The sequence below is a fragment of the Copadichromis virginalis genome, linkage group LG14, assembly GCF_057382275.1.
Source record: "Copadichromis virginalis isolate Kocher_CV1m ecotype Utaka linkage group LG14, C_Virginalis_male_GT1.1, whole genome shotgun sequence".
Taxonomy (NCBI): domain Eukaryota; kingdom Metazoa; phylum Chordata; class Actinopteri; order Cichliformes; family Cichlidae; genus Copadichromis; species Copadichromis virginalis.
In genome coordinates this window covers 16,169,120-16,241,208 of record NC_140631.1, presented here as the reverse complement: position 1 = coordinate 16,241,208, position 72,089 = coordinate 16,169,120, and the positions used below count along the sequence as shown (strand labels likewise).

The 72,089-nt window shown below is 41.9% G+C and overlaps 2 long non-coding RNA genes across 2 annotated transcripts; both read left to right on the top strand.

Moving 5' to 3' along the window:
* Nucleotides 1-17,576: 17,576 nt before the first annotated feature.
* On the top strand, nt 17,577-58,912 carry LOC146693732 (uncharacterized). Its single transcript, XR_014914792.1, has 3 exons — nt 17,577-17,807; nt 54,713-54,833; nt 58,633-58,912. It is a non-coding gene; the product is annotated as an uncharacterized LOC146693732 (long non-coding RNA).
* LOC146693733 (uncharacterized) lies at nt 21,217-25,893 on the top strand. The gene is made up of 3 exons (XR_014914791.1): nt 21,217-22,204; nt 22,280-24,971; nt 25,055-25,893. It is a non-coding gene; the product is annotated as an uncharacterized LOC146693733 (long non-coding RNA).
* Nucleotides 58,913-72,089: the final 13,177 nt, after the last annotated feature.

The following is a 72,089-nucleotide window of genomic DNA, read 5'->3' as shown; positions in this document are numbered from 1 at the left end:
TTTTAGGGAACTAACTCATTCAAAAAAACAACAACAAAAAAACCTTGCCATGCTGTTTTATTCAAAATTGTGTGAACTCTTGAGACGTCAAAGGAGATGGCAAAGAAAAGCGTCTGGCTTCTTTAAGTTGCTTGAAGATGTTTCACCTCTCATCCGAGAAGCTTTTTCAGTTCTTAGGTCAAATGGCAGAGAGTCCCAGATTTAAACCCAGTGGGAGTTTCACCCCAAAGAGGGACAAAAGGACCCCCTGACGATCCTCTAATCACCTGAGGTCAAGATGTGAAAATGGATGTGGGTCCCATTGTGAAACCTGGCCCCACCTTATCATGGGAAGCTGTCCACAGCCTCAATGTGCCCAGGGTTCCACCATCTGTCGTTCACAAAAACCGCCAGTCCCCCTCCTTTCCTCTTACCGCTGTCTCTGGTCCTGTCCGCTCGCAGCAGCTGGAATCCCGGTAGTGTCACGCTTGTGTCCGGAGTTAGCGATGTTAGCCACGACTCCGTTAGCATCATGATGCTACATTGCCGGTACTCCCTCTGTGACCAGGTTAGCGACATGAGCTCATCCATCTTATTGGGCAAAGATCTTACGTTTCCAATAATTACAGAAGGAAGAGATGGTCGATAACGTCTCCGTCTCGGGCGACGGCGCTCCTTCCCAGCACGACACCCCCGTCTTTTCCTCCTCAGCTCGCTGGGAATATCGGGTCTGTCCGCCGGCAGTACCGCTGCAGGACTCAGCGCTAACAGCTGATCCTTACTGTAAACAAAGGATCTCTGCTCTGGGTCCCCAGACACGGGTGAAAAAAGTAGAAATAAACTGAGAAAAACGACCAGGACTAGCACAAAACGGTAGAACATGGTTGCAGAGTCTAATTACTAATACGTTAGTTATAAAAAAATTACGAGAAAAAAGATAAGAAAGAAAGAAACTCAGAATGAGCAGAGCTGCTGTAACAGGCTGCCGCACACGGGGGGCGCCGGAAGTATATGGCTGTGGACAGCTACAGGTACCTTGGTGTTCATCTGAACAATAGACTGGACTGGACTCATAACTCAGATGCCCTCTACAGGAAAGGGCAGAGCAGGCTGTACCTGCTGCGGAGACTCAGGTCGTTTGGAGTGGAGGGCCCACTCCTGAAGACCTTCTATGACTCTGTTGTGGCTTCTGCTATCTTTTATGGCGTGGTCTGCTGGGGCGGCAGCATCTCTGCTGGGGACAGGAAGAGACTGAACAGGGTGATCCGAAGGGCCAGCTCTGTTCTAGGATGCCCTCTGGACCCAGTGGAGGTGGTGAGTGACAGGAGAACGGCGGCTAAGCTGTCATCCCTGATGGACAACATCTCCCACCCCATGCAGCAGACTGTAACAGCACTGAGCAGCTCCTTCAGTGGGAGACTGCGGCACCCACGGTGTGGGATGGAGAGATTTCGCAGGTCTTTCCTCCCCACTGCTGTCAGACTCCATAATAAAGACTTTAACTGATCAAGCACACACATCCATACATATGCAATAATACTAAGTGCAATAATCCTTTCTGTCATCGTTGTATTTTTACTCAGTTGTATATAGTATTTGTATTTGTATTCTATTTTTATCTTATTGTATATTTATTTTATTTTATTCTACTGTATATAGTATTTTATTTTATTCTATTCTGTACAGTTGTGTACTGTATTTATTCTTATTGTATTCTAATTTTTGCCTCATAACTTTTGCACTGTCCACTTCCTGCTGTGACAAAACAAATTTCCCACGTGTGGGACTAATAAAGGTTATCTTATCTTATCTTATCTTATGCAATTTTCTGAGGTCAGATGGCCCAGGATGTGAGTGGACGTTAAGGCGTCTGGGGAGGGAACTCAAAACTGGATTATAGAAAGCAGACAGTTGGTGTCATAAACCCCCGCCTCTGTTCAAAGATGGTCGCTCACAGTGGACATAGATGGCTTCTTTCACTCCTCTTTCAAACCATCTGTCCTCTCTGTCCAAAATGGGAACATTGGCATCCTCGAAAGAGTGTCCTTTATCCTTAAGATGCAGATGGACTGCTGAGTCTTGTCCTGTGGAGGTGGCTCTTCTATGTTGTGCCATGCGCTCGTGAAGTGGCTGTTTGGTCTCTCCAATGTAGAGGTCTGGGCATTCCTCGCTGCACTGTACAGGATACACTGTACAGCATACACCACATTGTTAAGTTTGTGTTTTGGAGTTTTGTCTTTCGGGTGAACCAGTTTTTGTCTGAGTGTGTTGCTGGGTCTGAAGTACACTAGGATGTCATGCTTAGAGAAAACTCTCCTAAGTTTTTCTGATACACCGGCTACATAGGGGATGACAATGTTGTTGCGTCTGTCTTTCTTATCCTCCCTTGCTGGTGTCTGATCTTCTTTTCTGTGCCTCTTTGCTGACTTTATAAATGCCACAGTTTAAATTGCACCCCGCAGTTGCCCTGACCAACCAGAAAAAACTGCTAATGCAGGAAAATGCATAACCCCCCTCTTCTGTTAGCATAAATGTTGAGAATATTCACCTGAAAGGAGAATGCTGAACTGAAAGGTCAATGTGTATAAGTGTTTTCTATTTTGATTTGGCTTAATTACTCTTCCCCCAGTTTTGTTAATTGTAATTAAAAAAATAAAGATACAAAAATTGATTAATTAATTAATTAATAAACAATTACTTAAAATAAGCTCTCAACCAATTTTTCACAGAAGGTACAAAACTCATTGCATACTTGGTGGCCAGACAAGGCGCACACACATAGGTACATAGGGAGACAAGAATAGTTTGTATATCATTGATATTCCACTTGGTTTCAGAGACAGCTTTTGCCCACCATGGCACACATACAAAAAAGGAACTAGGAATATTACAATTTATATATTATGGCCAATTAGCAGGTAATCATTTCTCTTAACTGAAGGACAGAAATTTAAATAGAAGAAATAATTTGCAAATGAAAATATGAACCCCGACTGCAATTAAATGTGGATATGAACCATTAAAATTTTACAGTAGCCTAACCTAAAATTAAAAAAATAATAATATTTACATCAGTGAAAAATTGTGTGTACCTATTGTGATGGAGTTTCACCGTCCCGGGCCACAGACAGCTGAACTGAGCGAATACATGCACAACCACCATTAGATTCTACACTTGTTGTGCTGGGTCACCGTGGCTGCACGTCTTTTAGTCAGGCAGGCAGATAAACAGAAACGGGTGAGAGCTATATTTTGAGCGGCACAGAGGGTGGCCAACATATTTTTTTCCACTTACCTTTAATAAAGCCGGTCGTGTAAACTGATCGCCGATTATACGAGTAGTTGGGCAAGACGATGGTAGGGTGTTCCGGGGTTCAAATAGTGGGTTTGCGCACTTGGAAAGGTCACATGAACTGCATTATTTTTTTGTTTATTTATTTTTATTATGAAACACTGTAGGCTGCCTGGAAGGGGCCATAAATGTAGGTATATGTATTGTAGGAATACAGCTGGAAATAAGCTGAGCAAAAAAGAGTGTTTTGGGGAAAGAAATGATAAAGGGATGATTATTATGCCCTGTGGGAGGGGCAATGGGATATAAGAGGAGGCCGTCAGGGTCTACCGGGGCATTCTGTGAGATGTTACAGTGAGGGTAACATGTAGGCTGTCTTAGCCTCTTGTATTTTGTATATAGATTTTTTTGGTTGTTTTGAATTAAGTCAGTTGTTGATTTTCTTTGTAAATAATCTTTTGTGCACCTGGGAGCCGGCAGAATAAACTATACACATTGAACGCTTCCTGATTACGCCTACATTTGTTCGGGAGAAGTTAGGGAGAAGACCCCGTGACACCTATAAAGAGTTCCAGAAATATTGTTTCTGAATCAAGACACAAGTGATGTGTCGGTCGCGAACGAAATGGCTCTTAGAGCCGAATCTTTGACGTGAACGACGCGAGCCGTGGGTTTTGGGTTTTTTTTCCCTTTCTCTCACCCTCTCTTTTGCACTTTTTTTCCCGCTTCACTCCACATGCGAGCCTTGTGCTTTGCGCTGGGAAGAGGGGGAGGGGCGGTAGTTACACTCGCAGTAGCAAAGGGACAGAGCGGGAGGGACAGAGAGAGAGAGAAAGAGAGCCAGGGACAACAACGTCACATTAGAAAGGTATAGTAATCATCCACAACTATTTTCAGTTGCAGATGATAAAGGATTCAGAAAGTTTATTCATGCAGGCCCATATGACAGAGAATATGCATCTTCTTTTTGTTTTCATATTTTAATTTATATTTAATTGTGTTGTGGTTTGCAGTGTTTTGTGTTGTTTCACTTTAAATTTGTTTAAAAGGAAAAAGCTGAAAATGTAAATAGTTAAAAGTTGAAATGTGAATAGTTGGTTTTTGTATTATATGATTTATTTATTACATTTTATGTGGAGTGAATAAATAAAAGCATATTTACGGTGGCCCCTAGAGACAAAGCACGTACAAACTTCAAAACAGTTATGAACCCCGAAGCAACGTACAAAAGACCACAGAAGTGCTCCAGAATGCTAGGTGCAATGTTGAGCTTTTGTTACTTAGTGGCTACACAAGCCAGCAAGTAGCTCTGTTTTGGAAGTTCAGTTAACGCTAGAAATGTGTTTTGGAATTTGTACATGCTTTTTGGAGTTTGTACGTGTTTTGTCTCTAGGGGCCACAGCATATATTTATATATAAACATATATAAATAAAACCACTTTTTTTTACATTAGAAATTCCTTTTGTGCATAATTTTATATTGTTGCTAATAATAAATTAATTAGAGCAACAAAACAACCTGAAGAGCCGGTTCGGAGCCAAAAGAGCCGGCGCTTTTTAGCGAGCCGAGCCGAAAGAGCCGGTTCTCTAAAAAGAGACGGAAATCCCATCACTACAAGACACTGGATCAGGTCAGCAGGGTCTAAGGATTTCTGGTATTGTGGGCTGATTCTGACAATACATAATACCATGGCAATAATTTGGCTTTAACATGCATTTACATGTATTTATGCATCCATGATCCATATATTTTTTTTGTTGTTATTTTTGTTTTGTTATACTGGAGCTCAAAATAACTGCACTACTTTGGGGGAAAAAAGATACACTACAGGAAGACAGCAAGCCTCTTCACATTGTTTTTATAGCACCACTGTAATCTTTTGGCTAATTTGATTATGTTCTATATTGTGTTCAGAGACTAATGGATGAACACACATTGAAAATGTCTGAAAGATAGCCATGATATATTTTCTATATGGCTTTGAAAGTTTGTTTGGCTTTGACACAGTTAGGCTTTCTGGCTGTTATTTCTGTTGAAGGAAATTTTGAATTATTCTCTTTTTGTAGTCCAACCATTCAAGATTTACATGAAGAAACAATTAGTTTGATTTCCTTGTCTTGCTGAAATGGGTCACAATTTGTGCCACAGCTGTTTTAAGCATCTTATGCCAACAAAATTTAGGACAAGCCAAGACCGGTCCCCCAGAGGATTTCCATCGCAAACTCTGCACACACAGGTAAGTAGACAATGATGGAGGAGCCAGATGTGAGAATCATTCGTTTGTCCGATATCTATCTCAAACCCATGAAAACTAATAAAGACGTGAGCCATGTTTTTGTTTGTGTTCATGTTTTTCTAATTTGAAAGTGTTTTCACTAGTTTGCAGGGTACACTTACTTTAACGTTACTTAACCCTCCCATTTTTTTTAGTAAGTATTAGTAACATAGTTGCAAATAAAGGCTTTAAGAAAGTGTTCACTGTCTAAAACTGTGGGAGAGTGTGGTGCCTATGACGTAGACATTTCTGTGTGACGAGTCATATATTGCATTTAAAAACTACAGTAGATTGCAAGACTGTCTAGCACCAAGACACTGTTCAACACAATGATGTTCTGACTGCCTGATGCCCAGTTCTGTTAAGTGGTTGGGGAATAAGGGACTTGCTCCCTGCAAAGGACAAGACGTTACCCACTGTTTTGTATCATGAGACAACCCTGTCCTCTGTGTTAGTCAGCAGCCCATTACTGGCAGATATTTTTCAGTCAATAGCTATGGCATTAAACATGTCATGTCCATGTCAGCTTCAGAGCAACACATATTTGGAAATCAACAACTAAGCAAATGTGTTTGGCTACAAGTGGTGGCGTTGTATGATGTTAAGATTTTTGTAATGTCACTAGCAGTGTTGGGAAGGTTACTTTTAAAATGTATTCCATTACAGATTACAGAATACATGCCCCCAAATATATTTTGTAACGTATACCGTTACATTACTCATTGAGAGTAACGTATTCTGAATACTTTGGATTACTTAATATATTATCATGCTTTTTACAACTACATGAATGTACTATTGCTGTGTGATTTATTACTATTACTGAAGGTTACTCGCCATACCAATACCAATGAGATTTTTAAATCTTAATATAAAATGAGTAAGAGTAGGGTGGACATTAGGTAAGGCTGCACTTTATGCAGCGATCTCATAAAGAAAACTGTTCTGCGCGTAAAAAAACACAGGTCTCCAAACCATAGTAAAGGGACCTCTGGCTAATACGTCTGGTTCCGTGTCGGGCTTGTAGCTGAAAACTAGCTTTACTTTGTTGTCTGGGTCAACTTTGTTCTTGAGAGACAGAGAGAGAGACAGAGACATAACGAATATGGCAGTCCATTCTCCCTGCAGCACAGACTACACTGCCCATGAGTCTACATTCTTTAGGGCTATGCCTGTAACACTCTGCCTATTGCCTATTAAATTAAATAATTTTTTGAATAATATTCTTTAAAATATATTTTCTTCATGTCATTATGCGGGCCGCAGGTAGAGGTGACAGGAGACGCGAGATTGAGGCACAGGCATTAGAGCCTCTTAATGTGACATGTCTTTACCTAATGGACCATCCCAGCCTTGCCGTAATGGTCTATTTGATTCACCTTTTATTGTTTATTTTATTTTATTTTCATTTGTTAAATACGGGACAGACTTGACTGGGGAAAAGAAAGGGGAGAAAGAAAGGGAAAGAAAAACAGCGGGGAAGAGGGACGGGGATAAAGGGCAAAAAACAAAAACCAACAAAATTACTGCACCCAGACCCAGGTAGTGTTACCCTTTTCCCCGGGGTGGAGAGAAGCAGACTCCCCCGGCTCGGCAGCAGCAGGGAGGCCCCACTTTCCAGACCCCGATCAGGCGGCCATCTCCTCCTCCTAGTTCCCCTGCTCCGACAGGCCGCAGAGAACGGGGGTGTGTGAAGACTCCAAACCTCCTTCCACCCGCTCATATGTAGTGTTGATGCATGTGTGTTCTAAGGTACATTTAAAACCCAGGAGGGCATGGATCTACCTGCCAGAGAGCAGCAGGTAAGCGCATAGTCCCTCCTGATTGCCCTCGATGTCTACATGTATTTAAAATTGAGAGGTGGGCAACAATGCCAGGGGTGAGGTCGTACACCCTGATCGTCTTTTGGATTTCGTGTAGCGTGCCCACCCCCAAGATTCTATATGTATGTGTAATGAGAGTGTGAGTAATGTGAATGTCTAAGTTGTGGGATAAAATTGAGGCACAGGCAGCCAGAAGGGGACAGAGGGGGGGATGCCTCCCCTGCACCCTGGTGACACACCTTTACCCCAAGGCCCTGCATGTGTGGGTGATTGTGGTGGAGCGGGAAGAGGGGGAGGGAAGGAAGGGAGGGGAGGGAAGGAAGGGGGGGGGGGAGGAAGGGAGGGTTGTTTCCTCTTTCTAATGGGAGCCTTATCCCTCTGTCTGAAACACAGATATGTGTAGACCTGCCTCTACACATATGTAGAGGCAGGGTGTGTACATGTGTGGCTGGAGGATGGAGAACAGCCACATGCAGGCCAGATGGGTGTGGCCCTGCAGGAGGACTGGCCACACCTGAAGTTCCTGCCACACACCTGTTGGTGATCAGGGCTCGTCGGGGGAGCTACTTAGGAGAGTGTTGGAGCTCCCACTGGCGCGGGATCATTAAGCTAAGACGCCAAGTCAGTCTGTAGTATTAGGAAGTGCGGATCGTGTGTGTGTGTGTGCGCGGGTTCAGTGTTTAACGGCTGCTTCTGTATTGTCCTGCAGGTGGAACGAGGGACCAGAAGGGCAGCACGCACAGGGTGTGCAGAAACGTGCCGGGAGCACGAGCACGAGCACGGACGTCGGAGGGGAACACACAAATGGGAGTCTAGGGAGCAAAGGGGATTTATTATGCATCTGTTACCTTCACTGTAAATAAAGTGCATTGTTTGCATCGCAGAACCATGCGTTTTGGGTCCTCATTCCCCCATATCCCCACGGTCTGTCAGCCAGACCGTGACAGTCTTATACTTATAAAGGTTGTAGCCTGTGTTATCAAATTCACAAGTGCAGGCTTTTGAGTGTGTTTGACCTCACTCCCCCCCCCCCCCCACCCCCACCCCCGACCCCCACCCATCTGAGTCTACTTCTCTTTTAATGCAGTGAATAATTGATTTCTTCTCATATTGAGTAATGATGTTTCAATTCCGCCTGTAACTTCACTTCCTTCTGACCTTTGACATTTCATCAGCCCTGACCTTATCATGACCTAGGCACTGTCACAACGGGATTCAACTCTCTTTATTACTAATGGATGTAACCCAAAATAAAAACTCATTTGGAGATTCTAATTCTTTTCTGGGAGCTCTGTGGCAGTATTGTTTTATGGGGTCAGCTAATCTGGCACATTTCAAAATGAGCAATTATCCCATGTTCAGCATGTGTCTAACTTGGAGAAGCGAGAGAATAAAGACTTGGTTACAGAAGGCCAAGTTATTTTCCATGAGGTCATCAGGTCACTTGTTGACAATAAATGCTGATCAGAGACTGTACAGTGTCTGATGTGCATTCACTTTACAGTAAAAAGTCCAAACCACTTTAGTATCATATCAGTATATAACAGTTGGCGCTTCACCATTTCTTTCTCTGTCTTTATAATTAAAGTCTGTAGGAAAGGACAAATTGAGTTTTTAAACAGTAAACTGTAAGACATTGATTCTATAGAATGGACACATGTAGCAAATGGTGAATTTCTCACAAATACCCCCTTGTCTCAGTGAAAGGGAGAACTGTGTCAGGCTTCCTAGAAGTCTCAACTGGCAGTCAGATGGTCCAATTACCCTGCAGTAGCACTTTAGCCGGATCCCCCAGCAGTTTGGTAACAGGATGGTGGTCTAACACTAGGTTTGGGGGGTGGGGGGCTGTCAGTGAAGCCCAGTCCGGACAAAAAAAGGTCAGACACCGTCTGTTTAATCTGTTTTGGAGGAAGCCAAAGACATATGAATACACCTTAACATACAAAAAAACAAATGACATATAGGTCGTCTGTGTCTCTTTGTGTGTGAGCCTGTTTATCTTCGAGTTTTTGCAGTACAACCTGTAGTCATGGTTCTTTGTCTATCTGTAAATGTGTTGCTGTTTCCCTTTATTGTTCTGTCACTTTGGGCAGATCAGCAGGCGTACAGCAGCAGCCTGCTGAGGCCTAGAGGCAGTCTGTGCTAAACATAGAAACATGCAGAGCAACAAGACAGTCACACGCCATTTGTCCCCTACTTCCCAAAAAGGTTATGGCTATTATCACAACCAAAATAAATAAATACAACAATTGCTGACAGCACTATCTCCACACAAAAGGCAGTAGTTTTACATTTCATCCTTGTTATTTTATATCAAAAGGCAAGTTTTCTTGTCAAGAATTTCATTCATGCAAAACCTGTATATCAGATCGCAATTGACTGTGTGGACTTCAACTCTCTGTTTTCTTTTCCACAATCTCACAACTGTATCTTGTTGGTTGCAGGATGTTAATGCAAGATGGTTTTCTTTATAAAAGAAATGTGTAACAGTGTGTTGTATGCCTAACTATATTAATCTTCATTGCATAAACCCTTAATTTGGTGTGCTCCATATTTTCCTAATAAACAACAATATTATTAATTCAGCCATATGCAATGCAGAGCACAGACTCAGCAAAAAGAAGGATAAAAGCTGGACAGGTCTGTCAGATTAATAACCTATATATACCCTTTACATTTGCCAGCAGTCTACTCACCCCGTCGCCTAATATGCTTGTTTTAGAATCGGACCAACCAAACCACCAAACCTGTTTCAATACTGTATCCACTACTAAAATGCAGTGGATTTTAGTAGTGGATATCACGATATCCACTACTAGTGAATATCACATTTTTTTATCATGCTAGATAAAAAAAATGTAAACGAAAAGTGACTTTATCTCTCAATCAGTACAATCACTCAAAGAGCTGTCAAAATGATGGCAGTGCATACACACTCACACCCAAAAAATATTGCAATCAGTCATCACACCAAGCATCCCTGCCTGTTGTCTAAATGAACAGTCTGTCTCTGCATATGTGCAGCAATAAGCAGGTACTATAATTAGCTGCCTAATCATAATCATTGTTGCATTTCTCTCATTCACTTCCTGTGCGGAGAGAAATCTCAGTCCAATTTACATCATTAAAGTAATTGCCCAACACTTGCTAATGCACCAGTTAATGCCAACTTATGCCAATCTAACCTCCCTGCTAACTCCCATTTGCCATGATTAGCCAGCGATGCTAACTGAGTAAAACGGTGGGAGACACATCAAGTGGTGCATCCTGGCTCATACTCAAAAAAGTACTTCAGTACATAAGCATACATGCAAACATACACTATCCGCAATACAACTGGACCACTGACAGTTTATATCATAGATTCAGGTAAATAACCTATAAATGTCATCATTACTGAGTCAGAATCAGTTGCCAGTCTGTCACTGGCAAACTACAAAAGAAATCTGAAAAGGCAGTGGCAATAATGGAAGTTAAGCATTAACTCCACTTTGTTTCCTGTCTGTTTTTCTGTTGGCCTGCTGGATAAGTCGTTAATCACATGTTGTCACAAAGACAAATGAAAGTTATAACTTGTTTTCCAGTTATTCATCATGTGCCAAAGTGAAATGTCACGACTCATACTATAGATCTCACCCCAGGTTACCAGTGACATTTATACTTGGTTGGCCATTTAAGGTCTGCCTCCTAGTGGTAAAATTCTAAATGTTTAACTTTCTAAGTTGACAAGCTTAGCTTGAATTCATTTATTTTTTTCTTTGACACTGGACAGATTGAAATGGGGAGGACCTCAGTCTCAGTCCAGCCTTCAACACCTCCTATGGACCCACATCAACAATGTGTTCAGGATCTAGCCCCTGACTTGAGGGACAACATGCTACTGCAAGAGAGAGAACTAAGTAGAAGAGATGTATAAACACTAAACAGGGACATTACAATTCTGCACAAATAACCATGTGGTGATGCAATTTTGAGATAACAAAGGATCAAAGTTCAAAGGTAGAAAAGATTTTGTTATACCAACATCATCTTTGATCAGACTTTAGGTTATTGCCACTATTTACACAGTCATGCACTCTTTATTATGCTGTAAAGCACAAGGGTAGACTAATAAGCATCACTTTCATTTATCCGCAGTGGAATTAATAACATATCTTTACTTTCATATCACACCAAGTACACACAGGCATAAACACAGTTTTATTGTAAGCTATAAAGGAAGGTATAACTTTTTAGGTCCTTAAAGAAAGGTTTATTTGAAAGTGAGCGGAGACGCAATATGATCTTTGAAGTTCTTTCTAAGCTGTTTTCTGTAACATTTACACTGTCAAAGCAATGTATAGGACTGAGGCTACAGGGATTCCCACTTGTTATGGACATGTTTGTTTCATAAACTCTCTCACACCACTCTAGTGTAAAACATACCACTCATTCAAATGAGTCTCTTTTCCCCAGGATATATTGGAAATAACTGAATTTACAATCTGCTATAGATAGAAACAGTGGTGTGTTAATAAGGGAGCATTATGGTTCTCTGGGGCAGTGTCTGTCTCTGTGGGTCTTTGTGTTTAGAGAAGCCAGAAAAGGAAGAAGGATACAAGAGAGCTGATAATGATATCTTGTAGGTCAGGGGAGAGAGTTGGAGGCAGACCCTAACCCTGAATGTCTATTTGGAAGAACAAGTGCTCTGCTTGCGGTCAATTAACCTTGAGGGCTATAACTGTGTGTGGTCATTTCAGGCACACATACACACAGAAAGAGAGAGCAAGAGAGAGAGGACCCCTACTAAGAAGAGAGTAATTTACTGGAGACAGGCATAACCCCTGTTGCCCTGATGCTGTCATTCTGTTTAACATGAGCTGACAGAGAAACACAAACATACACTCACTTGTCTTTCTTGCTTCTTTTTCCCTTGCAAAAATAATTCTTAGCCTTCGCTTTCGTGAGTCTGAATTGACCCTGACACCGACTTGCTGAAGTGTTACAATTCACCGCAGTATAAAACTAAAAAGAAGTAAAAAAGTAACAGAACACAATATATACCCAACTTGTCATGAATGCAAAAACCATCATGTGTTCATGCACCATTCCACTAAAGCCACCTGTATTACCAGGTTTAGTTTTAGACTTAAGGTGCCATGGTAAAATGGTAGATAAGCTTTAATAAATCAATAGTATTTACCTTCACAGAGACATGTTTCTGTTTTTACCCAATTTTAATGGCAATATAAGAAACCTATGTGGGCATATTACAGATTTGGACAGAGTGATAGAGTCAGTGTAGAGCCAATTATGGCAAGAGCTAGGTTCAGTGATTTGATGGAAAGTATTTCCTTCCATTTTCTCGGAAGGAATTCAGCAGTCTTTAATCAGCTAAAGTTGAATTTTATGCTACAGAAATGGACATCAACATAAAGTTGTAAAAGCAAAAAAACAAACAAACAAACAAACAAAAGAAAAAGGAAGAAAAAAGAAAGAAATGAAAAATCTAGAGAAAGATCTATTGCATTTACTTCACTTTCAAAACCTTTTGCCTCCTCTTGTTGACCTTTGGAACTCTGGCGCAGCATATGTAGTGGTGAATAGGCCTTTTTCAAATTCTTAGAATGTGGTATTTCTGTGTGTGTGTGTGTGTGTGTGTGTGTGTGTGTGTGTGTGTGTGTGTGTGTGTGTTTGTTTGTCAAGCACGACCTTGAATGGGCAACATATCGTTGTTAAGCACGGGTGGCCTGTGTTCACCTCTACTGTAATCTACAGCTTTACTCTGTGTGGGGCCAGACACAGGGGACTGGATAGAAAATTGTGTGTGTGTGTGGGGGGGGGGGGGGGGGGGGGTGGACAGACTGAGGGAATAAAAAGTGTATTTATCAGGTTTATTGTGTACCACTCTGTAGAGACGGCTACATTCATATCCACACCACAATAAAACTGTAGACACCATAAAGCCGAATTTGCAGTGTTCTATTACAACCATAAATTTAACCCTGGTTCCTGTAGTCAAAATATGAACACACCTCCAGGGATATTATGACAAATCTAAGTGGTTAGCGTTGATGTAGTATATTGTTGTGATAGTTTTTCAGTGTGAGCACTGGCAACAGATACTGTCTCCATAAAGATCCAAGTCTAATGGGCAGCACACCCTGACTGATTACAATCAGTACCAGTGAGACAAATCAACATCTGACAACCTCAACTCCAACCCGCTTTGGCCGCTTCTGAGTAAACAAGAGTAAAAAAGAGAGGCAGGAGCAATCAGCAGGGGGAAAGAAGGAGAGAAAAGTCCAGAGATGGAAGGGGAATGGTAGAAAAAAAAAGGTAATGAGCTATACATTGTCTCTAGAGAAAAAAAAACTGTAGGATGGAGAGCAACTGGAACAATATTTCAGGTTTGAATTATGTCAGCTGCGCTTAGCGACCATGATCATAAAGTATGCACAAAGTGAAAGACAAATAAACCTAAAACATTAAAATGGGCTCAAAAGAGAGAGGTGAGACAGATTGTATTATCCAATGACTGACAAAGGTGCTAATAAACATACAAACTGTTTCAGAAATATAAAGATGTGATATAAAGAGAAAGAATGTATCTGTCATGGTCAGCTGTGCGGCAGGCAGGCGGGAGTGGTGGACACAAAATGCAGGATTCTCAGGAAACGAGGTTTCAACTGAAAATGTAGCTTTATTGCTGGAACAAAACATCAAGATAAAATAAAACTCACGAAAGCAAACAAAACTCCAAACTGAGATGCAGGAGGACTGGAAATCAACACACAGCAAGTGAGGGTGAACAGACGTTAACAACGCGACGCTGACACAAAGACACACTGGGCTTAAATACACTGAGGGAGTCATCAAGGAATTAGAGACAGAAGGGGGACACAGCTGGGAGAAATAAGACCTAACGAGACAGGGAGAGCAAAGCTGGAACACTGACATCAGACAGGAACAAGAACCTTCAAAGTAAAACAGGAAACAAAAGACACTTTACTAAGACACGGACTAGACAAAGAGAGACAGACTTGACACTGACCAAAGTCTACTAAATAATCATCATAATCAAAACAGTATCACTAATAAATCAAATCATAAATCATAATCTAGAAAAACACCAAAGCATGAAAAACAGAAAGCTGGGTCAACATGACCCAGAACCGTGATAGTATCTGTATGAGAAGGGTGAAAAATACAGTGCAGAGTAAAATAAAGTTTAGATTTTACACTATTGTCCCACAAACTTAAACTCTGACATGTCACTGTTTGCCTTTTCACTCTGCTCCTTTTCTCTTCCCTCATTACCTCCTTCTTCGCCTTTCATGATGCATTATTTCTGTCATTTTCCATGACACTGCATGTGTCGGTAGTAGTTCAAATTCTATGTATTCTAGCATACCTGAATAAATATATGATGCTTGTGATTATCGTATTCCTCTCATTGTAAAATTCATGGCTGGAACTTAAGAAGTTGATACCAATCAGACAGTTACTCCAAAACATGGAGATATTTGACTTCTTTGCAGCATTGATTATTGCTAAGAGAGAACTTACTTAACTAATGTGGCCCATACTATGGCAAGGTCCCGACAGTTTATTTAGATTTATAGTGCTAACTCACATTAACACTACACCAATTCTTTTAAGCTCCAGCAGGTTGGATGGGGAGTGTCAGCGCACAGTCATTTTTAGGTCTTTCCAGAGATTTTCAGTCTCCCAGTTCCTGGTGGTGAAGAACATGATGCAGCCACCACCATGCTTCAGTGTGGGGATGGTATTGGCCAGATGATGAGCAGTGTGTGGTTTCCTCCAGACATGACACTTTGTATTCAGGCCAAAATGTCCAATCTAGGTTTCATCAGACCAGAGAATTGTATTAATCATAAAAGCCTGACTGGTGGAGTTCTGGAGAAATTGTTGTGCTTGTGTAAAGTTCTCCTCTCTGAACAGAGCAACACTGGAGCTCTTTAATCAATCAATCAATCAATCAATCAATCAATCAATCAAAGCTTTATTTGTCACAAGCAGGTTGCCCTGCAGTGAAATGGGACCCCCCCCCCCCCCGACCTTACATACATCACATGGGGTTACAAGTCGGAGATCGGTAGCGTTACAGGAAAACACTGAAATGTACACAACAACGGGAAGGTACAAGAGGAAAAAAAGAGACCTCCACTCATGCTGTGCTTCCATGGTAGGACAGCATGAGAACAGGAAACAAAAAAACTCCTCTGCACAAAAAAGCACATGAATGTCCACAGCACAACATTGTGAAAGACATGACAAGCCACAGGGTTGGGTAGGGGATGAGGAGTAATCCCAGGCAACACAGCAGCTATCCTGCAACGGCGCCGTCTCCAGCGCGGGCCCAGACCCGCCTCGTGTTACCAGGGGGCAACAAGCATCGAAGGCATTGGAAAGGGAGGGGGGATGAGTGAGTGCTTATCAGTGTAAGTGTATGTGTGTGCATGTCCATAGTTCAGCTGAGACAGTGTCCTTTGCCCTATCAGGCTAAGTAAACAGTCCTCCAGCCAATCCAGGTGGCCTTGCATGGGATGGGAAGAATAGTCATCATACAGTCGTTATCAGGGAGTGTTTGTTCTGCTCCAGCCTTGGGCCTGCAGCTGGCGCCGTGGTGGTGTCTGCATTACGATGTTGATTTTGTTGATTTTTCTTTTATGCGAGCAGCCCAGGAGAATTTCAAGCTGCTCTTTAACACTCTGACGCTGGTCTCTCAATCTCCCGTTGGAGAGCCGCGAGCCTCCCCATGATGGTATCAAACTTCTATTCCATGGTGTTGTCATTCTTTTGATTCTGAGACCTCACAACTGCAGTGATCCGTTCCGCGATGTGATACAACTTTCGCTCAAGGGTCTCATTTTGAGCAGGCCTCTCTCTGATTGAGTAGCACATTTGAGCTACTCACCCCCTCCCTTCCTGTGCTGAATCGTAAGCGTAAGCGGATCACTCAGGACTCGCTCACCCCCTTCCTCCTGTGCTGAATCATAGAGCGAACGAATCACTCAGGACTCACTAACCCCCTCCCTCCTGTGCTGAATCGTAAGCGTAAGCGAATCACTTAGGACTCGCTCACCCCCTCCCTCCTGGCTCACAGCTTCTTGAGGTGAGCCCGACTATATCTCTTCTTGTCCTCGGGCACTCTCTTCGGGCCTGGCTCCTGGGCAGGCCTCCGGTAACCCTAGCCTGGGAAGGGTGAAGTGTTCCCTGGATCTTCTGCTGATAGGGGTTTTAGTAAAATAATTGGGAAAAAAAAAAAGGTGAATTGTCCAGAATAGAAATGTGACAACTGATTGGCCATAGCTGCCTAAGATGACCAGCATGCACACACACAATAAATAAAATGCATGCAATAGGTTTTAAAGTGTAAACCAAAATGCCAAGATACACAAAACAAATAAATAGATGCTTGCATAAAACACTGGTGAGAGAATTCACTGCAAAATCTTTAACCAAATGGCAGCCACACTTAGTAACATTTCTACAGTGCTCAAAAAATTCTCTAATACCAGCTGACACGATCAGTACAATATTTGGACAATATCTGGGAGACTCATAACAAGTAAAACAGCCTAAAGTGAAGCCAAAGACATGCATCTTATCTAGGAAAGTGGAGGATTAACCCTACAGAGGTTGTTAACCACTGACTGGGGTACATTGCCATGGTAGCTTACACTGCTCTGGAGCAGTCTATATTGTGTGTTTAATCTTTTCATATTTTTCCCAAGGCATAATTTTACTTACTTTGTAAACTCAATCGATCACGTTAGAGTACGTGAATTCAGATAATGTGAAGATACCCTGTATATGTTGATCTTGCTTCATAATACAGCCCTCAGAGCATCAGAAACCTCAGAAAAATTAGTTTTGAGAAACTAAAAGGAACATGTTCAGTACTAGCTAGCACAGCTTATATCACTGACATTAAACTAACAACAAAGAAATAGAAGGGGACAACTGCACCTACAGCCCTAAGGTACCTTTAGAAGGAAACTAAACTACTGGCAGGCTCAGTTTATGATTTTTCACAAATCTATCTTGCATGCCCAGATATATTTGTTTAAACTAAGTATAGTAAATTCTATACTTATTAGTTTCAATCCTTTAAAAATTCAAGTTGTATTTTATGAGTGTCGCGCTGACCTCGTAGGTGTGGCTGTTACTCTTCTCTTCCTCCTCTTGCCCACTACCTGCTCTATGCTGTTGCTTGCACGTGGACGCTAATTAGACCTTGTGCATTCTACAACTAAGCACGGCCTGGTGCGCGCTGCTCCGCCAGGTGAGCTGAATTAAAGCAATCAAGGGCTGGCGTGCCTAGTAGACCTTAAAATGCATGCAGCAGCCATTTGACCTGGGTGCGACATACTGAGAGGACAGCAAACAAAGCACAATCCACTTGCCACTGTGAGGAAGACTTTGAGCTCGGTAAGCTCTTGGGCTCATATTTGCTGCTTATATGTTTGGGAACTATGGAAGCTCAATTGTGGAAATGTATTTATGCTTTGGGAAATAGTTACTGCATTTAAGTTTTAAAAAAATATTGTTATTAAAATGAATGTTTAACTTTGAATAAATTGTTTATGTAGATAGTGTTTCCCACATTTATGTTAATTAATACTAAAAATAGTTACCCCAAATCCTTGGTAAATCTTAAAACTAGTGTAAATATGTTTGGTTTAATTTAAGGAAAATCTTTGTAAAAGAAAATCCTTGGTTAAAGTCTCTATTAAAATGTTTGCAAAACTTTAAAATGTATACTTTAAAAATGTAATTGTTTATAAAAAGTGTAAAATGCAAGGTAGACACATTTTGTGTATTTAAGAACCACAGTTTATTTCATCTTCGTTGTTTGAAATTACTCAGCTCTGTGATTAAAAACCAATGAATGTAAAACTAACTTAAACTGGGTTAAATGATAGTTTAGACAAAAGTATTTAGCTTTAGCTATGTTAAATGGCTTTCCTGAAGTGTTTTTTTTTATTTCATTTGTATTCTGTATAATGCATTTTTAATTTATCTGAATGATTAATGAAATATTTATTTTTGTGTTGAAAGGTTTTTCACCTACCTATCAGCTATCGAACTAGCTGGTCAAAATTAATTGAGTGAAATTCGAAGTCTGTTCTTTTTCAAGTGTGGGCACCTCACAGACAGAACACTTGACAATGAGTGTTATTAAGGCTTACTAAGTTAATCACATCAATGCATGTTAACCTGGCTAAATTCTTAAATTGCATTACAGATTGTTAGTATATTTGTGAGTCAAATCTTTTTGTTGTCACACATTCAAGTGTTGCAGCAGTACTTAATACTTAATGACAACTTTCTATTAAGGATCTTTATCTTAGTACAGTCTGAGATCCTATTATGAATTAAGTAAATTGTGGGTCATATTTGTACACATTCAGATATGCAACTGCTGTTGATTAATGGATATGACAGTGCCAACATGAGCATTTAACATCCAAAACACTGAAGCTTGCAGGAGGAAAGTTATCTATATTTAATTTTCTCTTGAAAGAACTCCATGTAAGGAAGTTTTAGGAGGAGTCCTCACCACCTCTAATAATAACTTTCTCTCCTTTAAGGCATTTCTTTTTCTCCTCAGGTCTTTTTTTTTTTTTTTTTTCTTTCTGTCTGGGCTTTCCTAAGTCTTACACATAACAGATTTGATTTATGAAAGACTTACTCTTTGCTCAGTCTTTATCCACTCTACAGTTTGCTTTCTCCTTTTTTGTCTCCCCACTTTGTTGTATTAACAGGAGATGAGTAAAGGATAGAAATGTTGTGAAAGCAGCAGGGGCAGATTAAACTCCTTACTTAGTAAAGTTGTTGTTGGGACTCTTAGTTTCTCATTACTTTAAAATAATTGTTAGCAAGAAAAATTATAAGTGTTTTGCCAGGCCCTGTGTGACAAAATTGTGGCTGTCTATGGGGGGGGACCCCTGATACATACATAGAAATAACCATGAGCAACATTTTAATAACTGATTCAAATCCAGTAAGAAATGTTTTTGGTTGACCAGGTGGACAGAATAAACATTTGATATAAAAACATAAAATCTGTTGAGTCCCTCTGTGTAATGGGGTATCAAGCTTCACCGACTTCCAAAATACCTGGAGAAGTACAGAAGTCTAGAGGGGAAAGCTCACGCAACACTTGTCTAACATCTATTTTTTTTTTTTTTAATTTGAACATTGTGTAAAATGTAAACATTAATTTGAAAATCTCAAACCTATATTGTATTATAATAAAACATAGAAATTATATCAAAAGTTGAAACTGGGAAAATAGCTGTTAATGGAGGCGACAGCTTGCTGGACTTTTGGGAGTGTTGTGTTTTGTCTGATATGATTCTAGCCGCTCAACAGTCCTGGGTCTTCCCTGTCTTATTTGTTGGTTTTATGATGGACTCAACATTTTGAATTTGAAAGATCTTGAGTGCAGACAGGCGAATTCAATTCACCTAAATTCTTCTTCTTCTTGCAAATTCCATAGGCACTAATTGACCCCCACAGTATAAGAGATTTAGGTTTCTGAACTGAGTGCTGATAACAAGCTGGGTGATTCCTCTTCTCTTTTAGTCTGGAAGTTGAGCAGCCATGTTTTAATTGAAATTTCAGTTTGTCTGATCACAGAACATTTTTCCACAGTTTACCTCGGCCCATTTCAAATTAGTTTTGGCTCAGAAAATGGCAACATTTCTGGATAATGTTCACACGTGGCTCCCTTTTTTTTTTTTTTTTTTTTCCATGATGGAGTTTAACATGCATGGTGAACTGTGTTCACAGACAGTGATTTCTGCAAGTGTTCCTAAGTCCATATGATGATTTGCATGACAGAATCATGCCTTTCTATAATGCAATGCTGCCTGAGGGTCCAGACATCCTGTGTGTGTGGGGTGTTTTTTTTTTTTTTTTTTTTCCCCCCCCCCCCCCCCCCCCCCCCCCCAGTTCTTGGACTCTTGTTGATATTATGTACTATATGATTAAATATCTACAGTTTTCAGAATTTTACATTGAGAAACATAATTCTGAAATTGTTCCATAATTTAGTGTTTGCCAATTTTTGAACTTCTGCATATTATTACTTCTGAGAAACTCTGATTCTCTATGATTGTCACTGTATGTGTAAATTGTAGTTTAAGTTAATATTTTTTGACTTATTGGTTGTCTTTTTTTGTTTTCTGCTTATGTTATACTAATAGTTTCTTGTCTCTGTGCCTTCCCTGTGTTCCACGTTTCTCCTTTAGTTACTCTTGTTTCTCTGATCCATGTTTCCTGTTTTCCCCAGTCACTCATGTTGCCATGTCAGTGTCAAGTCTTCGTGTCTGTCTCATGTTTCCTGTTTTATTTTGACAGTTCCAAGTCCTGCGTTCAGTTTCTTTCCTTTCATTTATTGTCATTGTCAGAGAACAATGAAATTGCGTTTGGGGCTTCCGTACAACCCGTAAATAAAATAAAGAAGAAAATAATAAATACCCCTAAAAACCCAAGTGTAAATATTTAACCCAGTGTGACTCCAGGGGCCTGTGCTTCGTACCGCGCTAAGTGAGTTAGCTGGATTAGATTGTTGACGATTTTGCGTGATCCTGGATCGTTCGGTTCCCCGAAGCCCATCCGGGACTTGCTGTCATAGCAACAGAGCCGTAAGCGTAAACCTGCTGGGGAGCAGGTTTACTTTATGTAAACAGGATTAGATCGCGGCCACGCAGGTATGCCCGCGTCATTCATACGAAAGCAACAGCGATATTCCACCACTGTTTCACCATAAATAACATCACTGTAACCAAAGATAATGCAGCACTTGATCCTTTTATTGATGTGTCACAGATACATACAGGTCAGTCCCCAAAAAAAGGGAAATGTACCAGTAATCACGCCATGTCATGTAGGTGACCACGCCAGATGCAACACACATGCCAGAGTGGGAATAGCACATTACGTCGTGTAATCATGATGACAGCCCACGGCTATAAAAGCGAAGGTGGAAGTGGGAAGTCTGTCGCAGCCATGTCCTGTCCGTTTGTACGCGAGCCACCCATTGCGGAAGGTGCAAGAGTGATAAGGAGAGTGTTCAGAATCCAACGTATATTGCGGGATAGACAGGATCCTTTAGCACAGCGCGACAGTGTGCTCATGGAGAGATACCGATTTTCCCGTGAGGGTATCATCTACCTAACCACCCTGCTGGATCCCCATGTTAAGAGTACCACTCACCGTAGTCGGGCATTAACAACTGCACAGACTGTGTGCATTGCCTTGCGTTTCTTTGCGAGTGGCACGTTCCTGTACGCGTGTGGAGACGCAGAGAACGTTGGCAAAAGTGCCGTCTGCCGGGCCATTCGCAAAGTGTACCTGGCACTCAAGCATTACCTGGGTGTGTTTGTGGTTTTTCCAAGCCACGTAAGAACACAGGTCGTCAAACAGGGCTTTTTTGCCATTGCAGGTACAGTAAATTGTATAGTGTATGTGATGCAATCATGACCTATGGCGGTAACTGTAGCTCGAGCGTCCGCAGGCTTCCCGAATGTGATTGGTGCCATAGACTGCACACACATTGCGATCAAGGCCCCCCCAGGCCCCAATGAAGGGGACTTTGTCAACCGAAAGGGGGGCCACAGTATAAATGTGCAGGTGAGTAATACTGACATTCCAGATGGCAATATATAATGGGAGACGTGTGTTCACACATGATACAATCCCCCAGATGGTGTGTGACTCCATGTGCCACATCACAAATGTGGAAGCTAAATGGCCCGGATCAGTGCATGACGCACGGATCTTCAGAGAGTCAGGGTTATGCACATCATTTGAGCGTGGTAAGTAAGGGAGGCTTATATTGATACTACATACACCTTTCGGGCCTGACATAACAGCAGTTCCCCACTACACAGGGGCCTACGATGGGATCCTCCTCGGGGACAGAGGTTATGCATGCAGGCAGTACTTTATGACACCGTTCCCTGACCCCGACCCTGGGCCACGAACCCGCTACAATGCAGCTCTGGCCAGGACAAGGGCACGCATTGAAATGACCTTTGGGCAACTGAAAGAACGGTTCCAGTGTCTGAGACGCCTGAGGGTTGCACCTGACAGGGCATGTGACATCATTGTTGCATGTGCCGTACTGCACAACATTGCCACCATCAGAGGGGAGGGGACCCCCGTGGTGGAGGTGCAGCCTGAAGATGACCTCCAGCCAGTGCACTTGGACCAACCTAGTGGCAGAGCTGCACGGGACAGGATTGTGCAACACAATTTCGCATAATAAAGAAATGACATGACATATTTTCTATTGACGTTTATTTGTGCACCGTTGTCTGTCCCATCACACACAGGCCGGTCATCAGAGTTGCCTGGAAAGACAGAGCATATATGCTGTGTCATGCAAGGTCAGCAATAGTGCACCGAGTGAACGTGTGTTCCTACTCACTCTGGAGTTCCCCTTGGAGCAACTCGATTTGCAGTTGCAGTTTTTGCCTCATCAGAGCTTGTAGTTCGATCTCACCTAGGAGCTTTTGTTTCTTCAGCTCAGTGTACTCTATTTTCTGCTGGAGACTTCTCTAGTAGAGCAGACGGATGCCACCCTGTGTCGAATGTAGTGACAACATTTAACGGGGGATGCATGTCACATGGGCAGTATAATTAGTCACAACACAGCCCACCTCTGTATCAGCAGGCCTCTCTGCCGGCCTCTTGGCCTGCGAATCATACTGCAGTCAGACACACATGGCAGTACACAGGTGGATGGCAATTCAGGCCAATGCATGCATGTACTCACAGGGTCTTCCTCCAGACCACCGCCATCTGACAGGGTTGCGTCACTGTCCTGTGCAATGGTAGCACAATGGTGTTACAAGGGGATGTGGTACAGCCTATTGGTCTGTACAATTGGGTGGGGACAGATATATGTATATCTCCCAACTTACTGTGCATGCTCCAGTCACCCCTTCCATGGGAACAGGTAAGAGTGATGGGGTGTCATGTAACACTACACACAGAGGAAACCCACAGTGCCAATGTATGTCACAGTTCGAATAGCATTTTCATTACGGCAACAACCACACATTTTACATTGTGCAAATGGCATCATGGGCCCACTCACCAGTTATGTAGGTGCTGCTGCTACTGCACCCCGGCTTCTGCTGGTCTACGGAAGAGCTGCCCCCAGGGATGCCCTCAACAATGGGTCTGGTGGCATTCAACCTTAGAGCCAGCTCCTCTGCTGGGGTGTGACGAGGGGGTGCAGGACCACCACCTGTCTTTTGTTGCTCTGCCCTCTTCTTGGTTGCTGTTATACACACACACAGGGATTGTTTCAGGGTGTCTTTTCATGGGACTGACAGCAATATACGTGTTGGATATTACCATTCTGTAGTATGTTCTTGTATTTCACTTTTACTTGTTCCCATGTTCTGGTGGGTCCGGTTGTGGCTCTAATGTGTACAGGGATATCATGTGATATGGTTTGATATGTTACATTATGATATGGTATGGTGTCATGTGATATGTTGCATTACTTACGCGTTTACTTTGTCAGCAACTTTCTGCCAGCCCTCTCTCCTTGCCTTTGCAGCCTTCGCGGTGTTCCCTTGCGTTGTGATTTCACTCTGGTGCTCCTGAAATCCCTCTATCAAGAGTTCTTGCTCTGCCGCGGTGAAATACTGGGCGCGCTCCTTCGCCATTTTCGCCAACCAATCAGCGGGTTGCCGATCACTGTTTCTGCTATCGATGCGTATCCCCTTTTACGACACCCAGTGATCGCACATTACTTCATCCAGCTGTACTAATCGTCAACAGCAGGTGTGTTCGGGGAACCGGATTAGCGCGCTCACGGTTAGCGCGATGATTTGATCTTGGATGTTTCATTTGATCTTGGATGTAGTAAGCGACGTACGAAGCACAGGGCCCAGTGCAATAAGACAATCCTTAGCAACAACATGAGAACATGACAAGTAATGTTCATAAGAAATTCAGACAAAGACCTGAGAAACATGACAAAGTACAACAATGCAACCCATTCAATATTATTGTACTGTGAGATATGATGTCAGATATGATGGTTATCTATTTAAGAAAGAGGGGGGGGCAGAAGGGGGAAAGAGAATAAAGATATGATGCACCAATGCAGACCAGTTCAGTGCTATTAAGAAGTTGGATATGGTTATTGTTAGGGATGGGTATCGAAAACCGGTTCTTGTTGAGAACCGGTTCCCACTGTTTCAATTCCTTGGAATCGTTTGCCACTTTTAAAAACGATTCCCTTATCGATTCCAGTCGCCCCGAATGACGTCATCACGTTGAGTAGCGTCTTTTACCCAGTAGGAAACACGGCGCCTGAGCGGCACAAACGCTCAAAAGTTTGGTTACACTTTATGAGAAAGGATGACAACAGGGCAACGTGCAATACTTGCAAAGTAGAGATTTCATCAAAGGGAGGAAACACTACGAATATGCAAAAGCATTTGCTCAAAAAACACGCGATTGCTTTCAACGAATGTCGTGTTTTTGATCCGCTCCGGACTACCGAAGCTCAACCCAGCAGCAGCGGTAGCGTTTCCACGTCCTCTCCCGTTAATACTGCAGGTAACTAATCAATTAGCGTTGCATATTATGTTAGCGCGATTTACCTTATTACAAAACCTGCTATTACTGTGCGTTGCATTTAGATAACCATGATGAGAGAGACAGAGTCTGGCTGGCTCAGATGCTGGCAGTTCTCGCTGCAGTCTACCGGTAGCGTCTCCTTTCAGGCCAGGATAGACGAATGTCACCGAGCAGTGTCTAAGTTTGTGGTCAAAGGCTTGCACCCATTTGCCACAGCAGATGCCCCCGATTTCACTTTGGTAAGTGAATGTGTTTAATTGTAGGCAGGACATTACTGGATATTCTTGTGTAATTGCTACAGAATAATTTATGTTAAACTTTGTTATTGCTACAGGAGAATATTTATTTTATTATTTTACATATACATTTTTTTTCCTGGGGACCCTGTGACACCCCATTGAAGAGCCGTAGGCTGTGGCTCTCTTAAGATCTCACTGTTGGGTTTGTAAGGCCATGTTACTCCTAAATTTCTATCTTGTTCAAAGAGAAGATATAAAACACAGTTCTAAGCTAATCGACTTTAGTGTTCTCCTTTTTAAAAAAAAAAAAAAGAATCGATAAGAGAATCGATAAGGAATCGAATCGTTAAACAGAATCGAAAATGGAATCGGAATCGTTAAAATCTTATCAATACCCATCCCTAGTTATTGTCCGTGAGAGGGGGGCAGAGAGTTCAGGAGCCTCACAGCCTTTGCCTGTTGCCAGGTTGTCTGCTTAACTCCCCTTGTGGGTTACGATAGGTTGCTTCCATCGGGTTTTGCACACTATCTCATTTGGTATATTTATTGACTTAATGAATGTATTAGCAGTATGCAAGACAATGTATAGGAGATATATTTGTTATTGTTGTGATACTTTCCCTCTGACATACCTGTTGCCACTAGCTACCATAAAAATAATAACCAGCTGATATTTTTCATGAAATTGTCAAATATTTAAATTGTACATTTTACTTTCTGTTTTATTATGAACAAAATATGGGTTTACTGGATTTGTAAATCGCCATATTTTGTTTTAAATTTACATGCTTTAAGTTGTCTAAGGTTTTTATTTTATAACTGGAGTTTTAGTATGAATAAAAAAATTCATTGCTTGACTACTGTGTTTTAGATGGGTGATTAGAAGACGGTACTCTGAATATTTGTTTGTGTTTTAGTAAAAACACATTTAAAACACCCAGTCGTATACATCTAGCATATGGTATAAAGCCAGTCATTGTCTCTAGAAAGGGACAGTTCTCAGTCTAAAATCAGGGTGATAATCATATTTGGCACCAAGCAGTAAGAGTATAAATTTGGGGTGCTTTTGTCCCATCCAGTGTCACACACATCCATTACAAAGGACACAACATTGACATTCAATACTTTGAAATAACTTTAAGTGTGTGTGTGTGTGTGTGTGTGTGTGTGTGTGTGTGTGTGTGTGTGTGTGTGTGTGTGTGCGCGCGCACGCGCGCGCTAAGAAAAAAGGGAAAAACTGAACTTGAAAAACACAGCTTTATTGCTGGAATAATTAATACAGAAACCAAAGTACAAACAGAACACACAGTTGGAGAAAGAGGGGGACACAGACTTAAATACACAAAAGGCCAAATAAGGAAATGAATCACAGGAACACACAGCTGAACATGATCTAGCTAATGAGACAGGGGAAGCACAGCTGAACTTGACGCACACCAGACAGGAGACTATCAAAGTAAAACAGGAAACACTAAGACACAGATTATCCATCCATTTTCATCCGCTTTGTCCGGGGCCGGGTCGCGGGGGCAGCAGCCTAAGCAAAGAGACACAGATTACTTCACTCAAAATTATACAGGAGCTGGGAGAAGAGAGTATTCAGGGGAAACGAGACGGACTTGGGAGACAACAGGAGGAGACACGAAGAGGGGAACACGGGAGCAGATAAGGAAGATGAGACAGAGAGGGAGCAAGGAACCGAGAGGGCGAGAGAGCACAAGCAAGCAGGAGGGGACAAGGGAGGGCGAGAGACAGACAGGGGAGACGCGGAGTGAAACACAAGGAGGGGAACATGGAAATAGGAAAGGGAAAAAAGACAAGTACACACACAGACATACACGCACACACAGAGGGACACAAAGGACAAAGACATAATGGGAACCTAATAGACAAGAAACTAAACTAATCATAAGCAAACTCAGAGCCATAGGATTAACTCAAAACTAATGAATGAACCTTAAACTGTAACATAAGACATAATAGTCACCAAAAACATAAGAAACTCAAAACACTGGGTCAGATGAGATGGCCTTTATTTGTCAGTTGCAGGTCTTTTGCCCACAACCGAGATGACAGACCTTGCCGACCGTACATACAATACACAAACATCACATTGGGGAGACAGGTCAGGCTAGGTAGCAAGGAAAAAAACATCGAAATGTGTAAAACAAAAGGATAATACAGGAATGCTCAGATATCAACACACTATAGCACAATAAACACAGACAAGCAACATGGGAAAGTGTTCCAGTGTGTACATCTGATCTGGGACGGCTGCAATCTTCGACTGCGCCTCCATAGTTCAGCTGAGAGAGTGTCCTTCGCCCTGCCAGGCGAAGTAAACAAAAATGTGTTTTTCGAGTCCAGCCAACCCAGGTGGCCTTGCATGGAATGGGAAGGAACAGACTCAACACAGTCATTATCAGGGAATTTTTATTCGGCTCCAGCCTTGAGCCCACAGCTGGCGCCGAAGGGGTAGCCAGATTATGATGGTCATTTTTCTTTTGCAACAACTCATGAGAATTTCAAGCTGTTCTTTAACACTCCGACACTGGTCTCTCAATCTCCCGTTGGATAGCCGCGAGTTTCTCCATGATGTTATTAACCTTCATTTCCGTGGTCTTGTCATTCTTTTGCTCAAAGAGCAGATTCTGAGACCTCATGACCGCAGTCAGCTGTTCCAAGATGTAATCCAACTTCCACTCAGAGGTGTTGTTCTGAGTGGACTTTTCCTTGATGTAATCCAATGTATGCTCAGAGCAGGGGCGATTCTAGGATCAGAGCTTTCGGGGTGCTGAGCACCCAGAGAGCTGCCCAGCCAGCCAAGATACACTTTACTTGTCACAATGAGACTAGGGGTGGGTTTTGATAATCGATTTATCGATTAAAATCGATTCTGGCTTGGATAACATGATAGCGATTCATTAAAATCCTGAATCGATTTTGCCCGAAACGCCAGAATCTCAGGTTAAACCTTACAAACAGCTAAAACAGTAAATGAGAGCAGGAACACGGATTCTGCACAAAGACGTAAACACAAAGCTCGGACCCGCCGACGGATCAGAATCAGTGAGATGTCGCCTTTCTCACCCGACGGGACGGACACGATCAGGGCTGAAAGCCGACAGCTCGCTGATTCCGATAAATAAATAAATTATTACAAAATATTAACAAATATATATATAAAAATGGAGGCAACTGTGCCTGTGGTAGAACGTATACAATGCATGAAAAAACTTTACTGCAGATACTAATTTGACTAATTTAATAATACTAATTTTGTGTTGTAAGATTTATGAGTTGGGCAGCACGGTGGCACGGTGGCTAGCACTGTTGCCGCACAGCAAGAAGGTCCTGAGTTCAATTCCATATGGTGGCCCCTAGAGACAAAGCACGTACAAACTCCAAAACACTTGCAAACTCTAAAACACATGCAAATTCCAAAACACATGCAAAATCCAAAACACTTGCAAACTAAAAAACACATGCAAACTCCAAAACACTTGCAAAATCCAAAACACTTGCAAACTAAAAAACACATGCAAACTCCAAAACACGTACAAACTCCAAAACACTTGCAAACTCAAAAACACATGCAAATTCCAAAACACAACGGAAGTGCTCCAGGACCCTAGGGGCAGTGTTGAGCTCGATTTGCAAAATAAATGGCAAGTTTGTCTGTATGGGACGGTCTAGTCTCCGTTGCGCTTCCCAGGTTGCCTAGCAACCATGATACTAACCGCTGGAAACGTGTCATACAACTTGGTTTGACAGAAATGAGGGAGAACATATTTGTTTGTTTGTTTCTACAAGAGCTTTGTGTGATTTGATAAGTATCTGAGGCTGAGGCCACAGGACAGTAAAACATGATTTTTGGGCTTCATTTCTGTACTGAACAGTTATTTCAAGATTAGTTAGTAAATAAGAATTAGCTGGTGTTGTTCATGAGACTAAAGTCATATCACTTTGGTAATGTAAATATAATATGGCCAATATTATAGTTATTATATTAATCATTATTAGCTATTACAGCAGTGAACATGAACTCTGTGTCAAATACTGAGCTTCAGTACAGATTCAAGTTGCAGTTATTTATATGTCTTATTACCTTAAATCTTCACTCAAAGACAAGTATCTTTGACAGTGCATATATAGGTGTATCATATATAAGAGACAAATGTTGTTCCTTCAGTATGTTGGCATTACTAAATTTGGCTCATTGCTTACATATATTTATAAAAAGAAAATGTACAAGCTATGATAACTGTTTCTGATAAAATGAAGAGTAGACTGATATATGAAATATTCCTTTATTGGGTGAGAAAATCAGACCATGTCATAACTGCTTTAAGTCATACAGAATAGATATCAGAGCCTTAAACAGGCTGGCTTCTGCTAAATGGGTCAAACTGGGCAGAAAGTATACAAACACATAACATCCTTATAGAATATGATGTAACACTATAGATCAACTTACCTCAGAATATATAAAGCATATAAACAATTACAGCAATATGATGCAACAAACACAGCAGTGCTACTAATCCAAAATACTCAAAGCTTCATAGAACTGAAACAAACATTTATTTTTAGGTCCATTCTGCTGCTGATACATACTTTAGGTTTCTGAATATTACACTTGTTGCTGCCTTTCATAGTGTGTAACTTGAAGGCCCTGAGTACTTTCTCCCACACTGAAAACACTGGAATGATAAAATGATTTGAACATTACCTAATAAGACTGAAAGAAATCTCCGTCCCGGGTTTCTCCGTGGATCGGGTTTCCTCCAAGGCGTGAGCACCGATAAGCAGAGTTTTGTCCTTTCCTTATAAGATTCCTAATTATTCAAAGTAACGCTCAGGTATGCCGTTCAGCTGGGTTAGTTACGACGTCGGGAGCAGTTAGGAGAACAAAATGATACAGAGACTGTTCAGGTTGCTCTCCCACAATCAACTCAAAGGTTTATTCAGTATACAACAGTTTATATAGAGGAAAAAAAGGTTCGTGTGTCAGCAGGTTCTCAGTTCAAACCGGTACAGACCAAATAAGGAAACGTCTTCCTGTCTTCTGAGCAAAGAAGTATCCTTTGTGTAGTTTATCAGTTCAGCTACAATTTATGATCATCCCAGCAAAATACACTCCTAGACATAGAATACAGAGTTCTTTCATTAGTGAATTCTGAAACAAACCACCTGGCCTTTAACAAGCTCTTTTCTAAAGGATAAGGAAGGGAGGATGGGAGTAAGGAAGTGGTCTCGTCTCTGTGGTATTTTCGACCTTGGGGTACCAGCCTGTGAGTCTTACACATCAATTCTTGGGTCACAGAGAAAGAGAAAAACAACTAGTAAATGGGCCTTATTGAGTAACAGTTTTCCTGTATAATATCACTATAAAACAATATCCTGTAAATGCTACCATGGTATCAAAATATCACAACAAAGACTGATTCAGGACAGACAATTAGTTATTTTAAACTTTTCTAGCAGTCCTTCACAAACAGGGAACAGTGTCTATTCTCTCCATCTGTCAGCTGCTGCTGGCTCTTCCTCACACACTGTTGAGTTTGTCCTGGTGGATCATCAGGGGTGCAAAGCCTCACAGATGATGTGCAGCAGTGTGTCCCTCAGTCTGTCCTCACTCTGGACACTTGCAGTTGTCACACATGGAAATCAAATGTGTGATAAGCTGCAGGATTCAAACACAAGTGTGACTTATAAACACATGTTCATACTTTTATTACACAATCAGAGAGAAAGAAACAGAGAGAGAGTGCAGGACAGACAGACAGGTGAAAGTCTCAGGTGTATACACTGCTACAAAACAGCACAAAAGAAGGAGGATTTAGTGTTTGTGTTATTACGAAACAAGAAGAGTTCCCAGATGGTACAGTGAACACATGTGTGACTCCTGCAATTAAAGCATCTTTCTTTCAGCTTAACGAGTGAACCGTCAGCTCGTTCAAACACACGTTAAAGTCCGTTTGGCTCGACACCACCGAACAGAGGCAGCAATGTAACATAGCTAACATTAACTGTAGTGTTCTGTTGCAGAGTGTAGCAACTCCGATCAAACACCAAGCTAAACCTCTGTCAATGAATACACGAGTCCGAGTAGAGTTGACTTTTTACTCAGAATCTTCATTTGACAAGCGGTGAAAACTGTAGTTGAAAAGAAATACAGAATAGAAAAAATGATCGTTTACATAAATATTGCATCATGAAATAACTCAAAATGTGACCTTACACCTTCGTGTTAGCTTTAGCAACAGTAATGATCATCAAAACTGCCCTTTTTTAACATGTACAAATCAACCTCCATGAATCACAAATAAAATATAATTTTTAACAAATACCGCTATTTATGCCTTTTTAACACCTTCACCATGAAATATATACACTTACGACGTTGCCTGAACAATGTTCCCAAGTGGATGGCTGTGGATAAGCCTCAGAGCAAGACCGCATGTCCCTCTCCCTCTTAGAGCAACCAGGAAGAGGAATTAAACAGGAAATGAAGTAATACAGGTCACCCACCAGGAAGTGAGGTCACCAGCAAGCTAACCTTCAAATTTAAAGCTTCTTAACATTTTGAAGTCTTTTTACTGTTCTTTTTAACTTAAATACATACGAAAGAATTACTTTAAGCAAACATTAAAGATAAATGAAATAAATGCCTTTGAGGCATCACACTCCCCGCCTGGCCTGTGTGAGGCCACTATGAACTGGAATGAGTCCAAACAACAGTCCTTAAATCAGTCCTTAGGCAGAAGAAGAACTACTTCTGCAACTGGCCTAAGGAAGGTTCTTGTGTCACCTTGGTCGGTCGTTTTTACTTCAACCTTTCTCACATGTCCATCCTTCCCAGGAAAGGTTGCTGTGACTATGGCCATGGGCCAGTAGTTGCGGATGGTCTGCTTGTCCCTGAGGAGGACCAGATCCCCAACTTGAAGGTTTCTGCGTGTCACTGTCCATTTTTGTCTTTGTTGTAAGGATGGTAAGTATTCTTTGCTCCAACGGGCCCAAAACTGGTTTGCGAGCGCTTGAACTTGCCTCCATTGTTTTGTGAAGAGGTCCTTGTCTGTGAAATCTCCTGGAGGAGGTGGAACTCCTGATTTCTGTGTGAGGAGCATGGCTGGTGAAAGAATGAAAGGTTGGTTTGGGTCTGTAGACACAGGTAGGAGTGGACGTGCATTGATGATAGCTATAATTTCTGCCATTAGTGTTGACAGCACTTCATGGGTCAGGCGACTCTTTTGCTGCAAGAGCATTGAATCAAGGATTCTCCTGGCAACACCAATCATCCGTTCCCATGAGCCTCCCATGTGGGAAGCATGCGGAGGTCTGAAGTTCCAGCTACATCCTTGCTTGCTGAGGTACCCCTGTACAGTATTACCCATCTCCAACTCCTTGCTAGCTCCAATGAAGTTGGTCCCACAATCAGACTGAAGTTCCTTTGCAGGGCCTCTGAGAGCGAAGAACCGCCTGAGAGCATTTATACAGCTAGATGTGTCCATAGACTCAATCAGCTCAATGTGGACGGCCCTTGAACTCAAACAACTAAACATCATGGCCCACCGTTTGCTCTCTGCCTGTCCTCCTCTGGTGCGTCTGGTTACAACAGACCAAGGACCAAAGACGTCAAGCCCCACGTATGTGAAGGGAGGGCAAACCTTGAGACGTTCCGGCGGTAAGTCGGCCATACGTTGTTCTTCCGGTCTCCCACGCAGCTTCCGGCAGATTACGCATTTGTGTAGGACTGAATTGATTAGTCGCTTCCCACCCAAAATCCACAGTCCAGCTGCCCTTACTGCACCTTCTGTGAGATGTCGACCCTGATGTCTCACCTGCTCATGGTGATGTCGTACGAGCAGTAAGGAAACGTAGCTGTCCTTGGGTAGGATTACTGGGTTCTTTTCTTCACACGTTAGTTGAGAATGTTTCAGTCTGCCTCCAACACAGATGAGACTACTCTCCAAAGTTGGACTGAGTTTATGCAACGGGCTGTTTGTGGGCACCACTTTGTTTTCTTGGAGGGCCGACAGTTCCTTGGCAAAGGCTGGCCTTTGTGCTGCTTGCAGAATGACATGTTTCGCTTGAGCTATTTCATCCACAGTACGAGGTAAGCGGCATCTGTGCCATCCTGTACACCTGCTGTTTTGGTTTGAATGTTTGTGAGATCTTGCCACATGGATAAGGAAAGCCACAGCTCGCAGTAGAGAGGTAAAGGTGGAGAAACGGCGAAAGCGATCAGGGGTAAGTACAGGTTCCTTCAGATGAGTAGTGTAGGTGCGTACCTGTGGTCGAATCTCTGAGTCATTTCCCGGGTCGATGAGCTCAAACGTCTCACTGGTTCGTGTTGTTTCTGCAGATAACTGATGCAGGAATGAAGGTCCGGTGAACCAAGAACTCTGTGTCAGATGGGATGCAGGCAGAGATCTGGATGCATGGTCCGCAGGGTTTGCTTCCGTGCACACATAATGCCATTGTTCTGGTCTGGTAGATTGTCGGATACGTTGGACTCTGTTATGGACATATGTGTAGAAGCGTTTTGTAGTATTACAAATGTACCCGAGCACCACCTTACTGTCCGTGTAGAACCTCACAGCATCCAATTTCAGATCCAGCTCCTCTCGGATGAGATCCGCCATTTCTACTGCAAGGACGGCAGCGCAGAGTTCGAGCCTCGGGATTGTTGGTTCAGACTGGGGTGCTAATTTGGCTTTGCCCATAACAAATCCTACTTCCACTTTTCCGTCCTCCTGGATGGCTCTCAAGTAAGCGATAGCCCCAATGGCCATAGTTGAGGCATCTGAGAATACAAACAACTCTGTGCGCACAGCTTTGGTGAGCGAGGTTGATGTGTATGCACGTGGCACATGAAGCTCCTTTAGGACTTGAAGAGAATCTCTCCAGGTTTCCCATTTCTTCAGCTTGTCTTCTGGGAGAGGTGCATCCCAGTCAGTCAGTTCTGAACTAAGTTCCCTAAGAAGAGCTCGTCCCTGGATTGTGACAGGTGCCAGCATACCCATCGGATCAAAAACACTATTGACGGTGGAGAGGACTCCACGTCGGGTGAAAGGTTTGATAATAGTTGATGCAGAGAATGTAAATGTGTCTTTTCTGATCTCCCAAAGCAAACCCAGGCTGCGCTGCATGGGTGCTGTCTCCCCACTCAAATCCAGATCCTTAATGAGCGGGACACAATCTTCTGGCGGGAAAGCTCCAGTGACTGCTGGACTGTTCGACACAAACTTGTGCAAGCGGAGGTTTGATTCAGCAAGTGAAGCCTGAGTTTGTTGGAGAAGGTTGATTGCTTCTGCTTCAGATGGGAGAGACACCAAGCCATCATCCACGTAAAAGTGCCTTTCCACAAATTTAATTGTGTCGGCACCGTACTTCTGGGCACCTTCAGCAATGGCTCTTCGCATACCATAGATGGCCACAGCCGGAGATGGTGAGTTGCCAAAGACATGAACCCTCATGCGGTAGTCGATAACCGCCTTGGTGAGGTCGTTGTCCTCATACCACAAAAACCGGAGGAAGTTACGGTGCCTTTCGTGGACCAAAAAGGAGTGAAACATTTGTTGGATGTCGGCGAGGATAGCTACTCTCTCCCTTCGAAAGCGTAGAAGGACACCCAAGAGAGAATTGTTGAGGTCGGGACCAGTCAGAAGCACGTCATTGAGGGAGACCCCACAGTACTGAGCGCTGGAATCAAAAACCACCCTGATTTGGTTGGGCTTTTGTGGGTGGTATACCCCGAATGATGGAAGAAACCAGCACTCTTCATCTTCCTTCAAGGGCGGTGCCACCTCTGCGTGACCGTTGGCAATGACCTTCTCCATGAATGCCACATATTGCTTCTGCATCTCGGGTTTCTTCCTGAATTGGCGTTGCAAGGATTCGAACCTCTTAACCGCATGCTCTTTATTATTTGGCAAACGTTGCCGTGGCTCCTTGAATGGCAATGGAGCAACCCAACTACCAGTGTCATCTCTGTGGACATTTGTATCCATGATCTCTAGGAAAAGGATGTCTTCTATTGATGGGGCAGGTTTGTTATCATCTTCAGATTGTTTAAACACTGTGTGTCCTAGCATCCTCTCAGGCGTTTTGTTAGACCTGCTGAAGCTTGGCTGTGTTTCTTTGACATGCATGAAACTTGCACAGGGCTGAAATATGGAATGGCGACCGCTGTCTACCACATGGGTCTTGAATGTGTCCACTGTTGGCTTATGCACATTACCTAGGCACACCTCCCCTATCACCACCCAGCCTAGATCGAGACGTTGTGCAAAGGGAGCGTTGTGTGGCCCGTTAACTTGTTGCCTGACCTTGTGTGCTCTAAGCACGTCTCTCCCGAGCAGCAGGAGTATCTCTGCTTCTGGGTCTAGATCGGGGATGTGTTTGGCTATATGGTGGAGATGAGGATGATGCAAAACAGCACCTGGTGTTGGGATTTCCGCTCGATTGTTAGGGATTTCGGGGCACTCAAGGAGTGGTGGAAGAGGTATGAGCACGTTGCCGTTCAACGACTCTATCTGGAATCCCTCTGCCTTTCTGCCATACGTTTCGATGACACCGGAGCATGTTCTGAGATGGTATAAGAGTGGTTCGTTCTCCACACCAAACAGCTCAAAGAACTCTGGCCTGGCTAAAGAGCGATTGCTCTGGTCGTCCAGAATTACATAAGCTTTAATGGCTTTGTGTTTTGAATGTTTGGGGTAGACCTTTGCAAGGCAGATCTTAGAGCAAGAACGACCCCACTGGCCGGGGCCACAAACCTCTGTGCAGCTGGTTCTAACATCAGTTACGTTAGAGTCATCTTCTCCCTCCCCGCCATTCTCTTGTGGTGGTGGTGGAGCCTTGGCGAGTTGAGGTTGTGGGCCAGGGTGCATGGCTGCATCATGATAGATGCTTTCACACTCTAAGCATTTCACGGAAGATTTGCAGTCTTTGGCAACATGTGAAGTTGAAGAACAACACTTGAAGCATATTCCTTTCTGTTTTAGAAAGGCCTTCCTGTCATCGATGGACTTGTTTCTGAATGTCCTGCATTTTTTTAGTGGGTGAGGTTTATTGTGCAATGGGCAGTTCTTGTTAGCGTCGTTGTTGATTGTAGAGACATCTGTTTTGTGAACCGCGATAGACTTGTTGGTGTTAAAGCTCTTCATAGGTAATCTTTCTGGTTTTGTGGGGCTTGCGCCGTTGCTTTGACGAATAAAGCTGGGGTCATTTCGCTTCTTTGCCTCATGACAAACAAAGTTACAAAAGTAACTAAAGGGAGGGAAGCAGCCGTTATTCTCTTCTTTGTACCACGACCCAGATGACACCCACTTATCCTGGAGCCCATATGGGAGCTTGTCTACAATGGGTCCGATACCTCTGGAGGTGTCTAGATATGACAGCCCAGTGAGGTATCCATCCTCCTTTGCGCCTTGTATCTCCATAAGCAAATCCCCAAGTTCACGTAATCTGATGTGATCTTTGGCTGCAATTTTTGGAAAACTGTCAAGTCTCTGAAACAGTGACTGCTCGATCATCTCAGGGGCACCATAGCAGTCATTCAGCCTCTCCCATGCCTTGCGCAGAGCCAAACCAGCATTATTCACATGCACTGAGCGTATGCATCTTATTTGCTGTCCAGACTCTTTTCCTAACCATTTGGTCATGAGGTCTAATTCTTGTGTTTCTGTAAGTTGAACCTCAGCCACAGCGTTAGTGAATGAGGACCGCCATGCACGGAAATTCTCTGGCTTATCATCAAATTGGTACAGTCCTGACGTAACGAGATCACGTCGCGCCAAATATTGTGCCAGAGGGTCTGGAGGTTGTGGCACGCTCACTGGAAGCATATGCTGGGGTGTTTGTGATTGAGCACTTATATACATGCGAGGGTTTGTTCTTTCGACGTCGGTCTTCGATTCAGCTCTGGTCAGTTTAGACAGGTTTGTTGTGGGTGGATGCGTCCCATTATCCACTTCAGGCTTGGGCTTGCTATTGCTATGTTGGAATTCCGCTAAGCTTACAGGTGGATGCCATGTTCTAAAACTGTCTTGTGATTCTGTACGGTCTACAGATTTAACAGGTGGGATAGATACTGGTGCGAAGGTAGACTGATTCTGATCATTTTGAGAGCAAACATATTCACTAGTACGTTGCAATCTAAGCCTGTCTTCTGACTCAGATTTCATATTTTCTACATTTCCATGCATTTCTGCTACATCTTCTAACACCTGTGCTTCAGCGATGGCTGCGTCTGCTTCACGATTTAATGTTAGCACTTCCAGCTCTGTATCAATTCTAGCAGCTTCCAACTGATTTTGAGCTTCTCTAGTTTTCCTTTCTGCTTCTCTAGCAGCCTTTTCCAATTTTAATTTAGCCTCCTGGCTAGCATATGATGCTCGTACCTTAGCAGCTTCTGCTTTAGCTCTGGCGCGAGCCGCACTTACAGATGATGCTGATGTCACGTTGCTCCTGGTATTTGATACCGATGACTTGTTGCTTGCTGCCATCATGAACACGTAGGACCATCGAGTGCCGTCTTTTCACTGTAGTGTTCTGTTGCAGAGTGTAGCAACTCCGATCAAACACCAAGCTAAACCTCTGTCAATGAATACACGAGTCCGAGTAGAGTTGACTTTTTACTCAGAATCTTCATTTGACAAGCGGTGAAAACTGTAGTTGAAAAGAAATACAGAATAGAAAAAATGATCGTTTACATAAATATTGCATCATGAAATAACTCAAAATGTGACCTTACACCTTCGTGTTAGCTTTAGCAACAGTAATGATCATCAAAACTGCCCTTTTTTAACATGTACAAATCAACCTCCATGAATCACAAATAAAATATAATTTTTAACAAATACCGCTATTTATGCCTTTTTAACACCTTCACCATGAAATATATACACTTACGACGTTGCCTGAACAATGTTCCCAAGTGGATGGCTGTGGATAAGCCTCAGAGCAAGACCGCATGTCCCTCTCCCTCTTAGAGCAACCAGGAAGAGGAATTAAATAGGAAATGAAGTAATACAGGTCACCCACCAGGAAGTGAGGTCACCAGCAAGCTAACCTTCAAATTTAAAGCTTCTTAACATTTTGAAGTCTTTTTACTGTTCTTTTTAACTTAAATACATACGAAAGAATTACTTTAAGCAAACATTAAAGATAAATGAAATAAATGCCTTTGAGGCATCACATTAACAGTGCAGTGGATCCTGCTTGTGCCGTGATATTCAGGACTGCAAACCGAGCAGCATCACTGACTTTCAGCTTGTTGTGTTTGTGGATATATGACTGACTTTAATTATCCACAAAATCATCTCTGTAAGATTAAGGTCGACTATATATATATTTTTTAAAGTAAAGGCTTTAAAACCAAGTTAATTCTGAAAGTACAGACATCGCTAATGTCACATAACTTTCCCAACATATGGCCAACAATAATGGTTTAATGTTCTTCATTAAAAAAATATTTGCGCATAAATAAGTGACATAATATTCAGTACTTACTTCTGAAAGTTTACTCTTCCTCCGCTCCGCTTCCACAGTTTTTTTTCGGCAAAATTATCCACACCACCACCGCGCTATGAAGTCTGGGATATGTTGGGCCATGAAGGCTACACCGACCCATCCTTAAAATTCAGGGAAATTAAGGACGTATTTGAGGGCCGCATGTAGAGCAGCCTTTGAATTGGGACAGCCTTCTCTTGTCGCTGTGACGTAATCGGCCTTAAAATGCGGCCTTTAAGGCTGCAAACCCCAAATCCAGTCATTGGTACTTCCTGGCTTGTGTAGTTACTAGGTAACAAAAGCTCAACACTGCCCCTAGCGTCCTGGAGCACTTCCGTTGTGTTTTTGAATTTGCATGTGTTTTTGAGTTTGCAAGTGTTTTGGAATTTGCATGTGTTTTGGAGTTTGTACGTGTTTTGGAGTTTGCATGTGTTTTTTAGTTTGCATGTGTTTTGGAATTTGCATGTGTTTTGGAATTTGCATGTGTTTTGGAGTTTGCAAGTGTTTTGGAGTTTGTACGTGCTTTGTCTCTAGGGGCCACCGTAATTCCACCATCAGGCCAGGGTCTTTCTGTGTGGAGTTTGCATGTTCTCCCTGTGTCTGCGTGGGTTCCCTCCGGGTTCTCCGGCTTCCTCCCACCGTCCAAAGACATGCAGCTTGTGGGGATAGGTTAATTGGATAATCCAAATTACCACTAGGTGTGAATGGTTGTCTGTCCCTGTGTGTTGGCCCTGCGACAGACTGGCGACCTGTCCAGGGTGTACCCCGCCTCTCGCCCTATGACAGCTGGGATTTGCTCCAGCACCCCCCACGACCCTGAAAAGGATAAGTGGAAGCGAATGGATGGATGGAGATTTAGGAGTTTCATGTTTTCATAGTGGTACTTAGGAGAGCTTGACATTTTTTATCAGGTGGTACACACTGTAAAAAGTTTGAGAAACACTGATAAGGTAAGTGTATGTGTGCTTTTAGAAAACATTTAAAGCTGCTGTACAGAATCTTTGAAACAAGCTGGCTTAAAACATTTTTAGAATATAAACAGAGCACTCTGCTTCTCTTTACAGCTCCTCACGTACGTACTGCGGCAGTCATACAGACAACTGTATGGTCCAAAAGTTGGCCTACCTATTACTGGCTGAGGTTTTGGTAGAGTTGTGGCTGAACCACATAAAAATATATAATTAATTTTAATCTCCCCGATCAATTATAATGTTATGTTGGAATGTTGTTAAAGAGGGTCAAAAATGTTTCAACCCAGTTTGTTTAGCAGATTCTGTATAGCAGCTTTAATATAGGGAGAACACAACTTCCTGATTGTGTGAGTAAAATTAGTTTTTTTTTTCTTTGTCATTTTAACAGTTTCTGCCTGTCACTGTTCCCTGTCTGTTTTCTTACCTGGTTCTTCCTGATCTTGTACTTTCTCCTCACATTCTCCTCTTTCCTCTCTCCCTGTTCGGACCGACAATCATACACAAATAGATTGTATTCAATTAGATGAAAAATTACATTAATATGAAAAAATACTATTAAGATCACTAACAAAAAGTCCTCTCTCAGTGTACTTTCAACCAAAAGGAAAATAACCAAACCACATGAACATCTAATAAAAGATATAAATATTGAAACACTGATCCAACATTATTCTTGATTGACGAATCATTTGATTTTACACTTTTACCTGAATGTGGCTCCTTTTTTTTTTGAAAAAACCTCCTTATATCCATTATGAACCTGGCTGTCTCTCTGTATACACACACACACACACACACACACTAGGAGTTATAAGGTTAATGGGCATCCAGTCAGTTAGCTAGTTAGTATCCATTTCTTTTCTTTCTTTTTTTTTGTCCCGTTTGGATCTTTAGCCATCAGAATTGTTGTCTTAAGGCCAAGAACGATGCCAGGCGGATTTATTTTACCAAGTGGATCATCATGGCCTTGCCATATTTGTCCATTTGATTGACCTTTATTATAATTATGAATTTATTTTATTTTCAGTTGCTACAAACGGGACAGACATGACTGGGGGATAGGACAGGGAGAAAGAATGAAAGAAAGAGAGGGAGAGAAAGAAAACCAAAGGGGAGAAGAGATGGTGAGAAAGGGGGGGGAAGAAAAAAAAAACAAAACACCTGGATCACCTGTATGGAGAAAAAAAACAGAAGAGAAAGCAAACAACAAAGAGCAACATAATAAAAAAAACAGCACCATCACAATAAACTAGCTAGCAGTAGATAACAGTAGATACTAAATAATATATTGTGCAGCACGCAAGATAGACAGCGCACAATGTGCTTTGAGGCAGCAGCCAAGAAAGGTGTAGTCCGCGTCTGTGAACACCCGTGTGTACACCTGTGTGCATACCTGTGTGGATCAGCATGCTTGTATTCCAAAGGTTTCTCCATGTAACGATCTGCTAGGGAGTGTGGGTAGCCATAGCCCCGTCCACCAGGGTATGAAGCAGGTATGGAGGAGATCCAGGCCCCAGATATCCAGAGGCCCCAGAGTACAAGGACCCGAGGAGGACCACCAAAGGGGGGGAAACCGTGCCACCCTCCTGGGAAGAGCTGAGTAGAGCCCAAAAGGAGAGGTCACCCCGCAGCTACGGAGCAGAGGCCAGAGGGGGTTGCAGTGGCGTGCCCGCGGGCTCTGCCGGCAGCCAGCTGTGCCAGAGAGGACCGAGCTTCAGGCCCAGAGGCCAGAGGCCTGAGGGCATCCCACCCCCCGGAAGGAGCCCAGCCAGGCCACAGGCGCCCGGCCCCGCCAATCGGCCACCAGGAGTGAGCCAGTACATACATGAGCGCCCAGCCCCAGGCGACAAGGACCACCAACACACCAACGTCTGAGGGCATCAGCCACCGGCAGGGAGTGTCGTGAGGGGAGATAGGCCTCCGTACTTTAGAGGGCCTGAGATGTACCCAGAGAGGTTGAGTCTAAGACCCAACCTGACATATAGACACAGACGAACAGGCACACGCGGACACAGACGTGCATTCCCACTCCATATGCACAACCAAATACTCGGCACTCACCCAACGTGTAGACAGACACAAATAGACACTGCACAGACAGTCGCACTCCCCAAACATACTCTATATCCCAGGTCCAGGTACCCCCGCCCTCAGAGGGGCAAGCCACACCTAGACCCAGGAGATGTAACCCTTCTCTCTGGGGTGGAGGCAAGCGGACCACCTCCGTATCTGCAGTAGCAGGGAGGCCCCGCATCCCAGATCCCAGTCGGACAGCCAGCACCTCCTCCCAGCCCCCCAGCCCTGACGGCTAACAGAACCGGGGTGTCATGGTCCCGGGCCATGTGGGCCCAGTATTCGCAGTTTTGTGTGTTTTGTATTTCATTCCCTAGTCATGCCTTGGATTATTTAGTTAAGATGGTCCTTATTTGATTACCTCCTGTGTGCCCCTGTGTATCTGTGAGCCCTCGTCTCTCCTTGTGTTTATTTCTATGTTTTCCCAGCCCGTTATGTCTGTGTTCTCCCCGTGCTCTCTCTCCTCCTGTTTGAACCTCTGTACTTCCTGTTTTACTTTGCCCGTCTCCCGTCAGTGTTGTGTTCACTCCTGCCATGTCTTGTTATGATTATCAGTGTCACCTGTGTTCCCCATGTGCTCCCACTTCCCTCGTTAACCCTCTGTGTATTTATGTCTGCGTCTCCCTCAGTTATGTGTCGCGTTCTCCCTCATGCTGCATGGATTTCCCTGTGTTCCTTGGTGAGCTTTATGTTAGTTTTTCCCAGTCTAGTTTTGTATCGCCTGTCATCTTCTGTTAAGCAATAAAGCTGCCTTTTGAGTTCGTCCCTTGAGTCCGTGAGTTTTTGCGATTGAATCCTCATCCTGCCTGCCACACAGCCGTATCATGACACGGGGTGAGTGAAGACCTCAAACCTCCCTACGCCCGCTCATATGTAGTGTTGCTGTGTGCTGTTCTAAAGTGCATTTAAAACTCAGGAGAGCATGGTACTAGCTTGAGGGTAGGGCACCAGCGCCAGAGGTGGGTTGGAGTACAGTTAGTATCCATTTCAAACAGGATAGCGGTAACAACAGTAGGCTGCGGACAATTTTAAGTTTTAGATTTTAAATAGGTTATATAAATTTCAATGGGAGCAACAGGACGGTCAAATGTAGCTGATTTTACTACAGAGCAGGACAGACTGTAGAGTAGCAAACATAGTCGGAAAACACGTTTTCAACACAGCAGGTTAGCTGGGTGTAATGTTTTTCAACATGGTCTGACTCCTACTATATAAAGAGTAACTGAAGGTTAAATTCAGCTAATATGTCCGCTCCGCTGCGTTTCAGCCACCATTGCTCTGGCAGTATCGGCGCTAGAGCCAGAGTAGGGGAAAGGCGAGCTGGAACAAACCATTTTGGGAGGGGGGGATATCTATACTTTTGTTGTTGAAATGTTACATTTCAACCAAGTACTGTAATCTTTTTATATTTTTAGTAGTGGGTCACACAAACAACAAATATTGTGAAAAAAAGCAAGAAATCTTTGGGGGTGCTTTGATTCATTTGGGCTAAAATCGAACATTTGGGCTAAAATCGCCCTTGGCTCAGAGGTCTTATTCTGAGTATTCACTGCAGCCATAAGCGCCTCCAAGCTCTTAACCATGCTGCACTCAGTGAGTCCTTTCTGAGAAGTCGCGCCTCGTCCCATCGTTTCAATCCCAGCCGGCAGCCTTGGGGGGGTTTGAACAGCCGGTTCTGCTTTCTTAATTCTCTGATAAGCCAGGGCCAAGCCAGCTCCGATCAGCAAGAACCCTGTTATCATGGTTCCAAATAGGTAGATCTCTTCAGCGTCCTCGATCGACAGTCCCGCCAGGCACATGATCCTCCATGTCTGCCACCCGTCCATCGTGTATGCGGCAGGGAAAGTCCCTCCAGGGCACTCGGGCTCTCCCGAGCCCAGACTTCTCGTTGAGGAAAGGGTGTCAATAGCATTCAGAGACCAGTTGATCAAATCCATAATTCTCTTTAGGTTTTAGAAACAGACTGTGAGAGAGTGTTCTAGGAAAAGTAATACAAAAAACACAAGACTAGACAGGGACATAAGAACTAAACAGGGAAGATAAGGGAGAGGAGAGGAGAAAAAGTGCATCCGCCTCCTCCGAGAGCCAAAAGGACCAGTGAATCAGAACCATGGCAGTGAGGGTTCATATTGGTTGTTATAACAGAGGTTTTCTTATAAATAACATCGCTTTAAGAATATTTAGATGACTAGGTTGTCTAAATATGTATAGAATCAGGAATAAAAATGGGGGGCTATTTGATCCCTAACAGATGTTAGTTAAATTAGGCAGAGAAAAGAGGCATATCATCATGTTAATCACTAAAAGCTATGGGGTTATACTATAGTTGCACAAGAAAAGCATGTCCTTGGAATATCTCTATTTTGAGGCAAATGAAGATTGCTCACTACTTTACAATCTCTATTCAAACACACACACATACATGCCACCATATGCACGCCGTACCATTTAACAGAAACTACTTATCTTTTTAGAAAAAGCAACATTGCAGAAGAATGTTTCTTTTTTTTCCCATTTTACTCAAAATAAGATGTGACATCACACAAGGGAAACTTCTCAACTCTGGTTATCTTAGTTGGCGCTATTCTGCATGTCTAAATATAACCGATACCTTTGACCTGCTGCACAATCTGCACAAAAAACAAAAAATCCACAAAATAGTCATATTTTAGGACTACATTTTATAAATATGTTTTGTTTATATAAACATCTAAGTGGAAGCTGTTCTAGGAATAGTTTCTGCTTCCTCAAACTCATAATATAGTTTAGGAAGTCAAAAAAAGTAATTCGGTCATTTATATTTTGTAGTATGACTTTTTAATGCAACTGACACAAGTGTGGGCAAGCTAAAACAGATTAAGTAGTGCACCATTTCTGCCAAATGGATGTGTAGAAGGGTATTAGCTGAGCCATCCGCTGATGTAGGCTAGCAATTAGGTCAGCTGGTCTGCTGGGACAGTGCCCGAGTTTGACTTTGTGGCCTGCCTGAACTAAAGCTATGGTACATTACTGGTTTGGTTTTCAGATGCCATTGAAAAGCATTTGTAGCATTTCCATTAAAACACACACACACACACACACACACACACACACACACACACACAAAACCAAGGAAAACAGCAAAAAAAGATGTATAGAGTGCTTTTTGTGCCTTGAGGATCACTTTTAAGAGAATTTTATTTTATAACCTGACATTTTTTTCTCATGCATGGATGGAGACTAGTGCTTAAAAATAATATAAAACAATTAAGGTTCCTCATATTGTGACAATTGTACCGTAATCATTTTGTTAAGAATAAATGCATTGACTGTTAAGATAAATGAGAAGGATGTACTCTTTGCAAGCACATCTTCTGTGCATTTTCCCTTTTCTTCAAACCTACTTCACCTTTTCCTTTCTAGGGTTTTATATGCATTTCATCCAGACTATCAAATGTCATGTCTTACATCAAGTGTTCATAAGCAATGCATCATCTATCTGCATGTGCATGTTTGCATCTGGAGAGGAATCCAAGAGTTCTTCACATGTGTGCACTCTCCATGTGTCACAATCAAGGAGGGGAGTTGTTTTCCCCAGTATCCCTGATGAATTTGGCTTCATCATTAGGCCATCGCACTGGAGAGCTATGTGGAGAGGGGTCATTAGCACTGGCTAACAAACATATGCATATGCTTCCTCTCACATATTTAGTGCCATCGAATTTACATACTGTAATGAGATTCTTCATTTGATATAGCATAGAAAGATGATTTTCCTGATGTATGAAAGAGCATGGCTGGATTTTAGTTTCACCCCTCCCCCTCCACCACCACCACCACCTGTTTTTTAAGGTTGTCTCAATTAAAGTTCTTTTGTGGAGATATTGAAAACAAGGCAATACAGGCATGTGACTCTACACTCTGTCTTACATTGTGTATGTTGCTGAATAGTTTGAAAAATAGAAACCTGATGAAACACCTTAAAATATTCTTGTATGTATAATTCCAGTGTCAAACATTTTTGTGTTGATCTTTGAAATTATATTTCCACTGTTTTCTGTGAGCAGTGCTTGCCTTGTTTTTCCCAAAAATTTTTTTAACATTAATATATTTCACACATATTGAATTTTGAATAAATGTCTTGATCTTCTCTTAGTGTTCACAAATGTACAAGTGCTGAAAAGATGTTTGCAAGCAGGAACACTGATGGGAATGAAACAAGCAGAAGTGAAATAAATAAAAGATGGTCAGAAAGGCCGGTCGATCTCATAGAATATTCCAACTTTCAAGTTCATTCAAATCAAAGTATTCCATATTTACCCAGGGCAGTGTATGGCCTGAGACATACAATCAGTTAATTATATTTAGCAGAAACCTTTTTTTCTGACCCTTCTAATTATTTTAATAAGGAAATCTAAGTAATTTGAACAAAACAAAATGCAGCAAGATGCGGACCAACACAGAAAAATGATGCAAAGAAAAATAACTGGACACGAAAGAGAAAATGTAAAGGTCAGTACCACTGCTGCATTGAAAATGTAGTTTTGCTGCTGTCTGTTTTCAGTCTCTCTTGCTTCCCTGTCATTCAAAGAAGTTTAGTGTCCCAAAAGATATCATTGTTTCATCACCTTAGGCCAGTTCTGTAGAAATCTTTGGAGAACTCACAGATGATCACACGCAGGCAGAGGCCTCTTCCTCACCCCGCATTGGTTGTCAGACTGTACGTTCATCTTAAAGGGCTTTTTTTTTTTAGCAAGCTGGTAATCAAAACCACACACAAACACACACACACCCAACCTTCCTTACCCTATCATCTTTCACTTCATGAGCATATTACCACAACTGAGCGACACCAGCAGGCAATTACTTCCAGGTGAGAATGTGACACTTTTCACAAATCACTTAACTGAGAGATTGCTTTTCTATATCCAGCTAGAAATTCTGTCTTGGAAAAAAAGCCATTGCCAGAACACAGGCGCACACACACACACACACACACACACACTCACACTCACACAGATACACACACGAATACACAAATAATGGACTGAGAAATGAAGAAAAAAAAGCATGTTCCCGCATTCACTGTATACTATACAGTACATACACAAAGATGCAAGACAGGCAGTGAACATATGGCCCTGACTGTAACTAGTGGCACTGCACATATAGAATTAGTAAAACTACACTTGTTCCAACATTAAAACATTATGCCAACATAAAAACTACAGTTATGCCAAGAATGCTGCTCTATTCTCTGTAATTTATTTTTCAAGCATGGTAGCAAAATGCGGCTGTAAGGTTGAAGCCTCATTTGGAAGACAGTAGATACCTAAGGGCATCCTTTTGATCTTTTCAGAAAACCTTGACTTTAAAATGGAAGGATCCACCGCCCTGCCTTGAGCATCCCTGATTAAATAACCTCAGATGCCCAATAAAAGATTGAGTTTGTCTGGGATGATTCAGCAATCCACAATCTAAATCAGAACCTGTTTTTCAGTTTTATTGTGTATTTATTTGCACACTGAAAAGTGCATAAACTAATGATTTGTTTTTGTGCTCTTAGAGTACTTTAGTGTACTAATGAATATTGCAAAGCCACATAAAGATTTCAGGAAGGATGGTGAGTTTTCAAAAAATAATGGAGAGGGGCGATTATTGTTCACTGTTTCAAAATTAATTGAACATTTCATAATCGAATTCAAAACCAAGTTGCACCTAAGCCTAATCAATGGTGAAAATTATTTTAAATATTTGTACTTTTTTTTTTTAACTTTTAGGGTGAGTATAGTAACTTAGGTTTTCTTTAACTTTACATTTTACAATGAGTTATATTTCAAAAATTTAAAAAAAACTTCTTACACTCTTTAAATGAGTTTCTGAGTCTTTTCTGTTTGCCAAACCCCCCTCCTACCACCCATGCACCATCCAATTATTGCCAAGACAAGCCAACTTTATTCTTAATGTGTTTTAAAACAGGACAGAATAAAAGTACAAAAAATAAAATAAAATAATTTATTATTGTTGTTGTTAATAATGATAATATATATATATATATTATTGCAACGATACACAAAATTCACGGTTCGGTTCAATACTTTGGTGTCACGGTTCGACATTTTTTCGATACGAAAAAAATGTTTATGCCTTTTTAATTTGTCATTTATTAAAATTATAAATATATATTTTAACTCAAAAGTACAGTTTTTAAATTTAATGTTGCTGAAACAACAAAGTAATAAAAAAATAAATGGAAAAGAGAGTTTATTACAGAGAAATGGCTCTTTCCAAAATAAAAGCTATACTATACGCTTCTTCTGGGCTATATTCTCAGCAGCATATTAAACATATCAGGTCCCCATGAGGAGAATCTTGTGCTAACGGTTGCCTAAATGACTCGGGTAAAGTTTGTAGCATGCTTGCTTGTTGTTTTTGTCTGCTTCCACTTGTCTTTGCACTAGGATGATGTCAGCGTAAATGTGCAGTCATATTCGTTGTGTTCCCACTGCTGTCAGCGTTAATCTCGTTAAAATGACATTAACGCCATAACGCGGCAAATCTCCGTTAACAAGTTACCGCGGATCGCCCCGTGCGTGGGGCTGGACGGTGTCAACACGTTAACAAGCTAACTGCGCTAACGCACTAGTTCCCACCAATTGAGTATTGCATGGCACATCCGACATACCATACTGTTTTACTTTTGTCCATGACGGGCTTACCATCAGGGTCATGCTTCACATGAAAACCAAGATAGTTCCAAACGCCAGATCTGAATGAGGGTGGGGGAGGTTCACTTTCGGGTAGCGTTGAGGCAGTTGCCATGTTGCAACGAGCTTAACTTCTGTCTTGCTAGCTTGCGCTGCACTCAGTGGATCTGCGCTCGACAGTGCAGCCTATGCGAAGTAGTCGAACACAGATCCACTGAGCGCTCAACACAGACAGCATCGTCAGAAGAAAAGTTGATAAAATATATAAAAAATTTTGTATTGTGCGATACAAATGCGTACTGAACCGAAAGCACTGTATCAAACGGTTCAATATCGATACGAGTATTGTTGCACCCCTAAGAGATAGATATATATAGATAGATATATATAGATAGATATATATCTATCTATCTATCTATCTATCTAGAGAGAGAGATAGAGAGAGAGAGAGAGAGAGAGAGAGAGAGAGAGAGAGATAGAGATATATATATAGATAGATATAAAACACAGAAAGAAGTACATAAAAAGCACAATTTTGAATAAAATAATTAAAAAGAAAAAGAAAAAAAAATGTTTTCTACCCCTTTATTGATTCCCACACAAAGTGCATTCAAAAGAAAAAGTAAAAAAAATAATACATGTATACATTTTGCCGTTTAGGCAACATTAATTCTAAGAAACACAAAACAGATCAGTCTCTAAATGTGAAACCACAAGAAGAATTTTTGCATCAATCTTTTTATCACCAGCTGAGTTGACTGTCTGGATGCTGTGGCTGTTCTCACTTAGAGAGATTTTTCTGTGAGAATCTAATTTGAGTGTGTACTCAAAATTCAAAATATTAACACGTACTGCCTTCAGCAGTCTTAATGGATGCTTAGGGTAACCATGGCTACAAGCTGTCCATTTGTACATTAAACCATCCATCACAACACCACAGTCGCAAGAATGAGTGCTGCTGACGTTGCACGTCACATTCTTTAGCTGCAAACTCTAAATGCAACACTTCATAACACTTCACTTTCTCTTATCTCTTACAGTTCTAGGGACATCTAGTGAAGTTCCTAGAACTGTAAATTTGTAATTTTAATACAAAACAGAAACAGTATTAGAATTAGTGAACATATTTATAAAATTACACCTTTTTTTATTAGTGCACTGACATATTTTAAATTTTTCAGTTTTTCATGTCAAAACACCCATGAACCCGTCCTCACCAAAAACTATTCCCGCCCACGCTGTCTCTCAACTCATGTGTCACATCTAAGGGCTGTTTTCATCCACACTCCTTCATGTCCAGTTCAACATCCCCTGAGGTCCCCTTGCTAAATTGAGGTAGAGATTGAAAGCAGGAGTAATGGGGAACTGACATTCTCCTTCAATATTAAATTTTTAGCATTAAATCCAAAGCACTACTCCCACTTTCTCTATTTCTTTTCATGCAGCATACAGCTCTAATTCTAACCACTAACTCTGTATCTACTTTACCAAAGGCTTCTATAAAGGTGGATGTGACTGATGTGAACTGGCATATTTTGAAAATGAAAAAGTCCACTTTAAGTGTTGGAAAGTTTAAATTTGCCTTTTGTGAAACCACAGATTTGCTCTAGAGCTGTAGTGGGGTGGGAGGGACTTTGTCAGACTGTGGGGAATACATTAGCTTTTTCACAGCCAATATTACAGTTAGCTGCAGGGCATGGCGTCAGTAATCCCCCATCAAAACTCAGTGAAATAAAGCTTGCATTTTGTTGACTTATCAGTAATTTAGCATAAAAGGCATATATAGAAAAGAAAATGATATTCTTGGGGATATTATTGAGAATACCTTCCCACAATGATGCCTGCTAAGATGCTTGGATGTTTGGGAGAGAGGGATTACAGTTCATTACCAATACCACCTACTCATGCTGCTGGCATTTAATAAAGGAGGACCCACAGACAGTGAAGGATACGAAAAGGATTATGCAAAGAAAGAAAATAAGAGAAGGTTGAAAGAAGAGGGTAAGAAGAAACCTTTGACTTTAAGTTGAGAGCTGAGCACTGCCCTAAGTTTCTTTTGTAATTAGTTGATGCTATTAAAAAAAATGTTGAATGTGAAAGAAACAAATTTGCATGGTTTCCTCCTCAGGGCCAAACAGTTCTAGTTCAGGGTTTCCCATTATTCACAGCATTCAGTTCACAAGCAAAAACAAGGTGGATCTTGTCATCAGCCTTGTTTGAATCATCACGGTCTCAGAGCTAAGGGAAGATGTGAAGGTCTCCTTAGCTACAAAGCTAATTTTCTGCTCACATTATTGTCATTCATGTATAGTCACTAATCTGCATAAGGAGAGCTAAGAGCAGAGATAAAAAACGAATGGGTACATGTTGCTTTTTTATTCCAATTTGAAATTCAGCTTATTTGATGGTACTAATTTGTAACAACAGCGACAAAAACAAGATAATATATCACTTTTCAAACTTGAAAACATAATTCTCTCAACTGCTGAAAAATTTGGGATGCAGTAGAAAATCTAAATAAGAACAGAATCCCAATAATTTGCAGATCTTGTAAACACGAGATCTGCAAATTATTGGGATTCTATTTTCCAAAATAGAATGTAGAAAATATAGCCAATGTTTATAAAGTGTACCGCTTTAAGAAAGCAATTTGTTTATTTTAAGGACAGCAACACACAAAAAGTTGTCAAAGGTTAACAAAAGGCTGCAGAATCAATAAAGAGAAATAGCTGCGGAAACATTTTGAGACTAAGTTTATTGGTAATCAGTCAGTAACATGATTGGGTATAAAAAGAGCATCTTAAAAAGGCAGAGTTTCTTAGAAGGAAATATAGGCAGAGTTGTTCACATCTTAAAAAAAAAAACACAGCAATTACAAATTGTGAAACAATTTCAGAATAATGTTTCTCAATCTGAAATTGCAAAAACTATGAATATTTAATTGCATAAAATTATCGAGAGATTCAGTAAATCTCTGTCAGTCTTTTGTTATGGAAATCAGTACATGGGCTCAGGAAACGTCGAGAAATCACAAAGTTCACTGTGCCATCCATAGATGCAGCTTGACATTTTATCATGCAAAGAACAAGACACATGTGAACAGGATCCAGCTGTTTTCTGGACCTTTAAAGCTCATTGAAAGGAGGACTGAGGAAAAGTGGAGAATTGCTCTGTGAAATACGTGAAATTAATTTTAAAAACATACTTTGTCTACTTTGTTCACTGATATTAAAGAATACCTCTGGTTTGTTATGAGCACTCAGTCTAAAATCTTATCGTATGGGGCTGCATTAGTGCCTGCACATCTGGAAAGGCACCATTAGTGGAGGTTATAGAGCAACACATGCTCGCATCCAGATTATGTACTCTTCAGGAACAGGCTTATGATCTTTATCAAGACAATGCTGCATCTATTACAGTATGACTTCATAGTACAAGAGCTGATGCTGCTGAACTGGCATGCTTGCAGTCCTCACCTTTCACCAGTTGAAAACTGGCCTATCATGAAACAACAACAAAAAAAACAAAAACACAAAGAAGACCCAGAGCTCTTGAGCAGCTAAAATCCTTTATCCGACAATCACGGGGCACCATTCCTCACCAACAACTCATGCAGCTGGTCACTGACTGTCCATACTCTGTTGTAAAAGAGTGATACACCTGACCCTATCCCAACTTTTTTGAGATGTGTTTCTGCCATCAACTTCAAAATGAGCTGAAGTGTTTTCTTAAAATACTGTAGTACATTTGATTATGTTTTCTATGTTCTATTTTAAATAAAACATGGGTTCATGAGATTTATAAATTGTAAAATGCTATTTATGCTTTACACAACACAACAGTTTTTTTGGGATCAGGGTTGTTAAAGACTGTTTGGTGTCATTTAATTCAAACGCATTAACATAGTTATTTTTTGCATAAAGTTTGTAATACATTCTCTGTTCAAAGTCACCCCTGCCCCAGGGATCTTTTACATATATCGTTTATGTCTTTAACTATGACTGAGACTCTTGCTATTAATGTGTGTTTGTTCATCAATCTCCCACTATGGTGACAGTTAACTGTCTAGCTAAGAACCTAATGCATCATCTGTGTGTGGGGGCCTGACACAAGCACTTAGAATGCCTTTTAATCACTATATTCAAAAGTTACTGCTAGAACCACATAAGGAATGTAAAACATAATTATTTCAAAACATGTATACAGTAATCACACACAGTGCACTGTCAACGAAGTCTACATTTGTCCTACCATTAGAAACATGTTGCAGTGCTTTGTGCAATGTGCATTGTTTTCACTTTACAAGAAAATGATAAACCAAGGTTGAGTTAAGGGTAACTGATAGTAGAACGGTTTTAGCTAATGTTCAATATTTTACATGTAAATCTTTTAAACTTCAAATAACCTATGAGGTTGCTTTCATAGTACGATCTCTTATGAAGTGTTGTGAAGCAAGTTTCAATGGCGCTCAAAGAATCTCACATACCTGCAGGCCACTGGTATAAACACTGACCTGAAGATAATCTGGGTACAATGAAATGCTTCTAAATGTGAAGCACCTCGCCACTGAAACATTTTAAATGTTGTTTACCTCTGACACACTTGTGGTTGCATGCATGCCAACACAAGCTGATAATTTTATCTGTGAGAGTGTGGGCAACCTTGTGTATATCTGTGTGCTTGTGTGACTCAGTGGGAAGTGGAGGTTATTTCGATGGAGCAGTGTTCATTTTTTCCCATAACACCCTTCAGCAGCTCCAGCCCATATTGACTTCCCAGACTCATCTATTCTCATTTATGAGATGATGTCAAAACTCCATGGCAACCACTCTACCAGTTGCCCTGGGCTTACTAACCAAAAAGAAGGTGGAAACAGGAATATCATATGCAAACACACATGTACATGCACGTGCAAACACATACACACTCAGGCATTAAGCGGCAATATAGATGGTGTGTGACCAGTGTATCAAAGTGATTTTTCTTAGCATGAGGGAACAGAGTTGAAATCCTTAGGAAGAGGACAAAATATGAAAAACATCGCACACCAACATTTTTACGAAACAAACTCATCTTCCCATATATATATGCCAGAGCTGATTGAATTTCCATCTCAGTAATATAATATGTGACACCACAAAGCCCCTTTCCTGCATTCTGAAAATTGTTCAGTAGTTATCAGATGGCTAACATAAAATTTGAACTGTTAAGCTAAAAGTTGAAAACATTTGACTATGTCACTGAAGATACAGTCAGCTTTGGGAAAAAAAACACTATTGCGTCTCCATAGGGAACAGTTTATTTCAAGTTTTAAAGTTATGGCAAAGAAATCAACTTTTGCATTTATGGCAACCCAGAGCTTATGACCATAGGTAAAGGTAGGAACGTAGATTGAACTGTAAATTGACAGCTTTGCTTTTATGCTTAGCTGTCTCTTCACCACAACACACACATCAATCTTTCAGTCAAATGTTCTACTCTCCCCTCACTCATGAACAAGATCCCAAGATACCTGAACTCTTCCACTTGGGGCAGTAACTCGTCCCTGACCCGGAGTGGGCACTCCACATTTTTCCGGCTGAGAAACATGGTCTTGGACTTGGTCTCAGAGGTGCTAATTCTCATTCCTTCCACTACACACTGCTCCATTGCAGGGTGGAGGTAACCACCTGATTAAGACAATATAACCACATAATCTGCAAAAAGCAAAGATGAAATCCTGAGGCCACCAAAGAGGAGACCCTCAATCACTTGCAGCAGCCTCAGCAATGAAGGCGTGGAACATGGTCCATGTGGACTCAATGTCCTTAGTCTCATTCAATCGAAGCTTTACTGGAGGTGGAAGTTTAAGACTGGAAGACTGGGGCCACTGCACCCTTACTATAGAAAAATTTATTTCAAAATCTTCCCCTTAAGCCTCCTATACTCAATGTTTCTGAATGAAGACATCATGTAACACCATAAAAATTAAAAAGCTTAATAAAATCTTAATACATTGCTTTCTGATGGCACACAGCAAATTCAAAAGTGTTAAATGTTTTGGTGTTAATAGTCTTGCAAAAGTAGAGTTAATTTTACTCTAAGCAGAGTCACATTCTTTTAATGTAACTCTGAGGTGTAAAATGATAGTAGTTAAAATCGAGTGTTAAAAATGAGTGTTTCTCTGTCAAATCTGGAGGTGTTACAATGGAAACATTAACTCTTGACCTCTTAACTCTGAACTCCTACAGGGGCTATGACACCAACAGAGTAAATTCACAGACTCCGCCCCCAGCACGGCTCCAATTGAAGCTGAAGTGAAGCCGTTTCAGAACAGTTTGCTCTACATATTTGAGGAGTTTGCCATGCTTGGTAAGTCGTTTTTTCAAAGATTGTTTCAATTATTATTATGAGCTTTTACTTCTGTGGCTCTTTGGAGTTGAGACAAAGCTGTGTGAAAGGCATTAGCCATGTTGCTCGGTGATAGCATAATATTCTGTTTTAGCTAGCTGAAAGGTATTGTTTACGGGCAAATATCACAGCCTTGAAAAAAGCTTGCATGTGAATTTTCAGTCAAACTTTTGGTCAAATACACCTAAACCAATGTCTAGAATGTGAAATGTTGGTATAATGGTGCTACTTGAAGCCTGAAAACGATCGCCCATAAAAATAAAAAAAAACGAGCAAACAGCAGTAGCAGGCGTCCTGACTGGATTCTACGTTAGCATAGATCCCTCCAACTCTGCCATTGCCAGTCCCAAGCCCGGATGAGAAAGGAGGAGGGTTGGGCGTGGGGCTAGCAACCCCACCCTGTAAAAACTCCAATTGCTACGGAAACAGCAAGTGAATCTCAGTATCGACTGAATCAGGGCGAAGATGATGATCGGCAACCCTTAATGACGACAGTGGAGAAAAGCCCTCGGGTCATCCACTGCCCGATGCGTCGACCAATTTTCGACCCAAAAGAAACTACTCGTTATGGAATATGGAATGTACGGACTCTGTACCAAACAGGTAAATTGGCCCAGCTTCTATATGAATTTGACTCGTACCGTATGGACATCTTGGGCATCTCAGAAATGCGATGGGCAGGAAGTGGGAAGATGGTTAGTGATGGAAAGATGGTGCTCTACTCTGGCCATGCCCAAGACCATGCACGTGGCGTGGGCTTCATCCTCTCGCGACGTGCAACAACATCATTGCTGGCCTGGAAGCCCATTTCAGACCGCCTAACCTTAGCTCGTTTCCAAGCTAGGCATGTGAAAGTCACAATTCTTCAAGTATATGCTCCAACAGAAGAGGCTGACGATACTGACAAGGATGGGTTCTATGCGATGCTCCAGGATGCCATTGACAACTCCCCGCGTCATGATTTGCTGATCGTGGGCGGAGATTTCAACGCGCAAATAAGCAGTAACCGGGATGGCCTGGAATCGACTATCGGCCCGTTTGGAATCGCAGCAATGACAAATGAAAACGGTGGGCGGCTGATCTCGTTCTGTGCGGCAAACCGGCTGACCATCAAGAACACCTTCTTCGGCCACAAGCGGATACACAAGGCGACGTGGAAGGCCCCCGGTGGCAGATATACAAGCGAGATCGACTACATCTGTATATCATCCCGCTGGGCATCCACCATTAGCGATGTTAGAGTGTGGCGTGGAGCCGACATTGACTCGGATCACTACCTGCTAATTGCCAAATGTAAACTTCACCTGAAGCGCCTCCAACCACGATTGCAGCGGCCAAGTCCTTTTAACATTCAACGCCTAAAAGATGCAAATACGGCAGCGGAATTTCAACTCGAATTGAGAAACCACTTCCAGCTCCTTGCTGCGGAAGGAAATAACAACAAAAATCCAGATACACTCTGGGATGAGCTAAAAGAGGCTGTGGTCGGTGCAGCAGAATCGAAGATTGGTCGCCGACGGGGCGGCTTTAAGGAGCGCTGGATCTCCGACCGTTCATGGGAACTTATAGATCAACGTCGCTTGGCAAAGTCAGTTCGGGACCAGGTGGCCTTTGACCCACATGCTTCTGCAGACCAGCGTGAGAGGGCCATGGCCACCTACCAAGACCTTGCCCGACAGGTCAAACGCAGCTGCTGGCGTGACAAGCGTGAATGGATCGAAGCTAAAGGCATCGAAGCCCAAGAAACAGCCGATCGGAACGATACCCGAACCTTATATCGCATTGTACGAGATCTAACTGGGGCTCGTGGTGGCCGCGGTGTTCCAATCCGAGACAAAAATGGACGTGTCCTCCTTACTGCAGCTGAACAAGAACAACGATGGGTCGAACACTTCCGCGATACTCTGAACCAACCTGAGCCACCCCAACGGTTCGAGGCCGAAGACCTGGCACCTTCCATGGATCTTCTTCCTGTCGATATCGGACAAATCAGCATCACTGAAGTCAAGACAGCGATCCGACTCCTCAAGAGTGGAAAGGCCGCAGGCCTGGACAAAATCCTCGCCGAAATGCTGAAGCATGGTGGACCCCATCTTGAAGCCGCCCTCACAAGACTCCTAAACGCCTGCTGGTCAACATCACATGTACCCGATGATTGGACAAAAGGCACCATTATCAAACTTCCAAAAAAAGGTGATTTGGGAGACTGTAACAACTGGCGGGGCATCACGTTGCTGTCGGTACCCGGGAAAGTGTTTTGCCTCGCTCTTTTGAATCGACTACGACACGCTGTGAACGAACGATTGCGAGAAGAGCAGGCTGGGTTTCGGAGTGGCCGGTCATGCGTCGAGCAAATCTTCACCCTCCGCATGATCATTGAACAAACATTGGAACGCCAAAAGAAGATTTCTATTAATTTCATTGACTTCGAGAAGGCTTTTGACAGCGTCCACCGGCCGACTCTATGGGCTATCCTACGCCACTATGGAGTCCTTCAGCAGTTTGTAGATGCCTTTCGTTGTCTCTACTCCAACTCCCGTTGCTGCGTCCGGACGGATGACGGCTGCACAGCCTTCTTCAAGATCAATACTGGCGTCCGACAAGGATGCGTGCTATCCCCTTTCCTCTTCCTGTTGGTAATTGACTTCATCATGCGACGATCAGTTGACCAAGCTGGCATCGGTGTGCCCTGGCACGAAGCGCGTAATCTCACTGACTTGGACTTCGCAGATGACATCGCCCTGCTGGGCTCGACTCAGGAAGACCTCCAAAAGTTGACCGCGGCCCTGCAGAGGGAGGCAACGAAAGTTGGATTAAGAATCAGCGGCAAAAAAACCAAGGTACTCCGAGTTGGCTATGCACGTGCCCGCATTCCTGTCATGATCAACCAACAACGTGCTGAAGAGGTGGAGAATTTTACATATCTTGGCAGCATCATCTCGAATGACGGGGTCTCTGATCGGGATGTCGACGCCAGAGTAGGGAAGGCAGTTGGTGTCCTGCGATGTCTCCAACCTATTTGGAACTCGACCTCCCTGAATGTAAGGGTCAAGATCAGACTACTGAACTCTATAGTCTTCCCTACTGCACTTTACGCTAGTGAAACCTGGCGCTCAACAAGTGCAATTATTCAACACCTGAACGTGCTTCAACAACGTGGCTTGCGGCGAATCCTGAGAATTTCCTACCGGGACCGAATAACAAATGAGGAGGTCCTACGAAGAGCAGGCACCCGCCCATTAGCCGATGTTGTTGCAGAAAGGCGCTTTCGCTTTGCGGGACATATTTTACGCCTACCCCCTCATCGCCCAGCTAAGATTGCCATGACATGGCGTCCACGCACTGGCAAGCGAAAGCAAGGCCGACCAAAGACCACATTGCGTCGAACATTTATGGACGATCTGAGAACTGTCGACATTGCCTGGGACGAAGCTGAAGCAGTCGCTGCTGACCGACATCGATGGAGATCACTAGCTGCCCGATGCGCCGCTCGACGTAGGAGGAACTAAGTGCTAAGTAAGTAAAGTAATAGATCCCTCCAGAGTTTTGTGCACACGGTTTAAGTAAAAATTAAAAAGGTTGAGGTTTTACATTTAGTTCAGTATTACCTGTTGCCTGTGTCTTTTGGGAAAATACTTTACACAAGTAATGGCTCAAAGAGGATTCCTTTTTTTTTTTTTTTTTACTGTGCTGCAATTGTTTACTGGATTATTTGTGCCATTAATTAGTGTCAACTAATTTTTATTCAATCTCCGCACAGGATATGCTTGTGAAGATGGAATATGGGGGAGAGCAGAAGTGCGTTGAAGTTCCACAAAGGGATGAATGAAGGACATGCATATTGTATTGAAGAAATAAGTGATGAGAATGCTGTTATTTGCATTTACCATGTCAGACCTTTTGATAAACAAAATTCTAATGAAAGTGAGAACATGTACACTGTTACATCTTTCAGAAAATGTTTTGAAATTGTGGTGCACAGTTCAGAATAAATGTTTTTCAAAAACCATTGCGTCTTTTTAGTAAATGTTTATTTCCAAAAGAAATTTCTAGAAGTACAGAACAGTAAAATTCCCGCTTTTTAGAATGAATTAGAAGATAACTCTTACGTAGTTAAACTAAAATACTCTTTGAGAGTTAATATATAAATTCTTAACACCAAGTGTTAAATTATCATTCCAGACAGATTTGGTGTTTAACACTAAATCAGAGTTAACGTACCAACTCTCCAAAAAGAGTTAAATTAACACTCTCTGGTGTGGACCCATATAGACACTTTAATAGTGTTGAAATCAAATCCGACAGTGTTAATTTGGACATGATGGATTTGCTGTGCACATCATTTTATTTTCTCTATCTTACAGTCTTTGAAGACTTGTAAATATCCCCCATTACATTCCTGTTGTAATTAATTAAACATTGTAATTAAGGGGTGTAAACACCAAGACATGGTTTGATATGCAAACAAGGAAATCATATTTGCATTTATGTGCAATTGTTTTTTCCCTTTCACAGCCCAGCATGAAATACACGTGTGTGTCTGTGTGCGTGTGTGTGTTGTCTGTTTCAATTTTTTTAATCTTACTAATAACGCTAAAAAATATATTATGTAGGGAAAAATATTAATTTGTTAAAAATGTTATTACAGTAATCAGCAAGGCAGAGTTGGGGACAATTTCTCCAATGAATAATTTGCATAACTCAATTCCGTGTACACTATCAAAACCTAGTGTGTGTGTAATCTCTTAGCAAAATTAGTAATATTTTCAAGTTTCTACAATAAAATTGTGTTTTACCTCCCTTGCCCTTTCTGCTATGCCACAGAGCTTTTCCACTGTGTTTCTTACTGTGCTCCTACTGATAATATTCAGTTAAAATTGAAACTCATTGCAACTAAGCTAATGAATAATTTTTTTCCACTCACTCTGCCAACATTATTTAATGTTACTCTTGAAAAATTATTGTCATTGAGTAGTAATCCAGTTGGTAATCCAGTTTCCCAAGGTCCTCTGTCAAAACAAGAACTTTTCAATTTTGTTACTAAATACATTGTACCTGTAGGGCAGCAAAATTTTGTTGGAAGTGTACTATTTTTCTCCTTGCTGTATAAATGGTTCAAAACAGCACAACCTTTAGAGCTGTTGTCATAACCTTCTAAAAAATGAAAGCAACCAAAGGAAGGCAAGCAATATCCAAATATGATTGAACTACACCAACTGGATGCTCTGAACTACATGCAATTTAGTAAAGAATAATTCAATTCAAACATCTGCATGATAGACCTTATGTTTGTATTATTAGTCAGTTTTGTCATCTATGCATAGCCTATCTAACAAACAAACCAATTAACAGTACATTCTTAGCCATTCCTATGGAAAAGCAGATGGATGAGTAGTAAAGTAAAGGTACACTAGCGCCAAAAGTATTCAGTTACCCATCCAAATCACTGAATTGAATTGTTCCAGTCACTTCCATGGCCACTGGTGTATAAAATGAAGCACCTAGGCATGCAGACTGCTTCTACAAAGATTTCTTTTTTTTAATGGGTCCCTATCAGGAGCTCAGGGAATTCTGGTGTGCACTGTGGGACTGTGCATCAAGTCCAGTCATGGAGTATTAAATATTCCACAGTTAACTGTTAGTGCCACCATAACAAAGCAGAAGTAATCGGGATCATAATCATTTTACCTTTCCAAGGAAGCAGATGAAACACCTGGCGACGCATAGCGTATTTTTTTTTTTAAAGCCGAGAAATGCACCATATTTGATAGCTTGCTGCAAGACCTCACACTGAGCACATCTACTGCGGGTGTGGTGCCTGTTATCGGACCTGGAGTTAGCAACATCCCCCAAAAACCCCAAGGAGAGTCCTGGCCCTAGCCCTGCCAGTGTAGCAGAAATGATGACAGATGATGTCACCACCATCTCTTTGGCACCAAGGTGGCTGTTCCTCACACTCCTCTCTCACCTCACCTGACATATTTTAACACCTACAAATATAGATTGCATATGCAGTCTAGACATTGAGCTATTAACAGCTTTTGCACAATTACTACACTACATATCTTCTTTATGAGTGCTTATCACAATAAATGGCAAATTCCCCATAACATTGCAAAAATAATTAATAATTCATGATGACCTATGAAAATTCTGTTTTCACATACCATACCACCTTTATTTATAAAGCACTTTAACATAAAACCAGAGTTCACAAAGTGCTGTACATGCTAAAAGCATAAGTAAAGAAAATTAAAATGAGATAAGATAAAATAAATAACTAAAAAACTAAAATAAATTGAAACATGTCAAAACAAATTGAGTCAACCCCTCTAATTAATGCCAAAGGCTTCAGCGAATAAATATGTTTTAAGAAGACTTTTAAATCAGAATCAGAATTAGAATACTTTATTGATCCCTGGGGGAAATTATTTTTTGTTACAGTGCTCCATTTTAAACCAACATTAAGACAAGACAGACAATACACTAACTAAGAATAGTACAATATATACATATACATACATACATACATACATACATAAGTCACTCATAAATAAATAGTTGGAAATTCAGAGAGAGAAGAGGCCTGCCTAACATGCAAGGGTAGATCATTCCACAACTTTGGAGCAACTACAGCAAAAGCACGATCACCTTTAGATTTATACTTAGTTTTTGGTACCTTAAGGAGCTGCTGATTGGCGGACCTAAGGGAACGGGGAGGTGTATATGGTTGTAGTAGCTCCGAGAGGTAGGGGGGGGGGGGGGGGGCAGGCCATTAAGAGATTTAAAAGCAAATAAGAGAATTTTAAAAACAATCCTAAAATGTACAGGTAGCCAATGGAGTGAAATTAAAATTGGGGTAATGTGCTCAAACTTTTTTGTTCCAGTTAAAAGACGTGCTGCAGCATTTTGCACAACCTGCAGGCGCCTAATGGACGCATCACTAACCCCAAAATAAAGTGCGTTACAATAATCCAGCCTAGAAGTAACAAAGGCATGGATTACTGTCTCAAAATGCTGTTTCGATAAGATAGGCTTTATTTTGGCTAATTCCCTCAAATGAAAAAAGCTAGATCTTACAACAGCTCTGACCTGGCTTTCAAGTTTAAGATTTGCCTCTATTTTAACTCCCAGATTAGTGATGACTGGTTTAACATACTGTGCCAGTGAACCAAGATCTATAATAGTGGCCTCAGAAGCGCCACCAAAAACCATCACTTCTGTTTTCTGTTCATTAAAATGTAAAAAGTTCAAAGCCATCCAGGCCCTTATATCATCAAGGCATCTGAGCAGCGGGTCTACTGAGAAGCCATTTATCTTTTTAAGTGGGAAATAAATCTGGGAGTCATCGGCGTAGCAGTGGAAAGAAATCCCATGTTTCCTGAAAATAGACCCAAGGGGTAGGAGATATAGAGAGAAAAGAAGCGGGCCTAAAACTGAACCCTGTGGGACCCCACATTGAAGAGAAGCAACAGAAGATACAAACTCCCCGAGTTTCACAGAGAAAGTTCGCTCTGCCAAATAGGATCTGAGCCACTGCAGTGCGGTACTCCGCATACCCACCAACTGCTCTAAACGGGAAATTAAAATATTATGATCCACTGTATCAAAAGCAGCAGTTAAATCTAACAGCACGATAATAATACAGTCACCTGAGTCATTTGCCAAAAACACATCATTAAAAACTCTTAAAAGGGCAGATTCGGTACTATGTAAAGCTTTAAAACCAGATTGGAAAACTTCTAAAATACCGTGTTCTTCTAGGAAGGACATTAATTGCTTGTAAACTACCTTTTCAAGAATCTTTGAGATAAAAGGCAGTTTGGAAATAGGTCTGTAATTCGCAATAATATCAGGATCAAGAGCAGGTTTCTTGAGTAGAGGCTGAATCACCATGTTTGAGATTGACAGGTACAACACCAGAGGACAAACTACTATTTACAATGGATTGTACATGACAACCTAGGGTGCAGAATGTTACTGAATATTGCAATAATTTTGGCAAGTTATGAGTGGATGAATCCGAATACATGACTCTGGCGTGGGTGTGGTCTCTGGCCGGCTGCAGAGGAGGGGTGACGCAGCGAGCTCCCGGGGCGGCGCAGGGGCGGGGTGAACAGGTGTGCTGGGAATTGAATGTGATTGTGACTCTTTATATGTTCACAGTGACAGTTGGAAGGGAGGAGAGCGGAAGTGACAGCAGAGCGGGAGTGTCTGTGTCCCATTGTAAAACCACAGTCAAACCAGTAAAACCGAATGTCAAAATAAGTGCTGTCACCACGTCCATGTCTTGTACGTGTGTAAAGGGTCCAACTTCACAATGACAAACGGCAACAGCTGTAAAGTGCTGTGGTGACTCTTGTAGTGCTGTATGATACTTAATTATACCACTTAAAAGGGTAACGTGACTTAAAATAACCCCTGACCAACAGACTTATTTTTATGAATTATATTCAAGAGGTGCTTTGCATTGGCCATTTATGTGGACTGTGGTCATTTAGAGGGTGCAAAATGGACTAATGTGTGCACTTTTTCCAGGTACTAGTATTTAAAAAGTAAACATTGCCTCCCGTTTTATATAGTATGATGCACATATTACTGTAAGTAGAGCCTCTATGAGCTATTCTAACATGAGGCATCTGATGTTTGAGGCCACCGCTCGTCTAAAGTTCTCTAGTATTATGGAGTAACGAGTTTCATTTGGAAAGTACAGGCTGTGTGTAAATGTATGAAAAAATTGTGAATTAGCATTAGCACCATTTTAAATTGTGTTAACTGAACTTTGAGCCAGCTTTTGCAAAATGTGGACCTCCACTACACTGTTTCTACTAAGTCAGAATAATTTCTCACCTGGCTAATTCCATTAACACTTCAGCTGAAAACACATTGTCACTCTCTCACTTACACAAACGATACTGTTGCTAGCTACAACACTGACTCCAACTTAATTTTGGTTGAGCAAGTTCATTTAATCAGTGACAAAAAGTCAAAACAAGAAGAAACATTCTTGTTTAAAGAGAAAAGCTTGAAAAATCACCAATAAAATTTTCCCCTAGCTTAGTATGTAATACTTTTACTCCAGCCTACTCACTCAGCTAAAATAATGCCAATTAATCTCTGTTACAATTTATTATTTTTGTCAGGTTTCAAATTCAAATTTTATTTGTCACGTACACAGTCATACACAGTACGATATGTAGTGAAATGCTTGGACAACTGCTCGTGACCTAAAGAAAACAAAAAAAGGAAAAGGCTATGAATAAGATAGGAAATAAATATGAAAAATTAAAAAGGGTAAATTTAACTAGGAAGGAATAAAATATAAATTAAGGTTAAAAATGAAATAACTGTACAACACAAATTAGAATGAAGGGTAAATTTAACTGGGAAGAATAAGATAAAGATAAATATATAAATTAAAGTTGAAAATAAAATAACTGTACAACAAAATACACAATACACAATATAGAACTATATAAGAATGTATGAAGAAATCTAAATATAAATAAATATATACACAATAACAGCAGCTGTACAAGTATTAACCGGAAATGAAGAATATAGTGACCAGTGTTGTGCAAAACCAAAGTCCAGAAAGTCCAGTGTGTGTGTAAGAACTATATATGTGGGTCAGTACTGTGTGGTGGTGTGATTGAGAGACCGTATCGCCTGCGGGAAGAAGCTCCTCCTCAGTCTCTCTGTGTTGGTCTTCAGGGAGCGGAATCGCTTTCCTGACCTCAACAGAGAGAACAGTCTGTTGTTGGGATGGCTGAGGTCCTTCACGATCTTCTTGGCCTTGGTCCAGCACCGCCTGCTGTAGATTGAGTGCAGGTCAGGGAGCTCGGAGCGGATGGTGCGCTCAGCTGACCGCACAACCCTCTGTAGAGCTCGTCTGTCCTGCATGGTGCTGTTCCTGAACCAGGTTAAGATGTTTCCCGCCAGGATGCTCTCTATGGTGCACGAGTAAAAGTTCCTGAGCACCTTGGAGGGCAGTTGGAAGTCTCTCAAGCGTCTGAGGTGGTAGAGACGCTGTCGGGCCTTTTTCACCACGGTGTTGATGTGACAGGACCATGACAGGTCCTGCGTGATGTGAACTCCGAGGTATTTGAAGCTGTCCACTCTCTCCACTGGGCACTCGTTGATGACGGGGGTCTGGTAGTTCCTCTCCTGCTTAGTGCTGAAGTCCACTATCAGCTCCTTTGTCTTACTGACGTTTAGAAGGAGGTTGTTCCTCTGGCACCAGTTCTCCAGATTCCTAATCTCCTTCAGGTAGGCCGTCTCGTTGTTATCAGAGATCAGGCCCACCACGACGGTGTCGTCAGCAAACTTGATGATGGTGGTGGAGCTGGTAGTGGCCACACAGTCATATGTGTACAAAGAGTACAGCAGGGGGCTCAGAACACACCCCTGGGGGGCTCCAGTGCTGAGAGTGGTGGAGGCTGAGACATGTCCGCCCATCCTTACTGCCTGTGGTCTGCCAGTTAGGAAGTTGGAGATCCACTGACACATAGATGAGCTGAGTCCCAGATGCTCCAGCTTGGTGGTGAGTGTGGAGGGAATTATGGTGTTAAATGCAGAGCTGTAGTCTATGAAGAGCATTTTAACATAATTCCCCCTTCTAGTGTCCAAGTGAGTGAGTGATGTGTGGAGGAGATGAGAGATGGCATCGTCTGTGGAACGATTTGGACGGTAAGCGAACTGTAGTGGGTCCAGTGTGTCTGGTAGTGAAGAAATGAAGTCTCTGACCAGGCGTTCAAAGCACTTCATCACTACTGAGGTGAGGGCTACAGGGCGATAGTCATTGAGAGAAGCAGGGTGGGGTTTCTTCGGGACAGGAACAATGATGGACTCTTTGAAGCATGTGGGGATCACCGACTGAGATAAAGAGATGTTGAATATCTCAGTGAACACAGGAGCTAGCTGGTATGCGCAGTCTCTTAGGATACGACCTGGGATGCCGTCTGGTCCTGCTGCTTTCCTGGTGTTCACTCTCTTGAAGGCTCTCCTTACTTCATGCTCGGAGATGACGAGCACGTTTCTGGTGCTGGCAGTATCTTCCTGTCTGCAGCCGTTAGCGCCGCTAACACTAGCATTGTTGGAGACCTTAGCTGCAGCCTCGAAGCGAGCATAGAAAGTGTTCAGCTCGTCTGCCAGAGTCACGGCCGCGTTCGTCATACCGGTTGTTGGTGCTTTATAGTCCGTTATTGTCCTTAGTCCCCGCCACAGGCTCCTAGAGTCACTCTGTTGGAGTTGTGACTCTAGTTTCCTCCCGTAGCGCTGCTTCGCCTCTTTCACCGCCCTCTGCACGTTATATGACGCGGCTTTGTACGGGTCCATGTCCCCCGTCATGAGTCCCGTGTTGTAGGCAGCGGTGCGGGATCTCAGAGCGTCGCGGATGGTTTTATCCACCCACGGCTTCTGGTTGGGAAACGTTGTGATAGTCTTTGTCTCCACGGTATCATCCGCTAGTTTCCCGATGAATCCCACAACCGCTTCCGTAAACACGTTGACGTCATCGTCGGAGCTGTTTCTGAACATGCCCCAGTCTGCGTCATCGAGTGCGTCCTGTAACGCGGCCACCAATTGATCCGTCCAGCGCGCGACCTTCCTCTGAACCGGAACTTCCTGTTTCAGCCTTTGTTTGTATTTTGGCATGAGGAAGATGGCTGTGTGGCAGGGTTGCAGACACAGGTGCAGGACTCAGGACACAGAATTTAAAACATAAAGCGAGCCTTTAAATCTGATTGTAAAAAGGAAAAGCACAAACCAGGGATTTCACATATCTGATACATGACAAAGGGCAAGATTGGAGTGAAAGAACAGGATCAGGAAAGGGAACTAACGAAACCTATCACCATCTTCAGCTAAGCAAAGAAGACAATAACAGAAGAATATAAACAACATGGAACTAGAGTATAATCCCTTTTGAAAAACCATCATGAACTCTGGATCCAAGACCCAGGGACTATGACAGTTTTACTCTATTTCAATAAAGAATGAATTATTGAGAATTAAAAATGAATTTTAAAGCTTAGTTCAAAGGATCTAAAATACAAATACTTACTTTTATGCAAAATACTTTGCATTGTTACTCCAGTTTAGCTGCTTTGACTTTAATGCGTTGTAGCAGAAAATGTATCTTTTTAATATACTTCATATTCCATATTCTTATTATGCAAACCCCTGCACCCAGGTGCCATGTTGGATAAGGGGACTTACATTTGAGCTATCAAAGAGTCCCAATCATTTCTTGAGAAATTCATTTGCTGTGATCATTCTTCCATTGCTGCCTCCTCTTTGCTTCCACATGTGTTTGCACAACTGATTGAGCACTTTCCATGGTCCATCACAATTAGTAGAGTCAAGAAAATACTTCACTGACCCCCCCAGAGAACCTGTGCATGGAAAAGGGAAACGGAAAGCAAATTGAAATGATTTCAATGCTTATTATTATTGTTCTCATTGTAGTGCTTGTCATATTATAATGCCACTGTTTTTTTCCCTTCTTTCTTTTTGCTTTGAAAGCACCCATTTTTTTGTTAATTGCCTTGGCATCGCTCAGGCAAAGCCTTGCCAATAAAGCACCTTGAAATTGAAAAGTGAATTGGAACTGAATGAAGGGAGGAGATTCTCCGTCTCTTTTTCTACAGCTGGTAAGGCAGGATTAGGCTTGGCACAGAAAGAGACAAAGGGGAGCATACGTGTGTATGTGTGTTTGTTTTGATGTGTATGTGTACCTGTGGGTGTAGATGTGTATTTGCATGCCGGCACTGTCCTGGAGTGAGGGCGGCAAGGTTTTAAAGGGACTCAATTAGTTCAGCCCAACACAAATCCAGAATCTTTCACATTCTTAGTCTATCTGGGATATGGTGGGGGAAAAATAACTAAAGCTCTGCCCACAACTCAGAAAAGCTCAAAGTCCCTCTCCTGTCCTGCTTATCCCTGAGAATCCCTGCACATGGGGACTAAAGGGGAGCCAATCACAGCTGGAATCCCATGATCAGGCCATGCTCTGGGTTTTCTGGTGTCATTCTGGTTTGTTCTGGGTGAAAAGCGATTTGGCCCAATGTTTGCTGTGGCCAGGCTTATTTAAAATCTGTTTGCAGATGTCAAATAGCTATTATTTCAGTACTTGTATTATGTACAGTCAGGGTGGAAAGTTAATAGAGATGCCTTTCCTTAAATAAAAATACATTAAAGCATTAGTGGGAGTGTACAGTTTTGTCTGTCTAAAGCATCCACTTTTTGTGGCAGTTTTCAGTATCCTTAAAAATGGTATGCAAAGGGGGAAAGAAGGAATTAAATCTAACTGACAGACTCCCGTTGTGAGGACAGGAAGTATTACCAACATCTACACTAATTAGCAAGCTGATAAAATCAGACCATGCACTGCCCTTAATAGATGTGGAACCCCTGAAGGAAGACATCAGGTGCTGTGTAAAAGTGACTTGAAACAATCTAGCATGATATCCTAGTGCATTAGCGAGTTCATTTTTGTGTGCTACATCCTTACAGCTTGCTTACTCACTCAATAAATCAGAAATGACACGGCAAAGCCCTAGACCATTATTATGAAATTACAGGAACACGGCCAGCTTTGCTGCCACAGCTGGTTCAATTTCATAGACTCAATGGCTTTTAAATTTCAGATTGTGGTATGACAGATTTACTCCCATATAGATGTGTGCCAGTAGCTACATAACATACATTCATGAAAAAGCATGCAAAAAGAATTGTGGTGGGTGGTCTATGTATGATTTCACAAGGACTGATAAGTATCATTATAATACCATGAAGTTTCAACCTTGCATTAAGACAGTCAAAGCCACCAGCAGTACCAGGGCCTCCAATTTTAATCCAGCACTTACTATAATATTTACTGTAACTAACTGTCAAATGTGAAGAAAAAAGCCCTGGAAAAAATAGCAATGACACAGAATATTTGGAAAAACGACATCTCAGTAGCATTTATGAATGCAATGTTTGAATTGTAATGACTATATGATATAATCAGAGCAACATTGTGGTGTAGTGGTGAACACTGCTGCCTAGCAAGAAGATCCCAGGTTCAACGCTGCACCCTGTGTTAGCAGAGAAACAGCCTCTGGCCTCTGGTATAGAATGGGTACATGATTAGCATGTTTCTGCACGTTCAATGTAATGTTTCTGATCCAGTGTATTTTTGGTATTTTGTGTTTCAGTGCTTTTCAGGAGTAATTCGTATACACCTGCTCTCATCTACATGAATCCAAATTGGTAAAATATTCGACCCATTTAGCCCTCGGAATTGTGGCTCACCAGGTTCTGGTTTTGTTTGGTTCTTTTTCTAGTTTTATTTTTGATCAAATCTTATACATTAGCAGAATCCCTTTGGGGTACTATTGTGTCAAAAGCATATGGTGGAACAAACAAGTAGTGTAGGGAAGGTCATATATTGTTTTCATGGTTATTTCCAGTACTGCAGGTCATCACTATAGAGATGAAAGATGATGCTCTGTTGTATCACTTGCTAAACTTAACTTGCACTGTGGTTAGTGGTTGGAAAGTATTTGATCTGCACTCTCATTAGTGGAGTTCTTCTAACACTTGCCAATATACTCTAGCATTCAGCTTCAATGGCTCTTAAGAAAAGGACCAAACCAGCAGTACAGCTTAGTGCAGCACAATACAGCAGCAGGCCACTCTCAGACACACAACATGAACTCATTTGGCAATTGCTTTTAAATAACATTGCTCTCCTGTTGAAGTATAAACCACGTGATCTTAGGGTTTCCTCTACACCGAATTCCTAACATGACAGCTTGACAACAGCACAGGGATATATTAAAGATAAATGCTGTCAAAGTGCATTTGGTATTCATTGGAAAAGTAGACAAAACACGGTACTTACGTATATCTCACAATATATATAGTATATTCACAATAAAAGGGCTAGCGTGCCAGAAAAAAAAATACAAAGGATAGTGATTGGGTGGGTGGTCCAACCTTAAACCTTAACTTTGTGCGAACATTGTCATACATACTAAAGACTAATGGCAAATTCCATTTCTTTGGTTTTCATATATTATATTCATTGACTCATCCCCCTACATATGTGATGTTACGGTTTCCGTTTTTTTCAAGTGCCAGTTAGTGTTCACCAAAATTTGCATTAAAACAGAATTTAGTTTGAGTCACTACTAAAAATGGAATGAAGAATTGTAATTGAAGTACTTAACTATGAGATTACAATTTATTCTGGTAAAAGCAGACCAACCATTAGGACAGTGAAAGGTATGGCAAGTATTCAAATTCAAATTTTATTTGTCACACACACAACCATACACAGTATGACATGAGGTGAAAGGCTTATAGCTGTGCAGTGCCAACCATTAAATGACAGTAGGTTTACAGTAAGATATACAAATTTACGGGTTACTACAAAATTTACAGCTTTAACTTAGAAATTTACAGTAAAAATGTGCAAATAACACTTTACGTAAGAGATTATTAGACAAAAGAAATTATAAATTATAGGAAGTGTGCAAGAAGAAAAACCAGAGTGCGTGTGGTGATGTGTGTGAGAGTCCAGTTCTATAGTGTTGTGATGTGTGTGAGGGAGTCCAGTCCTACACCTGGTTCAGGACCCGAATAGCCTGGGGGAAGAAGCTCCTCCTCATTCTCTCTGTTTTGGCCTTAAGAGAGCGGAAGTGCTTCCCAGACCTCAACAGTGAGAAGAGTCCATTGTTGGGATGGGAGAGGTCCATCGTAATCTTCCTGGCTTTGGTGTAGATGGACAGCAGGTCAGGAAGCTCTGATTGAATGATACATTCGGCTGAGCGCACCACTATTTGCAGCTCTTGATGGTGCAGGAGTAAAAGTTCTTGAGCACTCTCAGTGGCAGATGGAAGTCTCTGAGTCTTCTGAGGAAGAAGAGATGCTGGCAGGCTTTCTTAACCAGGGTGTTGATGTGAGAGGACCATGACAGGTCCTGAGTGATGTGGACACTCAGGTATCGGAAACTGTCCACTCTCTCCACTGGCGTGCCACTGATGATGAGGGGCTTGTAATTCCTTGCCTGGTTTGTAGTGCAGTCCACGATCAGCTCCTTAGTCTTGCTCACGTTTAGGAGGAGGTTATTCTCCTGGCACCAGGTCTCCAGGTTCCTAATCTCCTCCAGGTATTCTGTCTCGATGTTGTTGGAGATCAGGCCCACAACAACAGTGTCGTCAGCAAACTTGACAAATGGAGGTGGTGTCCGATGTGGCTACACAGTCATACGTGTACAGCAAGTACAGCAGAGGGCTTAAAACACAGCCCTGAGGTACTCCTGTATTGAGTGAGATAGAGTGGGAGACTTGTTTTCCCACCCTCACAGACTGGGGTCGGTCTGTACTGCAAAATGTTATGTAAAGCTTTGTTTTAAATTGTCAATGTTTTTTTGGAGTTGTCAATTATTCCTGAATTATATACACATTATAACCAGCCTTTAAGTGATGACATATGATCACTGCTTCCGGGTCCAAACTACTCTGCTTTTATTAAGGCTGTTATGTTTTTAAGATGTTTTAATGCTATGTGTCTTGTTCTATTTAAATTTAAACAGGCCCCTAAAAAAAGCAGTGATCACTGACGGGCTCTTTTGGTTTATATTACAAATATTCATTTAGCTGGCTTCACCTTTTAAAACCAGTTTCCATCTCAGTTTTTAAAACCTTACGAACTACAGCCCAGTCCATGCAGCAGTAAATTAATGACTAACTTCCTATTGTGGATGGATTATCTCATTTGTTCTGCTGACTTAAGTTTGGTCCATTTACAGGATCCTGCCTTTGTCCTTAACCATTGGGAACCCTCGCGTTAACTTTTATCGAGTGGAAAAAAGGTAGCGCTCATCCTCCAGCTTCACTGTGTTTATATTATGCTAACATATCTGTGTCACGTAGCACATCATTATATACCAGCTAGCCCAACTTCACTAACCTTACAAATGTCACTGCTGTTTAGTTTCCTGTCTTGATTTATGTCGGAAGTGATAGCAGAGCTGTACATTTTAATTTTTTCAGAAACCCCTGTCAGAACATAGAGTTGGATGTCTTGAGACCGGTCTTGGTCTCGAGACTCAAGACCACTTTTACGTGGTCTTGGTCTCGCTGTCTCGGTCTTGCGTTCTCAAATCGACAGTGTTCGGGAGGAGATTTGGAGTCAACCATCAGCGTAGCGGGGGGTGGCTTACTG